The following is a 71468-nucleotide window of genomic DNA, read 5'->3' as shown; positions in this document are numbered from 1 at the left end:
TAGAGTAGAAAATGGCAACCCTCTCCAGCATTCTTGCCTGAAAAATTCCAAGGACAGCGGAGCTTGGTAGGCTACAGTCCGTGGGGTTGCAAAGAGACATAACTGAGCATGCACACAATTTCATTATGTACATTGTGGCCCTATTCCTATTACCATATTTGAGCCAAATTGTCAGCAAAATATCAGATGCCTTATGAAAAGAACATACTTTAGCTGAACCAAGCAGATCATCTCAGGAATTTAAACTCAAGATCAATGAATTGATAGCAAAAGAAAAATGCAGTGATAGGTGAGAGAGTAGGTGAATTATGCCAAAAACAGAAGGTCACTAGAATAGGTACATTTGTGCCTTGGATTGAGAGGAGGAAATTATTGGAACTCATATCAAGGCATCTGAGTTGTCATCAGAGCTGCTGGAACTAAGATGGTGTCCTGGCGAAGGTCCTATATGATTGTTATCTGTTTCTCGCATAGTTTCCATGTTAGACACAGTTCCTTCAAGGAAGGGACCATGTGTTTATTCACCTTTAAATGGCTAAGCTATATATGTCAATATTTTAAAATCACAGTATGTCTTTAAAAACAGGAAAATAGTTTTAAACAGCCAGGTATCAAGCAGTTTGTCTCTACATCTCTGCCTGGAGCTCCAATTTAGGCTACTTTGTCATCAAGATTTAGACTTTATGTGAATTCAAACTGCTGTCAATTGGCATTATTAAAATATTTATATAATTATAGAAGATAGGCATATTGTGTTAGGTCATCTAAAATTAATTATCAAAAAAGTAATAGCATTGGGTAAAAGAGGAAATAAGTATATAAAAGAGCAGTTTTCCATATGAAATGGTAATCTGGTGGCTCAGTTCAGTTCAGTCGCTCAGTTGTGTCTGACTCTCTGAGACCCCATGAATTGGAGCATGCCAGGCCTCCCAAAGGCTGGCTCAGTTGGCAAAAAAAATCTGCCTGCAATGCTTGGAGACCCGGATTCAATCCCTAGGTGGGGAAGATCCCCTGGAGAAGGGACTGACAACCCACTCCAGTATTCTTGCCTGGAGAATCCCATGGATAGAGGAGCCTGGCGGGCTACAGTCCGTGGGGTTGCAGAGTCAGACACGACTGAGCAACTAACACACACCATATGAAATGATGAATTAGATTATTCTTTGGGCTATGAAGAAGAGATGGTCATGACACTTCCCTGGTGGTCCAGTGGCTAAGAATCTGCCTTGCAATGCCAAAGACGTGAGTTCTGTCCCTGTTCAGGGAACTAAGATCTCACATACTGCAGAGCAACTAAGCCTGCGTACTGCAACTACTGAGCACGTGCAGCAGAACTAGAGAGTCCCTGCGCTTCAATGAAGGACCCTACATGACTCAAACAAGACCCAATGCAGCCAAATAGTTAAAAAAAAAAGAGAGAGAGATAAGTAGCTTTGAAAACTGGAGGATCTGTTAAAGTGTAACAGTAGAAGAAATATGCAAAGTATTAGTACCAGCACTTAGGCTAGCCTGAGAATCTGGTGAAGTCAGGGAAGTCTTCCAGGAGGAAGTATTATCCTGAGCTATGTTTAAGGACCGAGATCTGATAGATAGAATGCCTGATGAACTATGGAATGAGGTTCGTGACATTGTACAGGAGACAGGGATCAAGACCATCCCCATGGAAAAGAAATGCAAAAAAGCAAAATGGCTGTCTGGGGAGGCCTTACAAATAGCTGTGAAAAGAAGAGAGGCAAAAAGCAAAGGAGAAAAGGAAAGATATAAGCATCTGAATGCAGAGTTCCAAAGAATAGCAGGAAGAGATAAGAAAGCCTTCTTCAGCAATCAATGCAAAGAAATAGAGGAAAAGAACAGAATGGGAAAGACTAGAGATCTCTTCAAGAAAATTAGAGATACCAAGGGAACATTTCATGCAAAGATGGGCTCAATAAAGGACAGAAATGGTGTGGACCTAACAGAAGCAAAAGATATTAAGAAGAGGTGGCAAGAATACACAAAAGAACTGTACAAAAAAGATCTTCACGACCCAGATAATCACGATGGTGTGATCACTCATCTAGAGCCAGACATCCTGGAATGTGAAGTCAAGTAGGCCTTGGAAAGCATCACTACGAACAAAGCTAGTGGAGGTGATGGAATTCCAGCTGAGCTGTTTCAAATCCTGAAAGATGATGCTGTGAAAGTGCTGCACTCAATTTGCCAGCAAATTTGGAAAACTCAGCAGTGGCCACAGGACTGGAAAAGGCCAGTTTTCATTCCAATCCCAAAGAAAGGCAATGCCAAAGAATGCTCAAACTACCGCACAATTGCACTCATCTCACATGCTAGTAAAGTAATGCTCAAAATTCTCCAAGCCAGGCTTCAGCAATACGTGAACCGTGAACTTCCTGATGTTCAAGCTGGTTTTAGAAAAGGCAGAGGAACCAGAGATTAAATTGCCAACATCCGCTGGATCATGGAAAAAGCAAGAGAGTTCCAGAAAAACATCTATTTCTGCCTTATTGACTATGCCAAAGCCTTTGACTGTGTGGATCACAATAAACTGTGGAAAATTCTGAAAGAGATGGGAATACCAGACCACCTGACCTGCCTCTTGAGAAATCTGTATGCAGGTCAGGAAGCAACAGTTAGAACTGGACATGGAACAACAGACTGGTTCCAAATAGGAAAAGGAGTACGTCAAGGCTGTATATTGTCACCCTGCTCCTTTCACTTCTATGCAGAGTACATCATGAGAAACGCTGGACTGAAAGAAACACAAGCTGGAATCAAGATTGCTGGGAGGAATATCAATCACCTCAGATGTGCATATGACACCACCCTTATGGCAGAAAGTGAAGAGGAACTAAAAAGCCTCTTGATGAAAGTGAAAGACGAGAGTGAAAAAGTTGGCCTAAAGCTCAACATTCAGAAAACTAAGATCATGGCACCTGGTCCCATCACTTCATGGGAAATAGATGGGGAAACAGTGGAAACAGTGTCAGACTTTTTTGTTTTGGGCTCCAAAATCACTGCAGATGGTGACTGCAGCCATGAAATTAAAAGACGCTTACTCCTTGGAAGAAAAGTCATGACCAACCTAGATAGTACATTCAAAAACAGAGACATTACCGACTAATATCTTTATGAAATTAGACTCAGACTCACATCCAGGAAGACAGTTGATGAATAAGATATAAAAACTACTTCCTTTTATTAGTAATCATAGAAAAGCTATTACCATAGTGAGGTATCATTTTAAAGTCATTTCATTTGTAAAAAATAAGGAGTCTAATAATACAAGAATGTAGAATAACAGGAATACTTAGGGATTCCTGGTGAAAGTGTACATTGGCACAACTATTTTGGCATAACCTAGAAAAATAAAGCATGTGCTTCGCCTAAGAATCAGCAGCTTAGTTTCTAATTTCATACAGAAACTTGTGTATATACAGCGGTACACATGTTCAAGAATGTCCATTGCACCATTGTTCATAAAGGAAAAAACAATGGAAAGTGTTCACATGGTTGACAGGAGAATAAATATTTTCAAAATTTACATAATGAGCATTGTATAAAGATACAATGAATAAACTACAGTTACATACACAAAGTGTTGAGTCAAAGAAGTCATAGAACTGTGTGTTGTCCGATACCATTAATATAAAGATTAAAAAATTATATAAGTAAGCAACTATTGTTTAAGAAACACATATGTGGTAAACTATACTTTAAGAAAATTAATTAAAAATTCAAGGTAAGGCCTTCCCTGGTGGTTCAGTGGTAAAGAATCTGTCTGCCAATGCAGGAGACACGGGTTCTATCCCTGATCTGGAGAGATTCCACATGCGTCAGAGCAGCTAAGCGCTTGCGCCACAACTATTAAACCTGTGCTCATGAGCCTGGCACCACAACTATTGAGACTGTGCTGCAAATACTGAAGCCCATATGCCCTAGAATCTGAGCTCCACAACAAGAGAAGTCACCCCAATGAGAAGCCCACACAGAGCTACTGGAGAGTAGCCGCTACTTAGCACATCTAGAGAAAAGCCCACAGTGCAAAACCAAAAATAAATAAATAAAGTATTTTAAAAATTAATTCAGAGTAGGGGTTATCTCTTGGAATTGCTATTTCTCTTTTGGAAAAAGCAAAGGTGGACATTGGAAAAGAACATATAAGTATCCTCAATGATTTTGATAATGTTCTAGTATGTAAATTCATTGCTGGGTTTAATGATTTTAATTTTATTATTATGCTTTACAGTTTACATGTGCACTACATATATTTTCAACATAGCAAATATTACATATATTTTAGCTTAGAAATAAATTACACAAGCACATCTACATATACAACACTTATGGTTCATTTATTTTGCTTTTAAAAATTTTACATGAATAGAATCATACAGTTTTTCAACATTTATTCATTAATATGGTTTTTTTTATATTGGTATATAGAAATCTGCCGTATTTTTAAAACTGCTATGTTTTATTCCATAATAGAGTTGTGCCATAGTGTCTGAACTAGAAAGCTTTCAAAAACAAGAAACAAACGACTCAGAGTGGCTTAACCAGTAAGGAAATGTATTGGCCCATTCAGCAGAAAGACTAAATAGGCTGCCTTTCAGGACTATCCAGAACTTTAATAATCTTATCAAGAATGAGGTTCTTCTGTCTTTGTTCTTTTTTACCTCCCTGCTCTACCATTTAAAATGTGGGCCTTTCTCTAAGGCTAACTTCCCTCATGGTCATACTGTGGCTACTCTGAGCCCATCAGTTCAGTTCAGTTCAGTCGCTCAGTAGTGTCCGACTCCTTGGAACCCATGAATCACAGCACGCCAGGCCTCCCTGTCCATTACCAGCTCCCGGAGTTCACTCAGACTCACGTCCATCGAGTCAGTGATGCCATCCAGCCATCTCATGCGCTGTCGTCCCCTTCTCCTCCTGCCCCCAATCCCTCCCAGAATCAGAGTCTTTTCCAATGACTCAACTCTTCGCATGAGGTGGCCAAAGTACTGGAGCTTCAGCTTTAGCATCATTCCTTCCAAAGAAATCCCAGGGCTGATCTCCTTTAGAATGGACTGGTTGGATCTCCTTGCAGTCCAAGGGACTCTCAAGAGTCTTCTCCAACACTATAGTTCAAAAGCATCAATTCTTTGGTGCTCAGCTTTCTTCACCATCCAACTCTAACATGCATACATGACCACTGGAAAAACTATAGCCTTGACTACACGGACCTTAGTCGGCAAAGTAATGTCTCTGCTTTTGAATATGCTATCTAGGTTGGTCATAACTTTTCTTCCAAGGAGTAAGCGTCTTTTAATCTCATGGCTGCAGTCACCATCTGCAGTGATTTTGGAGCTCCCCAAAATAAAGTCTGACACTGTTTCCACTGTTTCCCCAACTATTTCCCATGAAGTGATGGGACCAGATGCCATGATCTTAGTTTTCTGAATGTTGAGCTTTAGGCCAACTTTTTCACTCTCGTCTTTCACTTTCATCAAGAGGCTTTTTAGTTCCTCTTCACTTTCTGCCATAAGGGTGGTGTCATCTGCATATCTGAGGTGATTGATATTCTTCCCGGCAGTCTTGATTCCAGCTTGTGTTTTTTCCAGTCCAGCGTTTCTCATGATGTACTCTGCACAGAAGTTAAATAAGCAGGGTAACAATATACAGCCTTGACGTACTCCTTTTCCTATTTGGAACCAGTCTGTTGTTCCATGTCCAGTTCTAACTGCTGCTTGCTGAACTGCATACAGATTTCTCAAGAGGCAGGTCAGGTGGTCTGGTATTCCTATCTCTTTCAGAATTTTCCAGTTTCTTGTGATCCACACAGTCAAATGGTTTGGCAAGTCAATAAAGCAGAAATTGATGTTTTTCTGGAACTCTCTTGCTTTTTCCATGATTCAGTGGATGTTGGCAATTTGATCTCTGGTTCCTCTGCCTTTTGAACCAGCTTGAACATCAGGAAGTTCACAGTTCACATATTGCTGAAGCCTGGCTTGGAGAATTTTGAGCATTACTTTACTAGCATGTAAGATGAGTGCAATTGTGCGGTAGTTTAAGCATTCTTTGGCATTGCCTTTCTTTGGGATTGGAATGAAAACTGACCTTTTCCAGTCCTGTGGCCGCTGTTGAGTTTTCCAAATTTGCTGGCATATTGAGTGCAGCACTTTCACAGCATCATCTTTCAGGATTTGAAACAGCTCAACTGGAATTCCATCACCTCCACTAGCTTTGTTCGTAGTGATGCTTTCCAAGGCCTACTTGACTTCACATTCCAGGATGTCTGGCTCTAGATGAGTGATCACACCATCGTGATTATCTGGGTCGTGAAGATCTTTTTTGTACAGTTCTTTTGTGTATTCTTGCCACCTCTTCTTAATATCTTTTGCTTCTGTTAGGTCCACACCATTTCTGTCCTTTATTGAGCCCATCTTTGCATGAAATGTTCCCTTGGTATCTCTAATTTTCTTGAAGAGATCTCTAGTCTTTCCCATTCTGTTCTTTTCCTCTATTTCTTTGCATGGATCGCTGAAGAAGGCTTTCTTATCTCTTCCTGCTATTCTTTGGAACTCTGCATTCAGATGCTTATATCTTTCCTTTTCTCCTTTGCTTTTTGCCTCTCTTCTTTTCACAGCTATTTGTAAGGCCTCCCCAGACAGCCATTTTGCTTTTTTGCATTTCTTTTCCATAAGGTTGGTGTCATTTGCATATCTGCAGATTTGAGGTGTCATCTGCATATCTGCATATCTGAGGTGATTGATATTCCTCCCGGCAATCTCCATATGGGGAAGGTCTTGATCCCTGTCTCCTATACAATGTCACGAACCTCATTCCATAGTTCATCAGGCACTCTATCTATCACATCTAGGCCCTTAAATCTATTTCTCACTTCCACTGTATAATCATAAGGGATTTGATTTAGGTCACACCTGAATGGTCTAGCGATTTTCCCTACTTTCTTCAATTTAAGTCTGAATTTGGTAATAAGGAGTCCATGATCTGAGCCGCAGTCAGCTCTTCATCTTGTTTTTGCTGGCTGTATAGAGCTTCTCCATCTTTGGCTGCAAATTTCGGTGTTGACCATCTGGTGATTGTCCATATGTAGGGTCTTCTCTTGTGTTGTTGGAAGAGGGTGTTTGCTATGACCAGTACATTTTCTTGGCAAAACTCTGTTAGTCTTTGCCCTGCTTCATTCCGCATTCCAAGGCCAAATTTGCCTGTTACCCCTGTTTCTTGACTTCCAACTTTTGCATTCCAGTCCCCTATGCTGCCCCGCGTCTGAGGTCGGGGGCGACAGCCTAGAGGACCCACCCCACGTATGAGGCCGGGTCTGAGGCCGGGTGCGGCAGCTGGGAGGAGCCACACCACGTCCAAGGAGCGGTGGCTGTGTGGGCGCAGGAGGGCCTAGAAGAGCTATCCCACCTTGAAGGTCAGGAAGGGCAGCAGTGAGGAGATACCCCTCATCCAAGGTAAGGAGCAGTGGCTGCACTTTGCTGGAGAGCCGTGAAGAGATACCCCACGTCGAAGGTAAGAGAAACCCAAGTAAGATGGTAGGTGTCGCAAGAGGACATCAGAGGGAAGACACACTGAAACCATACTCACAGAAAACTAATCAATCTGATTACACTAGGACCACAGCCTTGTCTAACTCAATGAAACTAAGCCATGCCCACGGGGCAACCCAAGACGGGCGGGTCATGGTGGAGAGGTCTGACACAATGTGGTCCACTGGACAAGGGAATGGCAAACCACTTCAGTATTCTTGCCTTGAAATCGGCATGAACAGTATGAAAAGGCAAAATGATAGGATACTGAAAGAGGAATCTCCAGGTCAGTAGGTGCCCAATATGCTACTGGAGATCAGTGGAGAAATAACGCCAGAAAGAATGAAGGGTTAGAGCCAAAGCAAAAACAATACCCAGCTGTGGATGTGACTGGTGATAGAAGCAAGATCTGATGCTGTAAAGAGCAATATTGCATAGGAATCTGGAATGTCAGGTCCATGAATCAAGGCAAACTGGAAGTGGTCAAACAAGAGATGGCAAGAGTGAATGTCAACATTCTAGGAATCAGAGAACTAAAATGGACTGGAATGGGTGAATTTAACTCAGATGACCATTATATCTACTACTGTGGGCAGAAATCCCTCAGAAGAAATGGAGTAGCCATCATGGCCAGCAAAAGAGTCTGAAATGCAGTACTTGGATGCAATCTCAAAAACGACAGAATGATCTCTGAGGCCATCAGTTGAGTTAAATTCAGTTCAGTCATTCAGTTGTGTCCAACTCTTTGCCACTGTGGTCCCTGTCCACACCAACTCCTGGAGTTTGCTCAAACTTATGTCCATCAAATCAGTGATGCCATCCAACCATCACATCCTCTGTCATCCTTTTCTCTCTTGCCTTCAATGGTTCTCAGCATCAGGATCTTTTCCCGTGAGTCAAATCTTCGCATCAGGTGGCCAAAGGATTGGAGTTACAGCCACAGCATCAGTCCTTCCAGTGGATATTCAGGACTGGTTTAGGATTGACTGGTTTGATCTCCTTGCAGTCCAAGGGACTCTCAAGAGTCTTCTTCAACACCACAGTTCAAAAGCATCTTTTTTAGTCATCTTTTAATTTCACGGCTGCAGTCACCATCTGCAGTGTTTTTGGAGCCCCCAAAAATAGAGTCTCTCACTGTTTCCATTGTCTCCCTATCTATTTGCCATGAAGTATTGGGACCAGATGCTAAAATCTTAGTTTTTTGAATATTGAATTTTAAGATAATTTTTTCACTCTCCTCTTTCACTTTCATCAAGAGGCTCTTCAGTTCCTCTTCACTTTCTGTCAAAAGGGCGGTGTCATCTGCATATCTGAAGTTACTGATATTTGTCCCGGTAATCTTGACTGCAGCTTGTGCTTCATCCAGTCCAGCATTTCTCATGATGTACTCTGCATAGAAGTTAAATAAACAGAGTGACAATATACAGCCTTGACGTACTCCTTTCCTGATTTAGAACTAGTCTGTTGTCCCATATCAGGTGCTAACTCTTTCCTCTTGACCTGCATACAGATTTCTCAGGAGGCAGGTCAGGTGGTCTGGTATTCCCATCTCTTGAAGAATTTTCTACACAATTTTTAATTAAAGAGAAAGTATCAGAGGATTTCAGAAATTCTTTTTTTTTTTTTAAATCTGATTGAAGTCTAGCTGATTTACAATGTTGTGTTCATTTCTGCTGTACAGCAAAGTAATTCAGTTATATGCATTTTTTTCATATTCCTTTCCATTATGGTCTATCACAGGATATTGCATATAATTCCTTGGGCTATACAATAGGACCTTGTCATTTATTTATCTTATGTATAATAGTTTGCATCTGCTAATCCCAAACTACCAATCCTTCCCATTGCATCACCTGCACCTCGGGCAACCACAGTCTATTCTCTACATCTGTTAATCTGTTTCTGTTTCATAGATATTTTCATTACTATTGTATTTTACATTTCATATATAAGTCATGTCATATGGTATTTGTTGTCCTCTTTCTCATTTACTTCACTTAGTGTGATAATCTCTAGATCCTTGCGAGTTCCTGCAAATGACATTATTTTATTCTTTTTTTAAGGATGAGTAATATTTCATTAAAAGATGCTTGCTCCTTTGAAGAAAAGCTATGACCAACCTAGACAGCATGTTAAAAAGCGGAGACATTACATTGCCAACAAAGGTCCATCTAGTCAATGCTATGGTTTTTCCAGTAGTCATGTATGGATGTGAGAGTTGGACTATAAAGAAAGCTGAGCACTGAAGAATTGATGCTTTTGAACTGTGGTGTTGGAGGAGACACATGAGAGTCTCTTGGACTACAAGGTGATCCAACCAGTCCATCCTAAAGGAAATCAGTCCTGAATATTCATTGGAATAACTGATGCTGAAGCTGAAACTCCAATAACTTGGCCACCTGATGGGAAGAACTGATTCATTTGAAAAGACCCTGATGCTGGGAAAGAGTGAAGGCAGGTGGAGAAGGGGACGACAGAGGATGAGATGGTTGGATGGGATTACCGACTCAATGGACATGAGTTTGAGTAAACTCCGGGAGTTGGCGATGGACAGGGAAGCCTGGCATGCTGCAATCCATGGGGTCACAAAGAATTGGATGCGATTGTGTGACTGAACTGAACTGAATATTTCCATTATATATGTAATGGAAATATATACATATACCACATCCTCCACCAGTTTTGTTCATAGTAATGCTTCATAAGGCTTCCTTGACTTCACACTCCAGGATGTCTGGCTCTAGGTGGATTATTACACCCTTGTTCTTGCCACTTTTTAATATCTTCTGCTTCTACTAGGTCCATACAGTTTCTGTCCTTTACTGAGCTTATCTTTACATGAAATGTTCCCTTGTTATCTCTAATTTTCTTGAACAGACCTCTAGTCTTTCCCATTGTATTGTTTTCCTCTATTTCTTTGCATTGTTCACTTAAGACTTTCTTATATTTCCTTGCTATTCTTTGGAACTCTGCATTCAGTTCAGTTCAGTTCAGTCGCTCAGTCATGTCCGCCTCTTTGTGACCCCGTGAATTGCAGCACACCAGGCCTCCCTGTCCATCACCAACTCCGAGTTCACTCAGACTCATGTCCATCGAGTCAGTGATGCCATCCAACCATCTCATCCTCTGTCGTCCCTTCAGATGGGTATATCTTTCCTTTTCTCCTTTGCCTTTTACTTCTCTTCTTTTCTCAGCTATTTGTAAGGCACAAAGCTAGTGCAGGTGACGGAATTCCATCGGAGCTATTTCAAGTTCTAAAGCTTATTTAACTTATATTCAGAGTACATCATGTGAAATGCCAGGCTAGATGAAACACAAGCTGGAATCAAGATTGCAGGGAGAAATATCAACATCAGATATGCAGATGACACCACCCTTATGGCAGGAAACAAAGAGGAACTAAGGAGTCTCTTGATGAAAGAGGAGAGTGAAAAAGCTGGCTTAAAACTCAGCATTCAAAAAACTAAGATCATGGCATCCAGTGCTACCACTTCATTGCAAATAGATGGGGAAACAATGGAAACAGTGACAAACTTTATTTTGGGGGGCTCCAAAATCACTGCAGGTGGTGACTGCAGCCATGAAATTAAAAGACACTCGCTCCTTGGAGGAAAAGCTATGATCAACCTAGGCAGTATATTAAGAAGCAGAGACATTACTTTGCCAACAAAGGTCCGTCTAGTCAAAGCTATTGTTTTTCCAGTAACCATGCGTGGATGTGAGACCTAGACCATAAGAAAAGCTGATCACTGAAGAATTGATGCTTTTGAACTGTGGTGTTGAAGAAGACTCTTGAGAGTCCCTTGGACTGCAAGGAGATCAAACCAGTCAATCCTAAACCAGTCCTAAATATCCACTGGAAGGACTGATGCTGTGACTGTAACTCCAATCCTTTGGCCACCTGATGCGAAGATTTGACTCATTGGAAAAGATCTTGATGCGGGAACGATTGAAGGCAAGAGGAGAAGGGGATGACAGAGGATGTGATGGTTGGATGGCATCACTGATTCGATGGATATAAGTTTGAGCAAACTCCAGGAGTTGGTGTAGACAGGGAAGCCTGATGTTCTGTAGATCATGGGGTCACAATGAGTTGGATACGACTAGCTACTGAACAACAACAACAGCAATACCACATCCTCCTTACCATTAATCTGTCAATGGACATTTAGCTAACATGTGTTGCCTATTATTAATAGTGCTGGTAAGAACACAGGGGTACATGTATCTTTTCAAATTATGGTTTTATCAGGGTATGTGCCCAGGAATGGGGAGTTTTGAATCTTACGGCAAATCTAGTGTTTTGAGGAAAATCCTTACTGTTTACCATAGTTCAGTTCAGTTCAGTCGCTCAGTTGTGTCTGACTCTTTGTGACCCCATGAATCGCAGCACACCAGGCCTCCCTGTCCATCACCAACTCCCGAAGTTCACTCAGACTCACGTCCATCGAGTCCGTGATGCCATCCAGCCATCTCATCCTCTGTCGTCCCCTTCTCCTCCTGCCCCCAATCCCTCCCAGAATCAGAGTCTTTTCCAATGACTCAGCTCTTTGCATGAGGTGGCCAAAGTACTGGAGTTTCAGCTTTAGCATCATTCCTTCCAAAGAAATCCCAGGGCCGATCTCCTTCAGAATGGACTGGTTGAATCTCCTTGCAGTCCAAGGGACTCTCAAGAGTCTTCTCCAACACCACAGTTCAAAAGCATCAATTCTTCGGCGCTCAGGCTTCTTCACAGTCCAACTCTCACATCCATACATGACCACTGGAAAAACCATAGCCTTAACTAGATGGACGTTTGTTGGCAAAGTAATGTCTCTGCTTTTGAATATGCTATCTAGGTTGGTCATAACTTTTCTTCCAAGGAGTAAGCGTCTTTTAATTTCATGGCTGCAGTCACCATCTGCAGTGATTTTGGAGCCCCCAAAAATAAAGTCTGACACTGTTTCCACTGTTTCCACATCTATTTCCCATGAAGTAATGGGACCGGATGCCATGATCTTCGTTTTCTGAATGTTGAGCTTTAGGCCAACTTTTCCACTCTCCACTTTCACTTTCATCAAGAGGCTTTTTAGTTCCTCTTCACTTTCTGCCATAAGGGTGGTGTCATCTGCATATTTGAGGTTATTGATATTCTTCTCGGCAGTCTTGATTCCAGCTTGTGCTTCTTCCAGTCCAGCATTTCTCATGATGTACTCTGCATAGAAGTGAAAGGAGCAGGGTGACAATATACAGCCTTGACGTACTCCTTTTCCTATTTGGAACCAGTCTGTTGTTCCATGTCCAGTTCTAACTGTTGCTTGCTGACCTGCATACAGATTTCTCAAGAGGCAGGTCAGGTGGTCTGGTATTCCCTTCTCTTCCAGAATTTTCTACAGTTTATTGTGATCCACACAGTCAAATGGTTTGGCATAGTCAATAAAGCAGAAATAGTTTACCATACAGGCTACACCAATTTACATTTGCACCAACAGTGTAGGAGGATTCCCTTTCCTCCACACCCATTCCAGCTTTTATTATTTGTAGACTTTTTGATGATGGTCATTAGGACTGGTGTGAGGTTATACTACATTGTAGTTTTGATTTGCATTGCTAGCATCTTTTCACAGAGAAGGTGATGGCACCCCACTCCTGTACTCTTGCCTGGAAAATCCCATGGACAGAGGAGCCTGGTAGGCTGCGGTCTCCATGGGGTCGTGAAGAGTTGGACACGACTGAGCGACTTCCCTTTCACTTTTCACTTTCATGCATTGGAGAAGGAAATGGCAACCCACTCCAGTGTTCTTGCCTGGAGAATCCCAGGGACGGGGGAGCCTGGTGGGCTGCCGTCTATGGGGTCACACAGAGTCGGACACGACTGAAGTGACTTAGCAGTAGCAGGAGCATCTTTACATGTACATATTGGCCATCTATATGTCTTCTTTAGAGAAATATTTAGGTCTTCTGTCTGTTAAGCAATAACAAATAACCAAATAATCCTTCCAATGAATACCCAGGACTGGTCTCCTTTAGGATGGACTGGTTGGTCTCCTTGCAGTCCAAGGGACTCTCAAGAGTCTTCTCCAACACCACAGTTCAAAAGCATCAATTCTTTGGTGCTCAGCTTTGTTCACAATCCAACTCTCACATCCGTGCATGACTACTGGAAAAACTATAGCCTTGGCTAGATGGACCTTTGTTGACAAAGTAATGCCTGTGCTTTTAACTATGCTGTCTAGGTTGGTCATAACTTTCCTTCCAAGAAGTAAGCATCTTCTAATTTCACGGCTGTAATCACCATCTGCAGTGATTTTGGAGTCCCCAAAATAGTCAGCCAGTGTTTCCACTGTTTCCCCAACTATTTCCCAGGAAGTGATGGGACCAGATGCCATGATCTTAGTTTTCTGAATGTTGAGCTTTAAACCAACTTTTTCATTCTCCGAGGATCTTTAGTTCCTCTTCACTTTCTGCCGTAAGGGTTGTGTCATATGCATATCTGAGGTGATTGATATCTCTCCCGGCAGTGTTGATTCCAGCTTGTTCTTCTTCCAGTCCAGCGTTTCTCATGATGTACTCTGCATAGAAGTTAAATAGGCAGGGTGACAATATACAGCCTTGACGTACTCTTTTTCCTATTTGGAACCAGTCTGTTTTTCCATGTCCAGTTCTAACTGTTGCTTGCTGACCTGCATACAGATTTCTCAAGAGGCACGTCAGGTGGTCTGGTATTCCCATCTCTTTCAGAATTTTCCATAGTTTATCGTGATCCACAGAGTCAAAGGCTTTGCCATAGTCAATAAAGCAGAAATAGATGTTTTTCTGGAGCTCTCTTGCTTTTTCCATGATCCAGTGGATGTTGGCAATTTGATCCCTGGTTCCTCTGCCTTTTCTAAAACCAGCTTGAACATCTGGAAGTTTACAGTTCATGTATTGCTGAAGCCTGGTTTGGAGAATTTTGCTAGAATTTTACTAGCATGTGAGATGAGTGCAATTGTGTGGTAGTTTGAGCATTCTTTAGCATTGTCTTTACATACATTTGCTTTAATGGTAGACAATGACATTTAATTTAGTTTAAGTTACATTTCCATGACCTTCTCCAGTGAAGGTGATTATCTCATCCTGCAACTCTTATCTGAACCTGTTCCCCACCAATCAAATAAAACTACATCTACTTTTTTACTCCTCTCATATTTAATACCTCTGACTACTACCTTTTTTCCTTTTGACTACACCACACTGCTTGTGGGATCTCACTTCCCTGACTGTGGATTGAATCCAGGTCACAGCAGTGAAAGTGCGAAATCCTAACCACTAGACCACCAGGGAACTCCCTGACCACTGCCTTTAACAATTCCTTCTTCCTTGGTGTCTATGTCCCAGGTTCTTCCTCCTACAATGCTGCTTCCTCCTTCTCAGTCTCCTGTGAATGGTCCTCTTCTTATTCTCACATCTTAAAATGTTGTTCATTCTCAGAGTCCTGTTGCAGGCCTTCCTCCCTTTTTACTCTAAGTGATTCCAGGACTGATTCATCAGCTCTTAGTGCTTCAACAATGAGTCTACATATATAGATCTATCCTCCCATCTGTGTCTGTAGCCTAGATAATCTGAGCTCCCTTCTCTTATTGGCCAGCTATCTACCAAGTGTCTCTATTAGGATATTTCCTGGGCACCTCAAACCCAACTTAGGCAACACTACACTTAATATCATCTGCTGTGTTTTTTTGCTTTGGTTTGTGTTAAAATTCACATACAGTTCACAATTTTAAACATTCTTAAGTCTACAATTCAGTGGCTTTTAGTGCATTCACAATGTTATACAACAATCACCACTAATTCCAGAACTTTTCATCCCTTCAAATAAAATTCTGTACATTAAGCAGTCACTCTCACTCTCCACAGCCCTGAAAACCACTACTCAGAATCTTATTTCTATGGATTTACCTATTCTGGGCAATTCTTATGAACAGAATCATAGAATATGATTTGTCTGACTTGTTCATTCCCAGATGGTGCAATGGTAAAGAATCCACCTGCCAAGCAGGAGACCCAGGTTCCATCCCTGGGTAAGAAAAATCCCCTGGAGGAGGAAATTGCAACCCACCTCAGCATTCTTGCCTGGGAAATCCCATGGACCAAGGAATCTGGCAGGCTACAGTCCATGGGGTCACAAGAGGGTTGTACATGACTGAGTGACTTAAGGACAACAACATCTTTCACTTAACATGTTGTGAAGGTTCATCCATTTGAACCATGTGCTGCTGCTGCTGCTGCTAAGTCGCTTCAGTCGTGTCTAACATGACAGTACCTCATTCCTTTTTATGGCTGAATAACATGCTGTTGTATGGATATGCCAGGTTTGATTTATCTGCTTATTAGTTGATGGACATTTGAATTATTTTCATTGTTAGTAATGGTACAATGCACATTTGTATGCAAGTTTTGTTTGAACATATGTTTTCCATTCTCTTGAATGTTGTCTCTGGGAATGGAATTATGGGATTATATGGTAGCCCTATGTTTAACTTTTGAAGGAAATACCAAACTGTTTTCGATAGCAGCTGCACCATTTTACATTCCCACTAACAATGTTTGAGGATTTCAGTTGCTAATATTTGTAATTCTGGATTTTTTCCCCTAGTTATACCTGTCCTAGTGGATGTGAAGTGATAGCTCACTGGGGTTTTGGTTTACATTTCTGTAATGAGCATCTAGGGCTTGCTTGGTGGCTCAGATGGTAAAGAATCTGCCTGCAGTGTGGGCAATGGCACCCCACTCCAGTATTCTTGCCTGGAAAATCCCACGGATGGAGGAGCCTGGTGGGCTGCAGTCCATGGGGTCGCTGAGAGTCAAACATGACTGAGCGACTTCACTTTCACTTTTCCCTTTCATGCATTGGAGAAGAAAATGGAAACCCACTCCAGTGTTCCTGCCTGGAGAATCCCAGGGATGGGGCAGCCTGGTGGGTTGCCATCTATGGGGTCGCACAGGGTCGGACACGACTGAAGCGACTTAGCAGCAGCAGCAGCAGCAGTGTGGGAGACCTGGGTTCAGTCCCTGGGTTGGGAAGATCCCTTGGAGGACGGCATGATAACCCACTTCAGTATTCTTGCCTTGGGAAATCCCATAGACAGAGGAGCCTGGCAAGCTCAAGTCGTGTCCAACTCCTCCTCCTCAGAGGAGCCATGGGTTTGCAAAGAGTTGGACACAACTGACTAAGCACAATGAGTATCTATCCATGTGCTTTTTGCCCATACGTGTGTCGTTTTTCTTTAGTCTCTTTAGACTAGATAAATGTCTATTTACATTTTTATCTCTTTTAAAATTATTTGACTTCCTATTATTAAGTTTTAAGAATTATTTATTTATTATGAATATTAGACTCATCAGTTCATTTCAGTTGCTCAGTCGCATCCGACTCTTTGCAGCATGCCAGGTCTCCCTGTCCATCATCAACCCCCATAGTTTATTCAAACTCATGTCCATTGAGTTGGTGATGCCATCCAACCATCTCATCCTCTGTCATCCCCTTCCCTTCCTGCCTTCAATCTTTCCCAGCATCAGGGTCTTTTCAAATGAATCAGTTCTTCCCATCAGGTGGCCAAAGTATTGGCGTTTCAGCTTCAGCATCAGTCATTCCAATGAATATTCAGGACTGATTTCCTTTAGGATGGACTGGTTGGATCTCTTTGCAGTCCAAAGGACTCTCAAGAGTCTTCTCCAACACCATAGTTCAAAAGCATCAATTCTTCAGTGCACAGCTTTCTTTATAGTCAGACTCTCACATCCATCCCTGACTACTAGAAAAACCATAGCTTTGACTAGATGGACCTTTGTTGGCAAAGTAATGTCTCTGCTTTTAAATATACTGTCTAGTTTGGTAATAACTTTTCTTCCAAGGAGCAAGCCTCTTTTAATTTCATGGCTGCAGTCACCATCTGCAGTGATTTTGGAGCCCCCCAAAATAAAGTCTGTCACTGTTTCCATTATTTCCTCGTCTATTTGCCATAAAGTAATGAGGCCAGATGCCATAATCCTAGTTTTCTGAATGTTGAGCTTTAAGCCAGGTTTTTCACTGTCTTCTTTCACTTTCATCAAGAGGCTCTTGAGTTCCTCTTCGCTTTCTGCCATAGGTGTGGTGCCATCTGCATAGCTGAGGTTATTGATATTTCTCCTGGCAATCTTCATTCCAGTTTGTGCTTCATCCAGTCCAGCATTTCTGATGATGTACTCTGCATATAAGTTAAATAAGCAGGGTGACGATATACAGCCTTGACGTACTCCTTTCCCTATATGGAACCAGTCTGTTGTTCCATGTCCATTTCTAACTGTTGTTTCTTGACCTACATAGAGATTTCTTAGGAGGCAGGTCAAGTAGTCTGATATTCCCACCTCTTTAAGAATTTTCCACAGACGTATGATTTACAACTATTTTTTTCCTATTCTGCAGATTGTCTTTTCACTTTCTTTATAGCATCCTTTGATGCACAAAATTTTTAATTTTGATGAAGTCCAATGTACCCTTTGTTTGTTTGTGCTTTTTGGTCATCGTTGAAAGCTGTTGAGAACTGAAACTGTTGCCAAATCTAAGGTGTCTTAGTGTGTTCAGGCTGCTACAGCAAAATTCCACAGACTGGAGAGCATTATGAACAGCAGAAATTTAATGGCCACAGTTCTGGAGGCTAGAAGTCAAAATCAGAGTGCCAGCAGGGCCAGATGAGAGCACTCTTCCTAGTTGACTCACATGGCAGAAAAGGACTAGAAAGCTGTGTGGGATCTCTTCTATAACAGCACTAATCCCATTCATGAGGGCTCCCCGCTCATGACCTAATCACCTCCCAAAGGCCCTAATCACCTCCCAAATAATAATATTATTAATATTCTATTAATATCATCACCTTTGGGGATTATGATATCAGCAGATAAATTTTGGAGGGACATAAACATTCAGATACTAGCAGAAGGTCATGTGGATATATACCTGTATTTTTACTTTTTTTTTTTGATGATGCTATGGGTCTTGTGAGATCTTAGTTCCCCAACCAACAATTGAACCTGGGCCCATGGGAGTGAAAGCTCTAAATCTTAACCATTGGATCACCAGAGCACTCCTTTTATACATATATATATATATATATATATATATATATATTGGGGTTGCACTGGCCTTTGTTGCTGCATGCCAACTTTCTCTAGTTGTCAAGAGCAGAGGCTCCTCTTCATTGTGATGCACGGGCTTCTCATTGCAGTGGCTTCTCTTCTTGTGGAGCACCAGCTCTAGGCATGTGGGATTCAGCATGTGAGCTCAATAGTTGTTTCTTGTGGGCTCTAGAGCACAGGCTCAGTAGTTGTAGCCTGTGGGCTTAGTTGCTTCACGGCATGTGGTATCTTCCAGGACCAGGAATGGAACCCATACACCCTACATTGGTAGGTGGGTTCTTTTAACCACTAGACCACCAGGGAAGCCCCTCTGTTTTTAATAAAATGTCATTGTTTTATCTTTTACATTTACGTCTTGGATTTGAGTTAATCCTTATATATGTTGTGGGGCAAAGATGTTTTGGATCTGACACCAAAAGCAAAAGCAGCAAAAGCAAAAATAAACAAGTAGGACTACATCAAGCTAAACAATTTCTGCATAGCAAAAGAAACCATCCATGAAATAAAAAGGTAACCTGCTGAATGGGAGAAAATATTTTCAAGTCATGTATCTGATAAGCGGTTAATATACAAAATACAGAAGGAACTCATATAACACAATAACAATAACAAAAGATCCAATTTAAAAACGGGCAGAATATATGAGTAGATGTATTTCCAAAGAAGACCTGCAGATAGCCAACAGGTACATGAAAATACGCTCATCTCTTATCATCAAGAAAATGCAAATCAAAACCACCTCACCAACACCTCACACTTGTTAGAGTGGCTATTATCAAAAACACAAGAGGCAAAAAAATATTTGTGAGGATATGGAGCAAAGAGAGTCCTTGTGCCCTGTTGGTGGGAATGTAAATCGCATAGTCACTATGGAAAGCAGTATGCAGTTTTCTAAAACAAAAGCAAAACTACCATAGGATGTAGCAGTTCTACTCTGAGTATTTATAGGAAGAAAATGAAACCACTAATTCTAAAGAATATATGCCCCCCAGGTTCACTGCAGCATTGTTTACAATAGTCAAGATATGGAGACAACCTAACTGTTCATTGACGGGTAAATAGATAAAAAAATATGTGAGAAACGTAAGTAATGGAATGTTATTCAGCCATACAATCAATGACATTTTGACACTTGTGACCACATGGATGGACCTTGAAGACTCTATGTTAAGTGAAATAAATCAGAGAAAGACAAACGTTGCATGCTCTCACTTTTATGTGAAAACAAACAAAAAAGAACAAAACCAAGCTCAAAAATCCAGGGAGCAACAGATTGATGACTGCCAGAAGTGGAGGGAGGTTGAAGGGTGGGCAAATTGGGTGATGGGAGTCCAAAGAACAGACTTACAGCTATAAAATAAAGACATCATGGGGGTGTAATGTACAATATTGTGACTGTAGTCAATAATGCTGTATTGCATATTTGAAAGTTTAAAGTAGATCTTAAACTTTCTCATTCAGTTCAGTTCAGTCACTCAGTCGTGTCCGACTCTCTGCGACCCCAAAGACTGCAGCATGCCAGGCTTCCCTGTCCATCACCAACTCCCGGAGCTTACTCAAACTCATGTCTATCATTACAAGAAAAAAACTGGGGGGACTTCCCTGGAAGTCCAGTGGTTAGGACTTGGTGCTCTCACTGCCCAGAGCCTAGGTTTGATTTCTAGTTGGTTGGGGAGCTAAGATCCCACAAGCCACACGATGTGGCTAAGAAAGAAAATTAAAATTTGTCACTATTTATGGTGACAGATATTAACTATTGTGATGATTTTCTTACAGTGTATGTACACATCGAATAATGATTTTGTACACCTGAAACTAAAACAATGTTACACGCTGATTATAAGTTTTCAAAAATGAGTGGGAAGTGTTTCCTCTTCTATTTTCTGGAAGAATTTGTGTAGAATTGGTATTGCTTCTTCCTCAAGTGTTTGGTAATAGTAGTAGAATTCAACAGCAAAGCTGTCTGGGCTTGGAATTGTCTTTGTGAGGAAGTTTTAAACTAAAATTCATCTTAATAGATAAAGGGTTATTCTGGTTACATTTAGAGTCACGTTTGGCAGTTTGCTTTAAGGAATTTGGCAGTTTCTTGTAAGTAGTTGAATTTATAATAACAAAAAGTTATTAACACTATTTATTATTCTTCTACTATATTAAGATTCGTAGTGATTCTTGTTTCCATTTTTGTAACTGTTTGTGTCTTTTTTATCTTTTTTTGGTAAGTCTAGATATAAATTTACCAATTTAAAAAAGTCTTGTCAAAGAACCATCTTTTGGATTATTTTCTCTATTGTTTTCTATATCATAAGTTTCTGCTCTGATCTTAATTATTTTTTCCTATTTATTTTGGATTTAACACGCTCTTGTTTTCTAGCTCCATAAGACAATAGCCTAAATAACTGCTTTGAGACCTTTATTTTTTTCTGAGACAAGCTTTATATCCTACAATTTCTCTCTAAGCATTGTCTTTATTTATTGTGTTTTCATTTTCATTCAACTCAGAATACTTTAGAAGTGTATCGTTTAATTTCCAAATATTTGGGGATTTTCCAGATATATTTCAGATACAGATTTCCAGTTAATTCCATAGTGATCAGAGAAAACACTTTATATGATTTTAGTATTTCTAAATTTACTGAGATTTGTTTTATTGCCTAACATGATCTATTTTGATGAATGTCCTGTGTGAAGAGAAGGTATGTTCTGCTGTTGTTAGGAATATCAAGTTGGTTGATAATGTTGTTCAGGTCTTTCTTATTTTAACTGATTTCCTTCAGCTCTTAGTGCATTTGTCTATTTCTCCTTTCAGTTCAAACTTCAGACCCTCAGGATGATAAAACCATGTTTACAGATTCTCATAAGAGACACTTGTGATCATTATTATAGATTATAGTCCACCTATAAACTCTGGGAGATAGTGTTGGACAGAGGAGCCTGGCGTGCTACAGTCCATGGGGTCGCAAAGTCACAACTTAATGACCGAGCAATAGTCACACAGACTGGTTTCTTTTCTTGCTCCCCCTGCTGGCAGGTAAATTTTTTAGTCCATCCTTGGACTCCATGCCTTCTTGGGGGGCTTCCCTTGCGGCTCAGCTGGTAAAGAATCCACCTGCAATGCAGAAGACCTGGGTTTGATCCCTGGGTTGGGGAGATCCCCTGGAGAAGGGAACAGCTACCCACTCCAGTATTCTGGCCTGGAGAATTCCATGGATTGTATAGTCCTTGGAGTCGCAAAGAGTCACATGAGACTTTCACTTTTTCTTTTGCAAGGACTCTTTTATTGCCCCGTTTCCTCTTCTGTTTCTCTCCTTAGTAATTGTTATTACTAGTAATTCTCTCCTTAGTAATTGTTATGAAGACTCTTCTCTGGTGGCCCGGTGGTAAGACTCCATGCTCCCAGTGCAAGGGTCCCGGGTTCAATCTCTTCATCAGGGAACTAGATCCCACATGCCACAGCTAAGAGTTTGCATATCTTGACTAAAGATGTGCAACAAAGGTTGAAGATCCCGATTGCTGCAACTAAGACCTGACACAGCCAAATAAAGTAAATAAATAAAAATATAAAACAGACTCTAGGATAGTCCCCCCAGGCTTCCCCAGGAATTACCACTCTGCTTGTGTGTTTTTTTTAACTTTCTTTTTTGACTTTCTCTTTTTGACACTTGGGGATTGCTCTTATTTTCCTGTCAGTGTAGGAATGTATTTAAATATATATTTTTTGTAGTTTACCTAACATCTGAGCATTCTGCTGCATAAGTCTTTTTAGAATAACATGTCAAGCATACTCGCAGAAACAGAAGTTTCATTTTGAATTACAAACTGTTTTTATTTATTTATTTAATGTTGTTACTATGTACTCATGGTCCATGGTCAGCCCACTGATTGAAGAAATGTCTCATCAACTCTCACACAACAGGTATCTGCAAACACAGAAAAGAGATTATATATTGAGCACACTCTCTGTAGCAAATGTCCACTCTATTCACTGTTTTTGGATGCTAATTCTAAATGTCCTGGGCAGAAAATCTGACTGGCACAGCTAGAGATCAAGGTATTTTCTAGTACCTTTTTCACAGAGGAAATGTTTTTAATTTGTTGACATCTCATTGTATCAATTTTCTCTTTTGTGAATTGTACTTTTACTGTCATGTCAACAAATTCTTCACTTAGCCTAGGTCTTGAAGATTTTCTCACGTTTTATTCTTTAAATTTTATAGTTTTGCATTTTACATTTACATCTATGATCAGTTTTTAATCAATTTTTGTGTAAGGTATGAGGTTCAAGTTGAGGTTAATTTTTTTCTTTTTGCCCATTTTTTTGTGCGCAATAACTCCAGCATTATTCTTCCTCAAAGATAAAGGAAAGACAATCCTTCCTGTAACTGAATTGCTTTTGCACCTTTGTCAAAAATTAGTTGAGTGCATTTTTCAAAGATAAGAAATGGACAAGGAAATAAGATCTTGAATATGGTATTTGACGCCAAGATTGAGATTTGGCAGAAATGATAATCACCAGATTGTGTAATTATGTGAGCCAAATCATTTCTTTTATTGATTAAGGCAGTTTGATTCACAACTTCTGCCTTAACTACTGGAAGGAAAATATAGCTCATAGGTTGGTGGACTCAAACATAATCTGATGAAATAGATTATCATATTTTAAAATGACAAACCTGGAAACCTTTTACTTGTTTTGTATGTCTTGTTGGGGTTAAGACCTTTAAAATGCTGTGAAGTGACCTAAGGAAATCAGGAAGTCCATCAGCTTGGTTTGCTTACCTCGTAGATTCTACTTTCCTGTCACCTTTTGCATTATTCAGTTTTTTCTCATTAAAATTTTTAAATTTTATTTTTTATGGTGAGATATACAAATGGGCTTCCCTGGTGGCTCAGAATCTGCAAGAGACCTGGTTTCAATCCCTGGGTTGGAAAGATCCCCTAGGGAAGGGAATGGCTACTCACTCCAGTATTCTTGCCTAGAGAATTACATGGACAGAGGAGCCTGGTGGGCTTCAATCCATGCAGTTGCACAGAGTGACTAACTGTCTTGTATTGTATTGCACTGTATACAAATGGGAAAGCAAAATATAGTGAGCATTGGTACAGCTACTACGAAGGTCAAGAGTAGAACACTACCAACAAACACCCAGATGCCTACCATGTGCCCTGATCATATCAGCTCCCTCCCTGAGCTAACCACTAGGTTTGCTGTTGTTCAGTTGCTAAGTCAAATCTGTAGTCCCCACGCGACCCCACGGACTACAGCACACTAGGCTCCTCTGGCTCCTCCACTATCTCCCGGTTGTTGTTGTTCAGTCTCTCAGTCGTGTCCTCTTCTTTGCAACCCCATGGACTGCAGAATGCCAGGATTCCCTGTCCCTCACAATCTCCCAGAGTTTGCTCAAACTCATGTCCCTCGAGTTGGTGATGCCATCCAACCATCTCATCCTCTGTCGTCCCCTTCTCCTCCTGCCTTCAATCTTTCCCAGCATCAGGGTCTTTTCCAGTGAGTTGGCTCTTCGCATCAGGTGGCCAAAGTACTGGAGGATTAAATACCATTTAAAGTTTTAAAAAGGATTAAATACCATTTTGGAGAAGGAAATGGCAACCCACTCCAGTATTCTTGCCTGGAAAATCCCATGGGCAGAGGAGCCTGGAAGGCTACAGTCCATGGGGTTGCAAAGAGTCGGACATGACTGAAGTGACTTCACTTACTTACTTAAATACCATTTTGTCCTCAAGATATATTAATATCCTCATTCTGTGATTAGGAGTATGAGGCAAACTATTAAGATTATAAAAAATTATTGTGGTAGGTTAGAAATAAAACCTTCTAGGGAAATTTTGTGACATGCTAGCCAATCTTTAGAGCCTAGTGCAAGATCTTTTATCTTAAGTTCATTTCTAAAATCCCTCTTTTCCTCTTCTCCCTTTAAAACCTGAAAATTACAACGTGCTACAGATAGCTTAGTTCTTAGCATCTTGGTTTATGATGTGGCTTTCTCAATGAAGTTTTGCTGTTAGTCCAACTGTTGGCTATCTGTCCCGTCTTGAAAACATAATTTCCAGCAATATAACCCTCACAAATAACTTATACTGTATTATGTAGATTGGGCTTTACTATTGGTCTAACTATGTCCCTTGAATCATCAAGTAAAAAATTATCTCACTTTAATTCAGGAGATGGGTTCTTGTCCCAGCTTTGTCAATTATTTGCTTTATGACCTTGGCAAGTCACTTAACCATCACTTTCTCTCCTGGGTTAACAATTATCAAGACAGAGTCAGACAACATGAGAATTGGCAGGGACCTTTGAGATTACATTGATACAATCCTTTTATTTCATAGTTGCATGATTTGCCCAAGAGCTTTCTAGAACAATCACAGTCTTAGCATCTCAGACCAGTGCTCTTTACACCAGGCTTTCTTCCCGTGTTGTTCTAAGAAACAATAGAAAAGACAGAAAGTTAAAGCACTGAATAAAAGACAATTTCCAAAACAAACAAACAAAAAAGACAGGTAACAATGTTAACCATTAGCTTGTATTGTAGCCTGAAAATTTACCTGGATAAATGTACCTCTCTCTTACCAAAAGTCGATTTAAAACTTGGAAGTTCTGAAGGTAAGTAAGGAAAGGTCAGAGAAATAAATTAATGGAGGAAAAAAAAATTAATGCTTGGCTTGCAGAACATTCCAAGACTACTTATATTCTCATATAAATTCTTTCTGGTCTTGATTTGTGCAAGACGAAATTGGGTAACTGGAGACTGTTTTTAACACATTTCTGAAGGAATGGTGTGCAATAAAAGTTACTTGAAATCGGATTATTTGCCTGGTCTATACCACATATTACATCAGTTCTCTAATTTAGAGCCACTCCTTCTCTGGCCACTACCCAGAACAACGTGCTGAAACCTGCGGAAACCACAGTCAGCGCAAAAACTCCAAGTCCCATAATGCTCGAGAGCCTGTCTCTGGCGCCTCTTCGCAGGAGCAGCGTCTTCTGTATCGGGAGTTGTAGTCATTCAGAGGCTTCACTTCCGGGAAGTAGGGGAAGGGTGCCCTGCGAGGAACTACACTTCCCAGAAGGCTGTGCGCACACCTCTCCGCCCTCGCCGCTGTCAGGCTCCACCTCTCCCGCTCCTCCCTCAGTGGGCTGCAGCGCTCACGCCTTCCTGTTAGTCCGAGCAGGGAGAAGTTCACTCCGATCAGCTGATCCTAACTGACAACGGGAGAGGAGGAAGCCCGGGAGGCAGCGAAGGAGGAGGGCCGGGGCTGAGATGGAGATGGGGATGGATCCACCGGTGCCCTGAAGAACAGCCCCCGCCTCCACAGGCGCCCCGTGGTTCCCGGACGCCGCCTCGCCGCGACAGAACTGCTTAGTGGTGGGGTTCCCGGGCCGCCGCGGTCGGGGAGGGAAGGGCACGGCCCTGCGCCGGGCGAGCGATAGCCCTGGAGCTCCCTCTGCCCCCGGGAGGAAGGGGGGGCGGGTGCGGCTGGGGTGGGGGTGGGGTGGTATAAACAATGGATTCGGCTCTGGCCTCTGCCAGCGTGGGGGAGATTTGGGGGGACCTTCTTTGTTCTTAGATCCTGCTCCAGCCCCTCGGGTTGAGGTGGTGTTGCCTGGGAGGAAGGAAGAGTGAGAAATCCCCGGCTGGGGAGAGGCGTCGAGGTGGGAGGCCGAGTGGGCAGACTGTTTGCTTGGGTCTTGGTGGGCGGAGAGGTATCCTTTTGAAGGTTGGTTTTACATTTTTAATCAATTGTGACAATTTTGATTTTTGTTAACGTTGCGGGAGCTGCTTGGGCACGTCTGTGATTAGGGTGTAAATAAGGTCTCCTAGTCATTCCTTTCGCCTTCTCTGTTTATCTAAAAATTAGATGGATAGATTGATTTCTGTATGGGAGGAGTTGAATACCTGAAAGGAGGGCTTTACATTTCGTTGGAGCATTAGAATGTGTGTCCAGGCGAAGGGGAGTTAGAAATATGATTGTAGAAGGTACAAAAGCCCCTTTCTTGCTCCACTTATTTTTCTTTCTTTCTTTTTTTTTAAAGTTATTTTAAAGTTGGCTTTTGAGTGACAAGGAGAAAAATTATTTAACTCATTGCACGCCTGGCTTTGCAGTGGGCCATAGTGAAGGAATTCTGTCTCCTGTCGCTCCTTTTTTGCAATTAGAGAAAAGGGCGAAAGGAAGTACAATAATTGTTTTTAAGCACCATAGAATGGTGACTCTTTCCAGGTTTAGAGTCCTTAATAGGCATCTGTCTAGAGTTGAAACAGCCCAGTTACAAGGGTCTTTGGACGTGTCCAGGACTTTGATGGAGCTAGAGTTTATTATTATTGCTTCTGTAGCTTTTTACAGGCATCTTTCTTCACCTCTCCCAATTGTAGAGTGCAGGGACTGGTGCAGAACGTTGTCCCTTCAAGGACTGTTTGCTTAGTACTTTCAATCTGAATCTAATAACTCAGGGAACAGAGAATTTCAGTCTGGGAAATAAAGCGACAGAGTCTGTTAAGTGCTTTGATCCTAGAGGTAGTTGTTTTCAAAAGGAACAGCCTTAATCATGATTTTGAGGAGAAATTTCTAGGATCAGAATGAGTCAGTATTTAAGTTTCAAGAATGAAATTTCTCTTGGGAGTTTTGGCCTCATATTTAATCACAATCTTCTTATTTTTGTAAAGGTGCACTTTTTTTAAATGAGTGAAATACTTTTCCTGCCTCTATTCTAGGTATCCCCAGAAATATTGACTTGATGTTGGATAATATTGAAAAGCTCCTGACTACTCTTTCATTACCAAAACCTTGCAGCTGAGGCCTCACCCATGAGCCCACCTCAGTAACTCCATCAGATCTCTCTCAGATAGCCATAAAAGACTCTTTCAAGTTGATTTTTGACCACATATTTGCCTGCACTTTATGGAAGATGAAACTATCAAACCAAATCAACACTGCTGCTGATTCAAGAGTCTTAGAGGCAGAAAATTAAACATTGGAACATTTGTGAGTGTGTGAAGAATTCTAATAGGACATCGATTGTTTTTTTAAAAAAAACAACAACACTTTTTTTTAGGGTATTCAGAACCCTGTGGAAGTTGTGTGCAGTCTTCAGACTCAACACCTCTGTCTTCACTTCCCCTGGGGAAAACCCAGGTACCGTTACATGGTAGGTGGTTTCCTTCCAGTCTGAATATGAGTGCCCAGACTTCCCCAGCAGAGAAGGGCCTGAATCCAGGGCTGCTGTGCCAGGAAAGTTACACCTGCAGTGGGGCTGATGAAGCTGTCTTCGAGTGTGATGAGTGTTGCAGCCTGCAGTGTCTCCGTTGTGAGGAGGAACTCCATCGGCAGGAGCGCCTGAGAAACCATGAGCGGATCAGACTCAAAGCTGGCCATGTCCCTTACTGTGACCCCTGCAAGGGCCCCAATGGGCACTCTCCAGGTGTGAAGCAGAGGGCAGTGGTGAGGTGCCAGACCTGTAAAATCAACTTGTGCCTGGAGTGCCAGAAGAGGACTCATTCTGGGGGTAACAAAAGGAGGCACCCCGTTACTGTGTACCATGTCACTAAGGTCCAGGAGTTACTGGAAGAAGAAGGGATGGATGAGGAGACCAAGAGGAAGAAGATGACTGAGAAGGTTGTGAGTTTCCTCCTAGTAGATGAAAATGAAGAAATTCAGGTAAGTGCTCAGTGATAGTAGGATTCATGTGGTAGTGGAGGAGATGTGTTGTTGGCAGGTGACTCTCAGGGAACGTCCAGGAGGAACTCACATTTTAATCGCTAAGAGGCAAGCCTTCCGAAAGCTTAAGTTGCATGGAGTCAGATTCAGTCACTTACCAGCTGCGTGACCTTGGGCTGAATTATCAGTACTTTACCTCTCTGAGCCTTAATGTTCTTGTCTGTAAACTGGGGACAGTGCCTACTTCATTGGGTTGTTGTGAGGAAGAAATGACACAGTGTTTGTAAAGCCTACTAGATAATGAATACTCAGTACATGATAGCTGTCATTATTAAGATTATTATCAGAAAGAACTGATTTAGAACCATTTTCTGAATGAGAGCACTTTGGTAAGTTGTGAATACATGTGAATGAGGAGAGACTGTGCGTACAGGGAAAGAAACACTGACTTTTTTGGTGGGTCCCAGGGGAGTGGAAGGCTGTAAGTCATAACCCTGCTAGCTCCATTGGGAGACAGGTCTTTGAAAAGTGGGCATTTCCTAAGGGTAGTACCCTCTCCAGGTGGGCTCTTATTCTCATATATTAGCTTCTGATCAGTAGAGGCCAGTAAGGGCATCTGTGATTTCAGGACTGGAGAATATTTGATTCAGTTCTGAGCTAGGGAGAGGATGGTGAGTGGTAGGAGCAAGCAGGGGAGATGAAAGTGTATGACAGTTGGGCCGTTTGGGAAAGGGGGTAGATGAATGTTTATACTTGCCAATGAAGCTAAGCTAGTATCATCATTTCTATTCTTTCGAATGAAGACTGCTTGAATTCCATCCTGGCTTCACTTACTGATTGTATCACCACAGATAAGTTATTTAAACTCCGTGCCTCAATTTTGCTTCCACATCGTAGAGGCAATTGAGAGGATTCAAAGAAATTAGGAATGGAGATGGAAAGGCCTTTATCACCGGGCCTGGGATTTGGAGTCAGCCTCAGTTTGTTGTATTTGTTAGTATCAGGGAGTATTTGTGGTACATTCGGTACTTTTAGTTGTGATGACTCCTCAGGCCTCCAGATTGGAGGAGTACGTTTGTAAGTTACCACTTGGAAACTGTCTAATTACCCTTGAATATTTTTCATCTGTCTTTTTCCTCCTTAGATAAGATTATGGAGATGAATTGCATCATGATTTCTATGTACATGTATTGTCAGCTAAATACTTGGCTAACACAGGCTTTTCTTTCTTGGTTGAAAGGAAATAATAGAATTATGGAAGAGTGACCCAGATCCCCTTCTGCCTCCCTTGTTAGCAATAATGTCTCCTTTATGGATTATGCTCTAATTGGGTGACAGTGTGGACTAAATATTTATAAATGGAACACTTGGATTTGGATGATTCTTGTTGGTTTTACCACCAGTTCTCTTTAATGTGGAATACTTTGCAGTGTTGTCAGTTTCATAAAATGAGAGGAAGATTTGGGATAACCAGTAATCCTCATGGATATTGTGTCAACACCAAAAAGAGTGTTTCTTAAGGGGAGGATGCTGTAATTTTTTTTTTTTTGTAGCATTGATACATATTTCTTAGTAGAGAATTAAGAAAATAGAAGAATGTATACCAAAGAAGACAAATCCAACTGTTTGTGCATCTGTTTTTTTCGTAATGTGTTTTATATATATATATATATATAAAATAATTGGGTTGTTCTCTAAAGATTTCTCCTTCATAAACATTGAGTACTTCCCAGGAAACAGTTTATTAATTGCAAGCAGCTTTGGTTGGGACTAATGGATTAGATGAGAATTTTAGGTGGAGATTTGCTCTCATAGAGTCATAGTGGGAAAGTATGTGGAGAAACTGTCTGGTTCCCTTTTCTAATGTGCACGTCTGAAACAATTAGAGAAGTGATTGTCTGATATAAATCTAGATGATTAACTCAGCTAGATTGTAAACTCCTGGAGAGCAGGACCCTGTGTTGTGCCCTGGGTCCTACAACGGTGGACATATCAGCCCATAAATACTTGATTGGTGATGTCACATCTCAGCCTCAGTTTTTTAGAAATGAATATCACACGCATACTTAGTAAAAAGGCTAAAACCATATGAAAGGACATACAATGACAAGAGTTCCCCTCCTACTCTATGCTCTTGGTCTCTTTTGTTAGAACATTCACCGTTGACAGTTAACTATGTGCCCTTCTAGAATTTTTGTCACGTATGCTTATGAATATATGTATACATCCTTTAAAGTTTTCAACAAAAAAGGGAATCTAATATACTTGCTGCTCTGTCCTTGGCTGTTTTTCACCAAAGGATACTTGTAGAACTTTCCTTATCTGCACTTTGGGGTTTACCTCATTATTTAAAGGCTGCCTAGTACTCGGTTAAATGGTTTTTCTATAATTTTAGCCTATTACGGGATGTTTGACTTATTACAACCAAGGATGTATTGAATATTCTGTAAATCTATTTAGAAATGGAATCTTTGTCAAGTGATACGTGCATTTTAAATTTAGATCGATACTACCAAATTTCTGAACCTTATTTTCTTTGTTCCTGCAGTGCTTCTCTGAATCTCCCCTGGGTTCTGGTCTTGGCTCATCGTAGTTAAAATTTAAAGAGCTCTTACTGTGGTACTTGGCACTATGCATAGCATTTGCGCTCATTGAATCCTGATGATAGATAGCTCTGTATTAGTTTCCTACTGTTGCTGTAACAAATTATCACAGACAAGTTTTTCTATTATAGGTCAGAGATCAGAAGTCCTAAAATGGATTGATGGGGCTTTGTTCCTTCTGGAGACTATGGAAGAATTTGTTTCCTTATCTTTCTATCTTCAAGAAGCCTCTTGTGTACTTTGGCTTGTGGCCCCACCATCCAGCTTCAAAGCTAGTAGTGTTAACATCTTCTAATCCCTTTCTCCATCTTTTTTCTTCTGCTGTCACTTGCTTCTCTGCCTGTGGCCCTTCTGCCTCCCTCTTGCAAGGATCCTTATGGTTATGGCATATTCTCCCCACCTCAAGGTCCTTAATTCAGTCATATCTACGAAGCCTTTTTGCCCCATGAAGTGACATATTCACAGGTTCTAGGCACTGGATGGCATCTTTGGAGGTGGGGTGGGGGCAATTTCACCCCACCACAGCCTATGAAGTAAGTGTATGTCTTAGTCAGTTGGGCAGCTATAACAGAGTAACATAGATGGGGAGGTTTATTAACGACAGAAGTTTATTTCTCATGGTTCTAGAGGCTAGAAAGTTCAAAATCATGGCACTGATCGATTCAGTGTCTGATGAGTGTTTGGTTCATGACAGCTGTCTTCTCACTATGTTCCTCATGTTGCAGGAAGAACCTCTCTGGAGTGTCTTTTATAAGCACACTAATCCTGTTCATAAGATTTCTACCCTCATGACTAAATCACCTCTCAAAGGCCTTACTTCCTAATGCCATCACGTTGGGAGTTGGATTTCAACATATGCATTTTAGGGGAATACAGCATATCATCTACAAGCAGTGTATTTTCTCGATGAGGACACTGAAACGCAGAGAAATAAGTGGCAGAGGATTTGCACTCCAAGATCCTTGTGCTATAACACTTCTGTTCTCTCTCACCAAGTCATTTAAACGTTCTAATCAAACTTCATTCTGGTCAGTAGCATCAGCTCACCAATTCCTCATGGCTACTGTGAAGATCAAATGAAACACAGCTCTATGTACATGCAAGACTGTTAGCATTGAAGAACTCCTTCCTCCTATCAGTGAAGATTTCATGATTTAGGCCCCAAGTTTGTTTTTCTCTGCATGTTTCTAGGCATTTGTGGGCTTTGATCAGTTTCAGTTTAGTGCATAGGGATTATTTTAGCAGCTTGTAGGCTGTTACTGTTATGTGAAGTTCCCTCAAATTCTCTGGCCTAGAATCACCTAAGATTTGTTGTTTGTGATCTGAGTATTATTTAGTTTCTTTTGGAAAACCTGAAAGGACAAAAAGCGTCCCTTTGGGGGTGACAATTTTATCATTAACTTGTTGCCATTTGAGTATATACTGGAATGGCAAATTTGGGGAGAGACTGACTTTTAGTCTCAGAAGCAGGAACTCATTGGTGGCTCATAAATGGACACATTTGGTCTACTAGCCAAAGACATTTCATTCATTCATCACATTTATGGAGTATATCTGCTGATGCCAGTCATTTTCTAGGCTCCAGAGATAAGGCTTGGTCCATGCTGTCATAAGAGCTTACCATTAAGGGAGGAAAGCAAAGTTCACACATGTAAAGCACATAAATAAGGTGGTTTAGATGTATAATCAAGGAAGAGTGACTGGGAAGCCACTTTTGCCAGATGGTCAGGGAAGGTTTTATTGTAGAGGTGACTCTTAAGCAAAGACATGATGGTTAATACCACCTGGGGAAATAGACCTCCAGACAGAGGAAAATGAGAACAGAAAGCAGGTAGGCTGGCATGTTTGAGTAGAGAAAGAATGCCTGTGTCGCTGGAGTGAGCTGACAGAGTGGTGAGGATGGAGGTGCAGAGGTAAGCAGTTGCCAGATCCTGTGGGGCCTTGTAGGCCGTGGAAATAAGTGTGGATTTTAAATGTCATGGGAAGCGCCAGATTGCTTTATGCTAGAAGGTCACTTGCACTGACAGAAGTGTTCTAGAGATGCTCTTGACTTTGGTGTGAAGACTAGGAGACATTGTAGTGTCTAGGAGAGGGCAAGAAGAAAACGGGGAACCCACTTAGGAGGCTGTAGCAGATGCAGAGGGGAGAAGGAGCCTGGATTTGGTGCAGTCTTTGTCATGGTGAAATGGAAAAACATTGATGAATTTGGCACAAAGTTTGGATGTAAAACAGGAATGCTGGTATGTTGGGTGGTTGAGTGAAGGAGTGAGAGAACTCAGTAGTGACTCCTAGGCATTTGGTTTGTGCAAATAACACCTGGTTAAAACCCCAGGTTTAAATTGATAAAACCCCAGACTTATATTGATAAAACTTTTAAGAACTCAGTTCACATAATAAAGAAAAAGTTAAAGTAATCTCATTTGTTATTATCTAGCATAGTAGTTCTCAACCAAGGGTGATTTTGCTTGCCCCCAGGGGCAGGGGTGGGGGGGCATTTGGTAATGTTTGGAGACTCCTCTAATTGTCACTGCTGGGGGATCAGGGATTATGTGCTCCTGGCTAGTGGGTAGAAACCAGAGTCCTGCTGAGTATCTTAAAATGCATAGGGTAACCCCCACCTAGAGAATAACCTGGTACAAAATGTCAAGGGTGCTAAGATTGAAACTGATCTAAGAGATGAAGATTTGTTCTGATATGAGACCTGGATTCCAGTGAAGTGGAAAACATTTAACCAATACACCACTTTTTCTTCCCTCTTCTGGTTCTTTCTGTTCCTCAGAAGTAATTTAGCTGAAATCAATATCATCTTTTGGCATATTTTGTAACCTCTCTAGTGAAATGGTTAGACCTTCTGTGTTGTATTCATTGATTTTTCTAGACATTACTGGAACTGTACTTGGAAAACCAGAGACTCATGGGTCCATTATTTAGAAACTCACAATAAGTAAATGATCCACACTGACAAGAGATCTATAGTCACCTGAAGTTAGAGACAACGCCCTTAGCAAATAACTCAAAGGTTAAAAGAATAAAGTTCTAAAAATTAGAGTTCTTAATGGAGGTAGGGGGTAGTATTTTCCTCTTTGTTGAGTCTTGTGAGGGATTCAGACATCTTGTCTTGCTGAAATATTTCTAGTCACAGAAATGGTGAAAAAATTCATATGCTATATATTATATAAAATAAAATGATACATTTATATATACACAGATCCACATCTAATATATGTATATATAAATCTTAAACCCCAAATTTTTCTTTCTTTTTACAACCACTCCATTCTCCACTGTCTTTTTTCTACAAACTTGCTATAAGAACAGAGCAACGCACTAACCATCTCTTGCACGTTTCATCCTCATGCTAACTGATCCCCAGTGGTAGGAGGGCTGTGTCCTCTTCATGCCAAAAAGCTCTAGAAGTTAAATCCCCTCCTGCTGAACATGTGGGGTGATAAGGAAGCCCAGTGAGCCAGGAGTGGTCCATGAGACACTTAAGAAAGTGTCTCCTGGGGTAGGCCTTCCTAGACTAGAAATCCAGAGCCTTAGGCCCTGTCTGAAAGGGAAGGCCAGGGTAAGTCTTCCTGTCCTTCAGTGAAGTCAGTGGTGGACCTCATCTCACTGAGACCGTTCCTTTAAGAAGACCCATCACGTTGTTTGGCTGCTTCACTTGTTTACAGTCCCAGAATAGTGTGGCTCAGAACACTGGGAGTTGGCCTTTTTTTTTTTTTTTAATTGGCTAAAAGAGACATTATTCTAGTGGGATTCAGGAATGGAAAATAGCTGAGGATGTTTTTGTACTGTATGGGAATCCTTGACCCCAAACAGGCTGTGCTGGTCTGTCCCATTTCTATTCTGCTTTTGTCTTAGACTCATCTGCGGGTGACCCCCTTGGCCTTGTCCTCAGCTGCCTGGTCTAGGGTACCTTCCAGGGGCTTGCTCTTCCCAGGAGCTCTGTTTCAGAGAAGCTGGCAGAAACCCCTCAGGACTTAACCGGTCAGTAGGTAGGCAAACTGGGGATCATAATCTTCTAACTTGTGGAACTTCCTTATTTTTCTCTTCGAATGGTCAAACTATTATAGTATAAGGACTCATTTTGGTGCTGTGGCTGGTTAGCCCTTTGGCAAATTCTGGTCAAAACACAAATATATTTACTCTTGGTTATTAGGTGTCACATTAAAAAATGTAATGAAAAACCCCTCCCATAGATCTGCTTAGGAGCTGTCTGTCAAAATAATAAGCAGTAATTGGTACAACCGCAGAGACTCCATCGCCCTCCACCACCTTTTACTCATAGAAAGCCAAGTAAAATCCCCTTTTGTTTAGTAATAGTAGTTGGGGGAGGGCATTGTATGATATTATTGGGAAACCGGGGTTGAGGATGACTCAGACAAACAGGAAGATGAAAGAACCCCTATCATATGCCCCTAATTTCTGCTCAGCATCTTGTGAGCTCACTCAGCCTTGGGCTTATTCAGTTGTAACAGACTCCTGGCATTTAACCTGGGAGGCTATTTTGTTTAGTCCAGGCCTGTTTAAAATTTGACCCATGCAAGCCATCAAAACCACTGTGAGTCAGCTTTTCAGGGAACCTATCTTTAACTATTTTAAGTTACCTCCAGTTTGTATGATTCTAATTTTTTTCTGGTCTGTCAGTTCCTTGAAGTGATTGATTTTTTTTTCTGGAATTTGGTAAACATTTGGCTTTTTTGAGTCGGGGTTAGTACACCAGGCAGATTTCTTATTAAGATGACAGTGCATGTCTTCCCTGTGGCCGCATCTCCTGGCTGTACTACTCTTGAGTTGGTCCTGCAGAGTGTGTCACGTGGAAGCCTTCTGATGGCTGGCTGGACTTTTCTGGGGAGTCCTGTCTGCTTTGGGAACAGCTCCCAAGAGATCATTTCCAGCTGAGGTTGGAACTGCTAAAATGTATTGAACACATTTGATCAGTGAGGGGCAACCAGCGGAAACCTAGTGGGTGAGATCACAAAGAAGGGAAAGAGATAGAAAGCTTTCAGGCAAGAAGGATTGGAAAGACCTGTGGGAAGGGACACAGAGGAACTTTCGGAGGCAGGAAAGGGTGGGTGTTTCCTTGGAGAATGTGTTGTTCATTTTGCCCCTCTTTCCAACAGCTTTTGGCCAATAATTAAGAGGTTCCCTTTGACCTGTTTGTGAGGTCAACTTGGTGGTAGCTGGAATCCTTGGTGGTGGCAGAGAGGTATACCCACCATACGTAAGCACTTGGCCTCTGGCTTGAATTCATGGAGGATAATACAGTTTTCTTGTAGCTTCTGGAATTTTTTTTTTTTTCTCTCCTTCCTAATTTTCTTCTGCTTGTGACTGGGTTATTGCTGTCTTTCCCAGGAACTTGACTCTTAGAGTAGTTGAACAGACGGAGCCTGGTTCTGACATGTAGTCACAGATACCCCAGGTTCAAGTTAAGAAGAGAATAAAATCCCAAGCAATTCAGCAGTCATAGACTATTCTAGAAATTCCTCTACCTCTCAGCCCATTCTCCTGCCTGGTGAATATGTCATCTAATTAATACATGGCTGAACTGTTTTCCATAATCTCTTATAACCTTTCTTTTCAAAGAGTTTAATTCAGTTCACGTGTGTCATTCAACAGCAGTCATAAACATTTATTGAGCGTCAATTTTCTGCCTTACTAGTTTGAGTAATCTCTGAAAAATGCTTTAAAGTGAAAATTGGGAGGTTAAGCATGACTGGGCAGGGGTGGTGGGGTTTCTTTCCTGGGAAGGCCCTGCTGTCTTCTGTCCTTGCCTCTGAGGAGAGGCTGCTTGAGGATCCTGACTCTCCATACGCACCCTTTCTGGTCCCGGTGGCTGGGCGGTCAGTCTGTGGTTGGTAGGTCACTGGGCGCACGCTTGTTCCTCCCCGTGTCCTTAGTCAGCTCTGTTGTCTGGAACTGGATCACCTCACGGGCAGCCAGAAAGACAGCCCGCTTTGCCTTTCTTCTTTTTCCCTCCTTCCCTCCTCCTCCTCACCTTCTTTTGTTTCCTTCCTCCCCTAATTCTCTCTCTCTCCCTCCTCGTCCCTCCCTCCCTCTAGACTCTTCCTTCCCTCTCTCCCTCCCTCATTTCTTCCTTTCTTCTCCCCACTACTGCATGAATTACAAAGTTAAATCTACCACTGTCGGGGAAAGACGTTTCTTTCCAGTGCTACATGTAAATGATTTTAGTCTTAGTGAAAGTTACTCAGTGATGTCTGACTTTTTGTGACCCCATGGACTGTATACTCTATGGAATTTTCCAGATCAGAATACTGGAGTGGGTAGCCATTTGCCTGGAGAATCCCGGGGCAGGGGAGCCTGGTGGGCTGATGTCTATGGGGTCTCGCAGAGTCGGACACAACTGCAGTGACTTAGCAGCAGCAGCCGCCATTCCCTTCTCCAGGGGATCTTCCCAACCCAGAGATCGAACCCAGATCTCCCGCATTGCAGGTGAATTCTTTACCAGCTGAACCACCTGTGAAGCCCAAGAATATTGGAGTGGGTAGCCTATCCCTTCTCTAGCAGATCGTCCCAACCCAGGAATCCAGCTGGGGTTTCCTGCATTGCAAGTGGATTCTTTACCAGCTGAGCTACAAGGGAATCCGTTTAGACTTATGTACCATATTCTTTTTTTTTTGGCCACACCGTCGTGCAGCTTGGGGGATGCTCCCTAACAAGGGATCTGATTGAACCTGGGCCCTCAGCAGTGAAAGAGCAGAGTCCTAACCATTGGACTGCCAGGGAACTCCTTATGTACTGTTTTGGATTTTCATACATTTCTTCTCCTTTCACTACCATGAAGATTGAGTTTGCCGCATTTTTTTTTAAAGGATTGATCTAAAGAGATTTTGGCTTTATAGTGCTGCCTTCCTTGACCACCAGATTTAAAACAGCAACTCCTGCCTGTTCCTATAGTCCTACTCCTCTCTCCTGGTTTTTCTTCACTCTGCTTATCATTGTTTGACCTAACATGTACTTAAAACCAACCCTTGTGGTATAACTTACACATAATATAATATGTACATCAAAAACCGGTTTTTTGTTTCTTGGCTTTGTCCCATGGCCTGTGGGATCTTGGTTCCCAGACTAGGGATCCAACCTGAAGCCCCTGCATTGGAATCTCGAAGTCTTAACCACTAGATCTCCAGGGACGTCCCTGTAATGTACACATTTTAAGTGTACAGATTTGTGAGTTTCAACAAATATGTGTATACCTGTGTAACCACCTCCGCAACACTCGAGATGTAAGTACAGTACAGTTGCACCCCTGGGGCTCCCATAACGCTCAAGGTATAGAGCGTTTCCGTCCTCTCAGAAGGTTTCCTTCTGAAGTCAATCCCCAGCAATCACTCATCTGCCTTCTACAGCTACAGATTTGACTTTCCTAGAGTTTCGTGTAAAAATAGAATAATTCGGTACTGTTTTGTATCTGGCTTCTTGCACTCACCATAATGGTTTTGAAGGTCATCCGTGTTGTTTCGTGTCTCAGTTCATTTCTTTGTATTGCAGAGAAGCTCCATTGTATAGATGTACTGCAGTTTCTTCATTTGTCCATGGACATTTTGTTTGCCATATATATTTTTTGCTCATGGTCTTTCTTCTCCCCATTAGCATATAAGCTTCCTGAGGGCAGTGATTTTTTTTTTTAATAGGGGTATAATTCATGTAACAAAATCAATGATTTTAAGTAAACGATTCATTGGTATTTGGTACATTCAATGTGATGCAGCCACCACCTCTGCCTAGTTCCAAAACATTTTCGTCATCCCAGAAGAAAACGCTGTACCTGTTAGGCAGTCCATCCCAGAGGGCAGTGATTTTTTTTGTCTTTTTTATGCAACATTTGTTATTTTCCAGTTATAAAACTAACATAGACTGGTGATGTTAAAATACTGAAGATACAGAACTACAAGAAAGTATCCACTTTATCTTAATTTTACAATGAAAACCACTAGTCCCTTCAGTTCTTCTGAACATTGCATTTACTCTTCGAGTGTGGCCTAGAGGCAGACCAGGGCACTGCAACATCGTTGGCACTTAACAGCATTTACGGCACGCCTCCGCTGTGCTGAGTGCTTGCTGTGCATTCTCTCCAACTTAATCCTCGCAGCAATCCTGTGAAGTAAATTACATTGTTACCCTCATTTTACAGATGAGATAATTGAGCCCAGAGAAATTAAATAATTTCTTTAAGGTTTTTCTGAAGTCAGTGAGTGGTAGAGGCAGATTGTACCCCCTCTGCTTTTTTTTAAAAAGTATATATATTTTTATTTATTTGGCTGTGCTGGGTCTTAGTTGCAACATGAGAACTCATGTTGAGATAGGTAGGATCTTAGTTCCCCAACCAGGGATCAAACCCAGGCCCTGTGCATTGGGAGTGCAGAGTCGTAGCCACTGAACCACCAGGGAAGTCCCCCCTCCACTTTAAAAGAAGATATTTTCTTGGCTGCACTGCACAGCATGTGGAATCTTAGTTCTTCAACCAGAGATTGAACCCATGCCCCTTGCAGTCTTAACCACCGGACTGCCAGGGAAGTCCCCAGATTGGACCTGGATCCTAAGGGGTAATACTATGCTATGGCCTTCCCTAGAGAGAATATAGCATCTAGACATTCTGTGCTGTGTTTATTCACTTACTTAACAAATAAGTACAGATTTCCTATTGTGTGTCAGGCCCTGTGTTAGGGCTACAGTGGTAAACAGCACAGCTTAGACCCTTGCCAGCCTGGAGTATGCTCTAGTGGGAAGCTGGAACCAGGAATAATGGGAAAATGTTAACAGAGGTGGTGGGTGGGGACTGGAGGCTGTAATTAAGAGAAGGGTAGAGAAAATTGTCCATGGTGCGATCCAGGTGGAGGTAGATGTGAATCGAGCTCTCACTTTTTAAAAAAGTAAAACATTTCCTTTGTGGTGTATCACAGGATATTGAGTATAGTTCCCTGTGCCCAGCTCTGCTGTCTTTTGTCTAGCTTAGGGTTGTTACTACTAATCCCAGAGCCTTTACCAGAGCTTCCATCTGTTTCTATAGCTGGCCAGATACGAGTATGCCATGCCACACCACTGAAAAGGGGGCATCTTCCATTTGGAAGCTCCTTGGAAGAGTTCCTTGAGGATGATGTGGGTCTTGAGGATGATGCTGTATTTCCAATCCCCAGAATCTAGCATTGCTTTGGAAAGCTTTTCACTCAGATGTAAATGGACAGCTGAACTGGGTGAGTTGGGTGAAGTCAAAGAAATCGACCATGGAGCTAAAAACGACCCGTCCAAAAGAATTTGTTTTGTGGATCATCTCTACATAGAAACATTTCTTTCTCCTGCTAGAGGAGCTGCAGGCAGCACTGTGAGGTCATATGTCAGAGGCACTGGTAGTTAGAAGACATGGGAGGAGAATTCCTGACCTCTCAAGTAATGGAACTCTTTTGAGGACACTGGAGTGGAAGAAAACGATCTTTGGGCTTACCAAATGCGCTCAATGTGTTTGTGAAGCCAATCCTGTGACTTCAGTGGTCTTAAGAAAACATTTGATTGAGAAATAATTGTTTTTTACATGAAACTTGATTGGCACATGCGTGGGTGAACACAAAAATGTACAGTCCTTTGAGGATAGGATGAAAGGTAATTTTCTGAACTAGCTGGGTTGAGGGGAGCAGGTTTACTAGAACTTTCTGGCAGTAGGGATTTGCTGTTGGAAGGGAACCTCCTTTGATTTGGGACTTTAACAGTGGACTGGCTCCTGATCTGTTTGACATTGTTTAAGTAAAATTTTATCTGAAAATTAGGCCATGGACTTAAATCTTTGCCTGGAGTTTTTTTCAACATGATGAAAATGGCTCTGGATTTTTCAGAGAAGAGTGTCCTCACTTTTCACTTCTCCTTTCCTTCTTACAGAATATGGAAAATGATACCTAAATTTATACTTATGTTGGTCTTACACCGTTAGATTAGTGCCAGATACTAGATGAAGCTTGATACATATTGATTGGTCAGTAGAGAAAAAACACAGCCTAAAAGTTGAGAATTAGGTCTTGGTGACTTTACTGAGGAGTATAGCCTAGGGTAGCCTCTCAGATAGCCCACTCCAGTATTCTTGCCCCGCAAATCTCAGGGACAGAGGAGCCTGGTGGACTGCCGTCTCTGCAGTCGCACAGAGTCGGACATGACTGAAGTGACTTAGCAGCAGCAGCAGCCTCTCAGATAGCTCGGAGGAACTGTTTCAAGGCATTGAAGGAGAAACCAGGATACAAGGGAGTTTTTGCTGGGGCTTCTAGTCCAACAGCAAAAGATCACTGCTAATTACAAAGAACAGAAATCTCAAGTTAATGATTTCAGTGCTTTTCTTTGAGAAGATGCAAGAATCTGGGCTCACTGAAATTATTCCTTTGATATACAGCTTTACTATCTAGAGTCAGTATTCTGTTTTTCTCCATCCTGAATCCCCTCAGGGTAAACCATGGCAGGAGGGGTGGGGTGGCTGCAGTGAATGGTGGCTGGATGGAGGCAACATTAGTTGTTTACCAGAATGGCAGGCAGCATTCTTTGTTTACTAAAATGGCAAGCAGCGTATTTTTTGTGTACAGATTAAATGAAATAATCAAGTTCTCATTTCCTTCTGAGATAGTGGTTCCAGTTCTGCCAAGATTGAGAATCTGATTTGGTTTCTTTGGGTTCTGTCTCTTCATTGGAGCTCAGGCGAAAATGGAATGAACGCAGAATAAACTAGAGTTGTTGTTCAGTTTCTAAGTTGTGTGTGACTCTGTGACCTCATGGACTGCAGCATTCCTAGCTTCCCTGTCCTTTACTGTCTTCCAGAGTTTGCTCAAATTCCCTTCTTGAGTTGTTGATGCTATCTAACTATCTTATTGGCTGCTGGCCTCTTCTGCTTTCAGTCTTTCCCAGCATCAGGGTCTTTTCCAGTGAGTTGACCCTTTGCATCAGGTGGCCAAAGTTTTGGAGCTTCAGCATTAGTCCTTCCAGTGAATACTCAGGGTTGATTTCCTTTAGGATTGACTGGTTTGATCTCCTTGCAGTCCAGGGGACTCTCAAGAGTCTTCTCCAGCACAGACCCTCACATAAATGTAATTAGTGGGAACTTAACTTTGGGGATAATTTATCAATTTTGAGTAATTTTAGAATCTCAGTGGAGAGGTATAAAACCATCTTTGTTGTCCAAGGATGGGATTTACCATGAGCACTGTGGGGGGCGGAGCGGTCATGCTTCCCTTAGCCCTTCCATTACTTTGGGAAAGGACCTGATTTTTGTCCTCAGCTATAACAGCTTAGAGGACTGTGTGTTTGTAATTGGTGCAGATCAGATCCTCTGCACTCAGCGACCAGAACTGAGAGGACCTTAGTCCTGAGTTTTTTTCCTTTGGAGTATATTCCGGTGTCTTTAACTTTACTGCCTCTGCTCTGTTGAACTTTCCTCCTTCAAAGGCTTTTTACTTCGATTTTTGTCCCATCTCTTGCTTTTTCCTCCCTCAGCCGCCTCAGAGCAAGGCCTACACGGTCATTCTTCCTGGAATAATTCTCTGAGGGCCGAGAAGGAATCTCTTGGAAACTGTCATCATTCCCCTTTCCTGCTTGGGTCAGAGGTTGCCTTTTTCACTGTTGCAAACTGCCTGGAGAATCCCAGGGACGGGGGAGCCTGGTGGGCTGCCGTCTATGGGGTCACACAGAGTCGGACACGACTGAAGTGACTTAGCAGCAGCAGCAGGTTGCTCTGAACTCTGAGCTGGAACAGTGTAGATCATTGAGTACTATAGCATTTCATTCTAGAAACTCTCCTTGGAACTTTACCCAAAACAAAAAGCTTTGTGGGTGAGACAGTGATAGAGAGAGGGGTGTGTTGTTTGGTTTCTTCAAGATGGGTATGGTGATCGTCAAAGTCGCTCAGTCATGTCCGACTCTTTGCGACCCCATGGACTGTAAAGTCCATGGCATTCTCCAAGCCAGAATACTGGAGTAGGCAGCCTTTCCCTTCTCCAGGGGATCTTCCCAACCCAGGGATCGAACCCAGGTCTCCTGCATTGCAGGTAGATTCTTTACCAGCTGAGCCACAAGGGAAGACCAAGCTATAAAGTCAGTATCAATAATACTATGTTGTTTTGCTTAGGGGGAGTGGAAAGGAGTTACCAGGAGCAAGTAGTGAGTTCTTTTCATTTTCAGATAGAATTAGTTTAGATTTCACCCCATCACTGCCTCAGTCCCTGGATGAACAACCTCTGAGCCACAAGCAGGCGCAAGCCCGGGAGCTGCTGCTGTGCCCCTGGATGTTTTCCCAGCGGCCTCGTCTTTACTAAATAATGGCTGGTATTCATCAAGCGCTTGCTGTGTGCCAGGCGTTGTACTGTGCCCTTTGCGTGCCTTATCGCCTTTAGTCCTCTCAGTAGCCCTATGGGTTGTAGAATCTTTTACCATCTCACTTCCCTGAGGTTTCAGGAGTTAAATAGCTTTTCCAGGGCTACACTGGGAGTTGAATTTGGGTGTTTCTGACCTGCCTGAGGTCCATGTGAGCAGGAGGAGGACGGAAGGCAGAGGCTGGGGAGGAGCACCTTTGGGGTGTTGCTCCTGTTTTTGCTGTTGGGTCAGGGCCGAGGACCATTCCCAGCATGTCAAATTGGGTGGGGTGACCAGTTGGCAGGGCTCAGAGTCAGCTAGCTTATTTCAGCCCAGGAATGGAGCAGAGTGGGAGCAGGCAGAACCAGCAGAGCAGCAGCCTTGTTCCCCTGGCCCCAGCCTTCCTTCATCAGGGGAGTCTTCTTATCTTTCTTATCTTTCTTGACCGTCTCTTCTGCCGACTGAGGGCTTCCCAGGTGGCTCAGACGGTAAAGAATCTGCCTGCAGTGGGGGAGACCTGAGTTCGATCCCTAGGTCAGGAGGATCCCCTGGAGAAGGGAATGACAACTCACTTCAATATTCTTGTCTGGAGAATCCCATGGACAGAGAAGCCTGGCGAGCTACAGTCCATGGGGTCGCAAAGAGTTGGACGCAGAGACTAACACTTTGAGTTCACTCTCTTCTGACTGAAAAACCGGTCTTGCTGCTTGCTCCCTAGGCTGTTGTCTCCTTCCTGGCTCCGGGGAAGCTGCCCACAGGTTAAGGATGAATTGAGTAGTAGAACAGGGAGCAAAATCATGCGAGAGGCAGAAGGGAAAACGAAGCATGGTTTCAGTTTGCCAGGCATCTTCTCGTTTATCTGTTGATTTGATTAGCAACCAGTACCCAGTCAGGGGAGGCAAAGATGGTTATATCCTCATTTTACATGTGGAAAAATGCAGTCAGTGCATATTGAATGATTATCCAGGGCTCCTTGGTAGAAAAACCAGCCTGAGCTTTGAGAGCCTCCTAGAATTCTTTGCGCCAGACTCATCTGCACATGCACACGTGAACTTGTGTGTTCAACATACCCCGGCACACCTGGTGCTGAAATCATATCCCCAAATGCTGACTCCAGTGACTTACTTATATATGTTATGCATATCATTTGGTGGGTACTTCATCGGTATAAATCTTGAGACATTTAACAGCTCCTACAGGCCCCTTTTCAGGTGCCCACTCTTGAGTGTCCTGGATACCCATTGTGATTTTTTTTTTGGATAATGGATTCATGATTGAGTTCATTTCCAGGGGGGAAAACCCCTGGGCCTCGTCTTCTTCCTCCAGACTGTTTGATGACTCTTGCAGCTGGCCGCTCTGACCTTATCTGACTCCTTGCTGGTAGAGGTTTATGGAGCTTTTGTTTTGTTTTCTTGCGGCCAGCTTAGCAGCTTGGAATGATACTGGCGGAGTGACATGGGTCCAAAGTGGGCTGTTCTGTGTAACTTCTTGTTCCTCTCAGTTGCCTGGGAGATCAGTGAGCCCAGTTATCAAATGCTGCTGCTGTGTTCAGCCCTGTGGACGATCCAGGGTGGAGAAAAGTGATCAAAGTTCCTAGCAAGGTGCACTGCTTCATTCATTCGGTAACTCGATATTGAACTCCTCTCCTGGGCCAGGCCGTATCCTGAGTATTGAGGGTATAAGGGCAGACTCGATTCTGCCCTCATGCATCTAGGGAAGGGCACTGTCAGTGCAGTGGGCATTCAGTAAATAAAATATCGTCATTAAGGCTATTCCTGTAATAATCGTAGTGATGTTATTAATGGAATAGTGAGTGCTTTACTATCTTGATGAGATTATGGGAAATGAAGACATCATATTATCACACCCAGTGGTCTGGCTCCCTGTAACTTCTCCTTATCAAACCAGCAGACTCTTGAGAGTCAGGAATGTGTTCTGTGTTGTTGTTATTGTTTGTTTGTCTCCTGGCTGGAGGATAAGAGTTGTAAAGGTTCATCACTCCTTTAGCTGGAGTAGAACACCAGGTGTTTGAATTAGGAGCTTTGACCCTGGGGATTTGTATTCTGAGAGTTACAGCCCTTGAGCGTCTTCCTGGAACTCCAGTCTGGGATCTCTCTCATTGACACCAGCTCCCTTCCTTGCTGGCCTGACTATTTTTTAAATTTTGTCGAGGCACGCAAGTTTTCTCTGTTTGTGGCGTGAGCGTCTCTTACTGTGGAGCGTGGGCTCTGGAGCTCACAGGCTTAGTAGTTGTGGCGCTTGGGCTCAGTTGCCCTGTGGCATCTTAGTTCCTTGTTTAGGAACCTGCATCAGCTGCATTGGAAGGCAGATTCTTAACCGCTGGACCACCGGGGAAGTCTCACGGCCTGACTTCTTATAAGGACTGCAGTGTTTTTAAACTGTAAGCAGAGGAATTATGGATAGATGGGAATTTGACTCGTAAGTTGTTCTTTTTTAAAAAATAGTCTTACTTAGATGTAAGTCACATACCATGTATTTATCATCCTTTTAAAATATACAGCTCAGTGCTTTCAGTATATTCATAAAGTTGTACAGCCCTTAGTACTGTCTAAGTCCTTAGCATTTTCATCAACCCAAACAGGAACTCTCTACCCACCAGCAGTCACTTCCTGTTTCCTGCATCCCTTCACCCCTGGCAGCCACTGATATACATTCCATCTCTATCAGCTGACCTATTGTGGACATTTCATATAAAAGGAATTATATAATATGTAACATTTTGTGTCTGGCTTCTTTCACTTAATATAATGTTTTCAAGGTTCATCCATCTTGTAGCATATATCAGTACTTTTTATAGTTGAATAATATTCAGTCATTGTATAAATATACCACATTTTGTATATTCACTTATCAGTTGATGGACACATGGGTTGTTTCCATCTTTCACGGTTATCAATAATACTGCTGTGAAGATTCATGTTCAAGTTCTGTATGGATGTATGTTTTTAATTCTTTTCGTTTATACCTAGGAGTAGAGCTCCTGAGACATGTGGTAACTCTGTGTTTCACTTTCTGAGAAACTGCCATGCTGTTTTCTAGAGTGGCTGTGCATTTTAACATTCTCATCAGCAGTGTTTGAGCATTGAAATTTCACAGTATTCTCACCAGAACTTGCCATTATCTTTTCAATCATAGCCATCCTAGTGGGTGTGAAGGGATATCTTATTGTGGTTGGTTTGCATTTCCCTGATGACTATGGCGTTGAGCATCTTTTCATGTGCTTATTGATAATTTATGTCTTTTTTGGAGAAATGTCTGTTCAAATTTTTTGCTTAATATTTAATTAGGTTATTTTTTCTTACTGAGTTGTAAGAATTATTTACATATTCTGGACCATTAGTCCCTTATCAGATTTGTGGTTTGCAAATATTTTCCCCTGTTCTTTGGATTGTCTTTTCATCTAATGGTATCCTTTGCAGAATAAAAGTTTTTAATTTTGATGAAGCCCATTTTATCCTTTTTTTTATCTTGTTGTATTGCTTTTAGTGTCATATATGAGAAGACATTGCCTAATCCATGGTTGCAAAATTTCCTCCTATGCCTTTTAAGAGTTTATAGTTTTAACATTTTTATGACCATTAAGTTCTTATATACTGACTGAGGCTTTCAAAGTTCCTGTTAGCTGTTTGCTAGGGGTAAGTGTAGGAGAAGGCAATGGCACCCCCCCCAGTACTCCTGCCTGGAAAATCCCATGGACGGAGGAGCCTGGTGGGCTGCTGTCCATGGGGTCGCTAAGAGTCGGACACGACTGAGCGACTTCACTTTCACTTTTCACTTAAATGCAACCCACTCCAGTGTTCTTGCCTGGAGAATCCCAGGGACAGGGGAGCCTGGTGGGCTGCCATCTATGGGGTCGCACAGAGTCAGACACGACTGAAGCGGCTTAGCAGCAGCAGCAGGGGTAAGTGTTGGGTGAGAGGTATTATCCTGGGACTTCTTTTCCTTGTCACATTGACAAGTCAGTTGAGGAGCCCTGGCAAGCACTTAATTCTTGGCAGGTGTTTCTAGCTATTTTGTGGTTTTCGTATTTCATTGTCTTTCCCCTCCCTCCCCCCTTTTTTGGGAAGGTAACAAATGAAGAGGACTTCATTAGGAAATTGGACTGCAAACCTGATCAGCATCTGAAAGTGGTTTCCATTTTTGGAAATACTGGGGATGGGAAGTCTCATACCCTCAACCACACTTTCTTCTATGGCCGAGAAGTCTTCAAAACCTCCCCTGCCCAGGAGTCCTGCACTGTGGGAGTGTGGGCAGCATATGACCCAGTCCACAAAGTAGCAGTGATAGACACAGAAGGGCTCTTGGGAGCTACAGTGAATCTAAGCCAGAGAACACGGCTGCTGCTTAAGGTCCTGGCCATCTCAGACCTCGTCATCTATCGAACTCATGCAGACCGACTGCACAATGACCTCTTCAAGTTCCTTGGGGATGCCTCAGAAGCTTATCTGAAACATTTCACTAAGGAGCTCAAGGCTACCACTGCCCGCTGTGGCCTGGATGTCCCCTTGTCCACCTTGGGCCCTGCTGTTATCATTTTCCATGAGACTGTGCACACCCAGCTGCTGGGCTCTGGTAAGTATATGGGGTTTGGTTGTCACACATTGACCTTTCTGGGTTCCCTGGGCTGCAGTAGTGACTTGGCGTTGGTAGATTGCCCAGAAAAATTTCTGCCTGGGCAAGACATAAGGAAATGTTTCAAGAAGGATGGCGCGATCAACCATGTCAGAATCTGCTCATGGGCAGGATGAGGACTGAGAATTGCTGATTGGCTTTGGCGATATAGAGGTCCTTGGTGATCTGGCTAAGACCGTTTGCCAGGGATGGTGGGCCTGATCAGAGTGGGATCAAGAAAAGAGAAGGAAAAAACTTAAGGTAGTATATTGATCTCTTTCACAGAGTTCTATAAAGGGAAGCAGATAAGTGACAGCAGGAGGCTAATGTGGGATTTCAAGGAGTTTTCCCTTTTTTGAAATTTAAGACGTGAGGTATTGCAGATGCTTGTGTATTGGTGAGAATGATTCACTAGAGCAGGAGTGATGCACAGGTGGAGGGCTGACTTTAGGAGCGTGGACGGCTCATCTGTAACAACAGGAGAGAAGGGAGATTATATGGACATGATTACGGGTAAGTAGGTAGACGTGGTGGAAGTTGTCTTATTGTTTCTGTTTTCTTAGAGAAATAGGAAGCAAGAGCATCGCCTGAGTGGGAGGGTGAGAGAGCAGGTGCGACGGTGATTGGATGCAGGTGGGGGCAACAGGGTTGGCTCCAAAAGCAGTTTCATTATGAACGTTCATTCAGTTAACAAAGTGTATTAAGTGCACAAGGTCACGTGCTGACTGCCAGGACCCCAAAGAGAAAAAAAACCCAATTCCCACCCTCGAATAGCTGATAGTCTAGTTGGAGAGGCCACACGTGTTCCGTTCTGTGGTGGGTGTCGCTCCTGGAGCCGTGAGTGTGCAGAAGAGGGAAACTGTACATGTCCTTGTGGTATCTAGGAAAGAGGAGGTGACATTGAACTTTAGAGACTGGCTACATAGAGGAGAGGAGGAAGGATGGTCTAGGAAGATGAACCTGCAGTGGTTTGAAGGAGCTTGTTGTATCCAGGGAACTGTAGGTATTTGTATACCAAGTTCCTGGATTCTGTTCCTGCCCATTTCAGTGTATCCTCCTCAAAGGATGGGGAGTGATGTTTTTTAAAAGCTTATTCTTTAGGTCACGTCATACTCCTGCTTCCAACCTGTCAATGGCTTTCCATTACATCAGGATACAATCTAAACTCCTAATTATAGTGTCCTCACTCCTGCCTCTGTCTCTGAACTCTGCTTACCCCTTTCACTCCCTCCACTAGCTATACCAGACTATTCTCAGTTCCCATCTTTGAACATGCTACTCTGTCTACCCCTCACACCTTCCTCCAGCCAGCCATCCTCTTTCAAATTCAGCTCAACTTTCAGGCCTTCGGAGCCTTTGCCAAGGGTCTCCTTTAAGATGGTCCTTCCTGCACCCTGGTGGTCCCGTCTTGTTAGATCACCCTGTTCATGTTCATCAGGGCAGCTGCCGCTCTCCTAAATCATCATGTTTGTTTGCTTACTGGTTTTTGATCTTATCCCCTTGGAATGGAAACTCCAGGAAGGCAGGAACCTTGCCTGTCTTATTCACTGTTGCTTTTGAAGAGCCTGAGTGAGTGCTTGGCATACAGGGGGCTGTCATCAGATACTTGCTAAATGAAGAGGCTCAGCGTGTCTGAGGCTTAGATTGCGTGGGAGGGAATAGTGGACACACTCAGGGATCAGATCATGCATGGATGGCCTTGATTTAGGTCTCAAGTATGACAAGATCCCTTGAAGGATTTTAAGGAGGGAGTTAATGTGATCAGATCTGTATTTTCAAAAAGATCCCCCACGGCCTGTTGCAGGATGAACTAGAGAGGCACGTGAAGAGGCAGGGAGGTGGCCAGGAGCTTATCACAGTATTAGATGAGGAGTGATGGGGCCTGAGCCAGGGCAGGGCAGCAGGCAGGGAGTGGACACACTGGGACCGTATTAAGGAGTTAGAATCCGAAGGATCTGGGTCTAGGATACCTCCTGTGATTAGCACTTTTATGCCACTTTGGGTTTTCACAGCCTTGGTGAGGGGAAGGTCTAATCTCCTGTTCAGGGTTTTGAAATAACTAGCCTTTCAAAGTAACTTTTTGTTTCCATAGGCTTTACTTAAAAAAAAAAATCTTATTTATTTTTGGCTGTGATGCGTCTTTGCCGCTGCATGGGCTTCTCTCTAGACGCCCGCAGCTGGCGGGGCCACTGCCAGGCTTCTCCTTGCAGTGTCTTCTCTTCTTTCGGAGCACAGGCTCTGGGGCATGAGGGCCTCAGCAGCTGCAGCTGCAGGGGCTCGCGGGCTCCAGAGCGCAGGGGCTCGCGGGCTCCAGAGCGCAGGGGCTCGCGGGCTCCAGAGCGCAGGGGCTGGCGGGCTCCAGAGCGCAGGGGCTCGCGGGCTCCAGAGCGCAGGGGCTCGCGGGCTCCAGAGCGCAGGGGCTCGCGGGCTCCAGAGCGCAGGGGCTCGCGGGCTCCAGAGCGCAGGGGCTCGCGGGCTCCAGAGCGCAGGCTCAGTGGTCGTGGTGCATAGGCTCCGCCCCTCCGCAGCATGTGGGATCCTCCCGGAACAGGAATTGAACCTGTATCTCCTGCGTTGGCAGACGAATTCTTCACCACTAAGCTATCACGGAAACAGCGCCCCCCCTCCCTTTTTTTCTTTTGCTTTATGCCTTGCACTATACCAGCTGCCTTGTTTTGTTTTGTTTTGTTTTTTTAAATAAAAGCTGAATAACAAAAATAACATTGTTTTCCTTAAATTTTTAAACATTTTAATTTTTTTGCCTGTGTCACACAGCATATGGAATCTTAGTTCCCTGACAAGGGATCGAATCTGTGCCCTCTCCAGTGAAAGTACAGAGGTTTAACCACTGGCCCACCAGGAAAGTCCCAACATTTTCTTAAAAATAAGTGCAGACTTAATGTATCTTTGTTACTCAGCTCAATCAACAGCAGCTATATTTTACAAACGAAGAAACTGAACTCAGAGAGCTTAGGTTATGTAACCAAGGAGGTTCCAGCTAGTAGGCTGCAAAATTGGGATTCTGAATCCAGAGTTGTTTCTGGATCCAGAACTTTGGCTACTTCTCTTTGATGACTGTACCTTTAAATTGAGCTAAAGCCATATTTCCAGTGTTTAATTGGGATGATTTTGTTGTTAAAATATTAAAGGAAATTATGCTGTATGACTCAGGGAATTCAAACCGGGGCATGGTCACAACCTAAAGGGGTGGGATGGGGAGGGTGGTGGGAGGAAATGTTCAAGTGGGAGGGGACATAGGTAAACCTATGGCTGATTCATGTTGATGTTTGGTAGAAATTAACACAATCCTTCAATTAAAAAAATGCATTTTAAAAGCAACATAATCCTTTGTCAGCACAGAATCTAGTTTCTAAAGAATAAGATAATTTAGGTTTAAAAAAAATATTAAAGGAAATTAAACCCAAAAATCCTTCCAAGTTTTATCTCCAAAAAGATTATTGAATCTGTTCATACTGCTGCTCCCTAAATTTCTGGATAAATGTTGGAGAAACTACGGGAAGGCTGATAGCCTCACACGTTGGCAGTTGTCTGCAACTTCACCAGCAGGCTGATAGCCTCACACGTTGGCAGTTGTCTGCAACTTCACCAGCATAAGACCAGCGCTTCCAGAGCAGCTATTTATTTTAAATGCTCATTAGAAGGTGACTGGTGAAATCCATCCATAGGATGGAAGACTGTGTAGCTGTTAAAAAGAAGAAGGAGATGTCTTCTCACAGTGTGTCAAGTGTACAAGGACACACGCTTACTGCATGTTATTAAGTGATGAAAGCAAGTTGCACGTATGTGTTGGGAATTATGTAGGAAAGAAATCTGAAAGGGTAATCACCGGACTGTAGTTCCCTTTGAAGAGTAGGAGGAAGTAGAGGACCTACGTTTCTTTCCTTTTATGCTTTGACATGTTTGGATTTTTTACAATGAGCACATTAAAAAACAGACACTTCTAGTTAAGAATCCATCTTGTAATGCAGGGGACTCCAGTTCGATCTCTGGTTGGACTACTGAAACCCCCACATGCTGTGGAGCAACTGAGCCCTCGTGATGCAGCTCGAGAGCCCGTGAGCCACAGTGGAGATCCCTCGTGACGCAGCTTAGACCTGCTGCAGCCGTTAAACACATAAATATTAAAAGTTAAATAAATGACTGATTCTTTTTTTTTTTTTTTTAAAAGGTACTTCCTTGAAGTGTAACACACATACCAAAAAGTGCACGTTGTATCAAAAGTGTATACCTGAGCCCTTTCACAAGCTGAGGGTACCTGTGACTTCAATACCAAGCCATGATCCACCAGCCCCCACTTCACAGAAAGCCCTGCTCGTGCTTCCTTCTAGGCAGTTCCTTCCATCCTGACTTCCAACAGCATAGAGCAGTTCTGCCTGTTTATGTACTTTATATTTACAGAGTCACACCACATATTCCTTTCATAATGAAAGACAGGAGACTTTTTTTGTTAAAGAAAGGCCCCTGTTCACACACTGTTTCCACTTGTCCAGATCACCCCTCCGAGGTGCCGGAGAAGCTCATCCAGGACCGGTTCCGGAAGCTGGGCCGCTTCCCGGAAGCCTTCAGTTCCATTCACTACAAGGGGACGAGGACCTACAACCCTCCCACTGACTTTTCTGGGCTTCGGCGTGCTCTGGAGCAGCAACTGGAGAACAACACCACCCGTTCTCCCCGGCACCCGGGCGTCATCTTCAAAGCCCTGAAGGTCAGTTGGTTTCTGGCCTGAGTGCTTCTCACTGGGGCACCAGTGGGTGGTGAGGACACTCAGTTCTCCAGCTTCTGTCAGTGCTGGTGACTAGAAACCTGGGCCGGAAAGAGAGGGTCTGTGAAAGGAAGGGCATGAGTGGAGTGTGTTACCTGTTGAATGGCATCCTCTTGCCAGGAACATGAATCTCGGATGATAATTAAAAGGCCCTCATCTTGGAGAAAAACCTTGTTTGACCATTCTTTATAATAAAGATATCAACTCAGTTCCTGTCAAGACTGCTTCCGTTTCCAGGTTTGCTTTGTATACACCTCTGTGTTACCATGCCTGCAGGCGGAGGGCAGAGGAGCAGGAAGGAAGAAGGAAGGAAGAGGGTCTTTGGAGCAGTGCTGGGAGTGTGGGATTTGGAGAAAGGACAGTGTTGACATGAAGACTTGAGCTAGGGATTTGAGGATGCCCTGAGGGTTAGGGCATAGAGCCCGAGACCGGAAGAGATAGGAAAAGCGGTTTGCATAAAGCTAGGCCGGCCCTGGTTGACCCAGGAACAGACTTTGGACATACGCTGATTTGCTTCATCCATGGAGTTTAAAAGGTTTGCAGTGGGACACAATGTGAGCAATTTCTGCATCTGGGTAAACTGTATATGGAAGTTCATTATACTATTCTTGCAACTTTTCTACAGGTTTGAAATTACATCAAAATGAACAGTTAAAAAAAAACGAGGAGGGAATGAAAAGTTACTACTCAGACAAGTTTATGGTTTTTGCATAGTGGTTACTAAAGGCTATGTTTAGTAACCTCACAAAATTCACATCTTGAAATACTTTAATGCCCAGTTAGTATACATGTACTAGTAATATACATGTCCAGGGGTTTGGGAGGTGATTGGGTCATCAGAATGGAACCCTCTTGAGTGACTTTAGCACCCTTACAGATGGAGCCCCAGAAAGCTCCCTAGCCCCCTCCACCAAGTGAGGACACTCTGAGAAGTCACCATCTATCAACCAGAAGGCAGACCCTCGCTTGGAGGCTGCCATGCAGCACACTCATCTTGGATTTCCAGCCTACAGGACTGTGGGGAATAAATTTCTGTCGTTTATAAGCTTCCTAGTCTGTGGCATCTCATAATATCCTGATTGGACTAGAAAAATGTGGGACTCTGGAGGCAGACAGACTTGTGTTGGGATCCCAGTTCTGCCATTTACCTGTTGCTTGGTCTTAGGAAATTAGTTTGTTCGTTCATCCATTCAACAAATAAATGAGTGGATCTCTGTGTTAGAGATTGAGGTGCTGGAAATAACCGTGGAGAATAAGATAGACAATGATCTTTGCCCTTATAGTATCCTTCTTCAGGGGCTCCCCAGGTGATTCCACGGTAAAGAATCTGGCTGCCAGTGCAGAAGATAACGAGTTCAGTCTCTGGGTTGGGAAGATCCCCTGGAGGAGGAAACAACAACCCATTCCGGTAGTCTTGCCTGGAAAATCCCACAGAGAGAGGAGTCTGGTAGGCTAGAGTCCATGGGGTCACAAAGAGTCGGACGTGACTGGCCACACATGTCCTTGTGATGGCTTAGAGGTAGTCAGGTGGAAGATTACACCCAAATATTGTGAGCATTCTTAAATGGAGGCTGAATCTGTACTGTTATACAAAGGCTGTAAAATCTGATCCTTAAGACTATTGACAACTAGGCCAGTGGCTGCATTATAGAGTTCCTTAGGTTTTCGCAAAGTTGACCTAGCTTAGTGTTTACAGAAGCCCTTCAGGGACACCAGGTGCCATGAGCAGTAAGCCGTGCTCAGTGGTTCGCTCAGGGGTTCTACCTCGCATCTTGGATGTCCTCCTCCAGGCCGGTTTGTCAGGGCCTTTTCTGCTGTTCCTGTTGTTAGTTACTTTTGAGAAAAAGAGTTACACTGTGTTTTTATGAGGTGATATGATTGATGAAACTTTCTGTGATTAAAACGAGCCTGGTCAGCTGGAATTTTGAGGACTCTTGGTAACTGTTGGCCTCAAGAGTTTACCTGGATCTTGTATTTCCTGTTCTCTGAGGCAGGGTCTGTGCTGTACTGAGGTGTGGGCCCACGGCTCTGTCCATGGGATGGAGTTACCTGTTTAAGCTTGTGTTTTGGGCTCTCCTCAGGGAGCTCTGGGGTCTTGCAGCTTAGTCAGATAGATCCTTGAAAAAATTGTTTTGTCTTTTTCTGGTTGTTTTTAACCTTCTTTAAATTAGAAGTTGTTCATTCTCTGATAATCACACTTATAGAAAGCTACCTTTAAGGTCTGCATTAGGCAAACTGACCTAGGAGAGGTTTATTGCTGTTCAAATACTCTTAACAGAAGTCTTCATAGTTCATAACAGTGCATAATATAATGGCCATTTATTTTTGTCCACTTATTTTTTGTTTTATGTTGTTGTATTTTTTTTTTAAGTGGCCTTGCATTCTTTTTGGAACAAAAGAGTGGAGATGGTCATAAATAGATAAATTATCAGTGCCAAAATAGCTTGTTTGGCTTTCTGTTTCTGCCATTTTTTTCTTTCTCCACTGGTATTTATTCTTTACCTTGTCCAGTTCCTTACTGATTCCCTGAGGAAACACTTTAAGAAGGCTTGGGATATATTCTAGTATGATTTATATGATTTTGTTTCCTCTGTGATTTTCTCTTTATTTTACATGAGATACACAGAGTATTGTTAGAAAAAAATGTATAAACCTTTTGGGAAAATTGAGAGGCACTGTGTGCACTGTGAGGCAAGACTGTGATGGCCAAATAAAGAAATCTCAACCCTCTAGTAAGACCACCACCATGCAAAGGCGAGCACTGACAGGTTGGGCAATAAAATATCAAAAAGGATATGAAGCCCTGTAAACTCTTACAAACTTCTGGTTGAGGTAAAATTAGTACAGCCAGTTTGAAATGCAGTAGTATAAAGAAATGCTTAATGTATATTCCAACCATGTCATTTCTAGAAATTGGCCTTAAAGCAACTCTTCCACAGGAACACAGAGACCTATATGAGGATGTTAATGGCAACATCCTGGTAATAGCAAAGAAAAAGGCAAACTAAGTGTGCGAAAAATAGATAAATGGGGCATTATGTGATTCTTTGCTACTTATTTTAAAAAGAGAATTGGGGTTGTGATGTATCTATGTGCACTTATATGCTTTGCTTTTTTTTAATGGAGTGTTGAAGCCTAGCGTTTTTTCCATGCTATTAAATATCCTATAAAACCATGTGTTTTCTTTTTTTAAATAGCTGCATGCTTTTTCATTTATATGGATGGGTCATTTTTTATATGTAGTAGTTCTGCCCTTACTTTAATAGTACTTGCCATTTTTCCTTGTGTTTTCTGAGTACCTAAAGATATTGCCCACATTCTGCCTGCTTCCTCGGGTAAATTGCAGCTCCCAGTGCTGCTGGCCACCCTTTCTGTGGAGTATTTACTGATGTCATGTTCTGTGCTCTGCACTGACGTGTATTCATTCATTTTATCCTCATACCAACTCTGAGGTTGAGAAACACCGGCACAGAGAAGTACGCTAATTTGCCCGAGATGACTTGTCTAGTGAGTGGTGGAGAATTTGCTGTTTTAATATTCACTTATTTATTTGTCTGGGCCAGGTCTTAGTTTGCAGCCTGGCACTCGGGATCTTCGGTCTTTGTTGTGGCACGTGGGATCTTTTTTAGTTGCAGCATGTGGGATCTAGTTCCCGACGAGGGATTGAACCCAGGCCCCCTGCATGGGGAGCGCAGAGTCTCAGTGGACCACCAGGGAAGTTCCAGTGCTGGGGAGTTCGAACCTGGTAGTCTGCCTCCCAAGTCTGTGCGTTTAAATCCTAGGGTGTATTCCTTCTCAATAGTTACTCGACTTTTAAGAAGGTCAGAAGATGGGTCGTCTTTAAAGGTTCTTGATACATACTGGCAGTTGCCTTTAGAAAGGACATTCTTATAAGTTGTATATGAGTGTTTGGTTACTTTAAAAAGTTATTTTTTTAGTTGCAAAAGCAATATGTGTTTGTAATAAACAATTGAAATAGTACAGATTCAAATAGTACAATTCCAATAGTAAGGTATGATTTAAGTCCCTTTCACTCCTGTCCCCCTGACTGTATGATAACTGTTATAATACTTTCTGACATACGCTTCCAGAAATTTTTGGTGCTTCTTCAGTGCATACAGAAATATATGTATGTAATGTTTGTATACATTTTCTCCCTAAATAAGTCAGATCATAGAGAAGTTAAATATTTTTTCCTTCCTCATATTCTTTTCATGTTCATTATTGAACAGGAAATGTGATGAATGAGCAAGATTGAGGCGTTGTAGAGTGTGTCGCACACGTGTGTGCGTATAAGACCTTCAGTCACTTTCTGCTCTAGCAACTTGCCCGTTTGTTTCCCATTCATTCTGCTGATCTGGTTGCTCTTCCTGCCATTTAGCCTCGCTGTGGTCCAAGCCCCAGTTCTTTTCCTCCAGGGGAATTTTTCTCACTTTTTAACCTCTCACTTGTTTGCTCAGTTTCCACAGTAGCAACAGCTCAGATACCTACCAGCAGAGCACAGTCTCACTGATGAAGTAAGTCTGTTTAAAGAAAAGAGATGCTCAGGTCCCTATTGACCAAGGAAATTGAATATTGAATTAACTGTTGTTGCCTGTATTTACAGTTATGAATAATGGAGAGAACCATTTTAAGGTTGGATTCTTACAGGTTTTATGTAATACCTCCTTTAGCCTCCAATCTCTAAATGTAGGAACTCTGACTCTCTAATTCTATCACATCAGGAAGCACCTGTTAAGTATTTACGAAGTTATTATATGTTTGGGGGGGAGGTGGCATCGTGGGTTACATAAGAGTCTCCATTTTGAATTAGAAAATTCACTGCTAGCCTTTGATGACTGGAGTGAAACTTACACGTTAGATAGTAAGAGCTGTACTGTTGTCAAGGCAGCTAAATTTCAAGATCATCTAGTCTCCAGGCAGCCTTTTCCAGACTGACCTCAAATGCTTTCCCAAGCTTTCTCAGGAAAGGTCCTTCCCTGCCTCTTATGGCTTTGGGGCCTCAGGAGGGAGAGAGCCCAAGAAACCCTGGAATTATGTGAGACTTGGAATTCTTGAAAGAGATGAAGTATATGGATTAGGTGGTAATGTCCACACCGGAAAGAAACAGGCAGGTTATAGAGGAAGGAAGGGTGTCTCCTTACCCTTGTATCTAAAACACATGAGCATCAAGTTTTTTTTAACAGTTACTGTTATGTTTCTATACTTTTCTTTTGGCTGCATCCTCCAGCATGTGGAATCTTAGTTCCCTGACTAGGGGTCAGACCTGTGCCCCCTGAAAGGGGTGTGTGGAATCTTAGCCGTTGGACTGCCAGGGAAGTCCTGTTCCCATTCTCTGGATTCATGTAAGTCTTCCTGATACTTGTCAAGGTCTGATTCATCACTGACTGCCGGCTCTTCAGTGAGTTGTGAGAAAAATAAGATGCTTGTGTTACCAGCATTTGAGAGGATGGGTGGCCAGCATCTGAAGAGGTAAGGCTGGTTGGTCTTGGAGTTCTCTTTCTGATGTCATAAGAAGTTACTGTTGCCTTGGCAAACAAAAGCCAACAGTTGTCTAGTGCCGATGACAGTGGAGGTTCTCTGGGGATTTGTTGCATGACGATCAGGCTGCAGATTGCTTCATGCTAAGCCTTGAGATACTTAGAAATGTCCTCATTTTTCTGAAGATCTTCCAGAGAAGTGAATCAGGCCACTTGAACAGAAAAAACCTTTTGCTGTCACTATTATTGGGCTGCAATTTTACATTTACTGGGGAGTGGCATGCCTTCTGAATTCAACCCAGCTGTTGGATTCACGCTAAATTTGATATTTTTCCTAAGGAAAAGTATTACTTAGGTTATCCTTTCAGTTACCTTTTTAAAAGAGAAACCGATGGCTAAAAATGCTCTTCTTTGGGTTTCATTATACATCTTTAGTAGCTTCTGCATTCCTTATTTAGCTCTCTTTTTCTTCTTTCTTATTTTAACACTGCATTTGGTACTTAAGCATCTTTCTGCAGCTAAATATTCACCCACAAATGGAACCAGGCATGAAGACTAGGGAGCTGTCATGGAAAGGAGAGAAGCTCTTATATTCCTTCTGTTGGCTGGATCAGTTGGTGAGCGTATCTGAAGGAGAAAATTAGAGAATTCTCAGCGTAAAAAATAAAAATATTAATCGTGGTAGCTCACGGTTTCTGAGCTCTCAATCTATGCCAAGTGCTCAATGGAGTAACTTCATTTGATCTTCACAGTGTAATCCATGGAGACCCCTGCTGAGGAAGGTGGTACTAGCCACCCCCATCTTACAGATAAGGAAATTGAGGCACTTGAAGAGCTACCAACTACAGGATGAAATTTTTTGTGAGGGGTCCTCACATTTATGCAAATTTTCCATTTGGTTTCATGCTATACCCAAGTTTATTTTTTATGTAAAAATAACTTCCTGGGACTTCCCTGGTGGTCCAGTGGTTAAGATTCTGTGCTTTAACTGCAAGGGGCATGGGTTCAATTCCTGGTCGGGGAACTAAAATCCTGTATACCACATGGTGTGGCCAAAAAATAAAGCAAAAACTTCCTCCCCAAATCTTTCAGTAAATTGACAAATTAGGAAGATGATGCTCTATTTGCCAACCAGCTAGCCCCAGAGGGTTAGGCACACAGCTGTTTGAGAAACACAGCTGTTTGAGAAATACAGAAAGAGTTATCAGTGATTTGGCCAATCAGTGAATAGTTAGCCGTAAATTAGAGAGGCCTGTGGGTGTGGGATAAGACCTAGTGCAGAGGCAGGGCCAAGGTGAGGAGGAGAGGATGGGTAGGTTGGTGTGTGCATGGGGCTTGGTGCTGGGGCACTTCATTGCAGAGGTCCTAGTTGAGTACTTGTTAAGACGTGTGCTGGACTAAGAGGAAGATCCAGAGGTAGTACGTTCCTTTCTCGGTATTTGTGATCTAGTCTGGGAGATCAGATACATATGTCAGGCTTATAGCTTTGCCTCATCACTCACTACCTGGTTCAGATGTTAAGGACAGGAGGTGCTCAGAGAAGGCAGAGTGTGATCTTCCTAGAGTGGTTGGGAAGGCTTCATGGAAAAGGTGAGACCAAGGATAGGTCCTACTCAGAAGTAGGAGAGAGGAGGATGGTGTAGGCTTGACTCTGTTGGGTTTGCGTCTTGTTAATTCTCTTTAATATTCACATGTATATTCCTTTATAGTCTGTCTCCAAATCTTACTTTTTTTCCCTTAGTTACTTTTTACAAAATTATTACCAAGAGAAAAGGATGTATACGTATTAACCTTAGATTTTATTTTTTGGTCCAAGTCAGGGATTGCCACTCGGTCAGCCGTCACTGGCAGGTGGTATTTTATGCGCATGTTCATTATCTTTCCAGGAGCTGAATTTGAATGCACATGGGTGAGTCCCACACCCTTAGTCTGCCACACTCTTTGCCACTACTCTTGTCTTGAACACCTGACCTGACTCAACACTGAGAGCTTGTGCTTTTGAAAACACTTGGTTTACAACTCAGGGTATTAGGCTTCACTGGGAAAAAGGAAAAGGAGTTTTAATAAATAAGTGTCCTTAAGCGAAATTCCGTTTAGAACTCGAGAATCTTAGTTTAGAACCTAACCTGCCCCTTTTCCGAATCTCATCTTAAAATTTCTTTCACCTTTTTACTAAAGAAAGTAGCATCTTGTCCTTCTGTTTTAAAGCTACTTTTATATCTCTTCCCCTGAGTAGTGCCTGGCTGCCACAGAAAGAGTTGAGACTTAGGAACTGTGAATATTTAATAATTTTTAAAGCCTAGAAAGCCTATTTATATTTAATTCATATGACTTTTTCCACTGCATATGACTGAAGGCTTGGAGGGAAAAAAACCAATCAATCAGCCTGAAGAATACTTTCAATATAAAGTAGTGAACACAAAGAGGATTAAAAATGGAAGCTTCCTTTAAACATAAAAATTTCAGTCTGTTATTTCACATACCTTTATCTTTCTACTTGGCATTTATTTTGGCCGTTTGCTGTCTTTTGGGTTAGTTACTGTAGTTGATAAAAGGCTGCCAATACCTAGAATAATTCTCCTTGCTTTTTGGCTGATAACCCTTTTTTCTACATAGAGATAATTCTGTGGCCAGTAAACTCCAGTGAGTGTCTGTGGTTAGAACTGGTGGAGACGCCCAGAAAACTCGCAGCGCACTTCTGAGCTCTGTCTCCCTCTGACTTCAAGACAAGCCACCTTCTCGAGTGTCGCTTTCTTTCCCAGCTTCACAAAGATGAAATGGGCACTCGTCAGTACCTGGTGGTTTTGAATGACCGGTGGAGTGTGTGACGTGTTTATAACTTCCAAGGTCATTAGGAGAGAACAGTAACTTTGCTTCCTTCTGAGCTCTTGGGAAATGGGCTGGTTCTTTCTGAGGTTTCCTGTGGTGAGGATTGGTGTAAGTCAGGCCAAGAAGGTGGAGGGGAAGGAGCAGAAGTCACTGGCTTCCCACTTCTAGCCGCAGAACTGGTAAGAAATAAGCCAGCAGTGAGGGCATGTTAGAAAGGCAGGCAGTGGAATGCCCAGAGCTCCGAGCTCTCTGCTGAGCCCCTTCGCATGTCACCTTCCCTCCACGCAGGCTCTGAGTGACCGCTTCAGTGGTGAGATCCCCGATGACCAGATGGCACACAGCTCCTTTTTTCCAGACGAATATTTCACCTGCTCCTCCCTGTGTCTCAGCTGCGGGTAAGTCCCCACCGTGGGAAAAGAGCCTCAGAGCAGTGCTTCACAGACTTCCCTGTGCCTGCAGATCACTTGGGGTCTGCTTAAGTTAGACTGTGACTAAAGGATGGAGTGGGGCCTGAGATAGGGTATTCCAACAAGTTCCCCGGTGAGCCTGATGGTCCAAGGACCACACTTTGAGGTTGTGGGGGATTCTAGGACACACGGTTAGGAAGAATTCCCTGAAGATTCCAACCCTGTTTAGATGTGAAATTGACTGGTTTGAGTAACTATCACTGCAGAAAGCTTTCAGTTCAGTTCAGTCGCTCAGTCGTATCCGACTCTTTGCGACCCGATGGACTATAGCACGCCAGGCTTCCTTGTCCATCACCAACTCCTGGAGCTTGCTGAAACTCATATTCATCGAGTCGGTGATGCCATGCAACCATCTGTCATCCCCTTCTCCTCCTGCCTTCAGTCTTTCCAAGCATCAGGGTCTTTTTCAATGAGTCAGTTCTTCATATTAGGGAGCCAGAGTATTGGAGCTTAGCATCAGTCCTTCCAGTGAATATTCAAGACTGATTTGCTTTAGGATTGACTGGTTGGATCTCCTTGCAGTCCAAGGGACTCTCAAGAGTCTTCTCCAACACCACAGTTCAAAAGCATTTAGCACAGAAAAGCAAAAGCATGGAAAGCTTTAGGTTGCCTGTTTTTCTGTGTTTCTCTTACCAGAGCTTTCAATTCTAGTCATTCCATCCATTCACTGTGTGCACAGCACTGGGGTAGGTATCGGTCCTAGTGGATTCCTTTCATGATGAGGGCAGATGCCTAGAGCACCTTAGAATTATCCAGGGAGCTTTCTAAATGATTGAGGCCTAGGCTTTGCCTCCAGGGTTTCTCACTTACCAGATTTGGGGTGGTGCCTCAGCATTGGTGTATTTAAAATGCTCCTCAGGTGACTCTGATGTGTAGCTGAGTTGAGAACATTGAGTTAGGGCAGTATTCTCAAACTTTATGTATGCCTCGCCTCAGGATTTTGTTAAATGCAGATTCAGAATCAGCAGGTCTCGGTGAGATGCTGTGTTTCCAGCCGGCTCCTGGGTCATGCTGGTGGCCCTTTGTTACAGGGGAAAACAGCAGTGATTCTCAATTTTAGCATGCCTCAGGAAAACCTGAAGGACATGTTACAACAGGTAGTTGGGCCTTTCTCCCAGTTTCTGATTCAGTAGGTCTGATGTGGGGCCTGAGAATTTGCCCTTCTGCTAAGTTCCCGGGTGATACTGATGTTGCTGAATGGGGACCACACACTGAGGCTCACTGGATTAATTTGAACTGTTGATAGCTACTCACTCACGGGCCAGCGACTTGTTGGATGCAGCCTGGGGGTTTAAATGCAGTGTGTCGGGGTCAGATTGCAGACTGTGTCTTGCAGACACTGGCCCACCTCTCCACTGCTTTCGTCACTTCATCTTCCGGTCCTGTCCTCCACATTTGCCCATACGGGGAGACCTGAGCCTTTTCTGTTATGAATCGCCTTTTTGCATCGATACCTATAGGCCACCTTCTGGGGCCACCATGTTTGCTCTGAGTTTGTAACAAGGACTTGGTCCTTGGATTATACAGTCCGTGCTATGGAGGACTGAGGCTTGTCTTAGAGAGGAAAGAGGGATGTTCGTTGCCAGTGTGACTTCGTTTAGCGGGCCCCATGAGCCCAGCAAGAGAGGCTTAGGCTCTGTTGGATCATCATCACTTTCCCATTCTAACTGTGCCTCACCAGGGTTTCCAGAGCTTTCCCTTCTGTCACAGTGAAATTCTAAAGTCCTGGTCCCTGGTTTTGCATTGTCAGGAGAGCAGAGCTCGCTGTTCATTTGGAAGGTTTTCTTGTTGAGCTTAAGCCTCCTCTTAATGCGTTGTCAGAATTTGAGGGTCAGGTTTTGTTTTGCATCTTGGCGGCCTGTTCTGATTAAACTTATTTCATGCTGTTGGGATGTTTGAGTTCCCTGAAGGCTGTTCAGGTTTTATCTCTCATCAAGGTGCTGTCTTCTGGCTCCTCCATTCCTATTGAGGGACCTGGTGGTTTTCCAAGACGAGATACCCTTTTGGCCCTTTCTCCTCATGCAAGAGTAATAGGTACACTACCTGTGTAGCACTGTTGATTGCAAGTATGAGAGAGGCCCTTAAGTTTCCAAAACAAACTGCTGTCTCTGCTCCGTATTTGGGGCCCAATTAGTAACAGGGAGTCTAGTTTTGCCCCTGCATCTGGCTTAATGCTTGTGCGTAAGCGGCCCTGGCTCCTTTTAGCAGCTTCATGTCAGCTTTGGTGCCTCCCTCAGGGCTGGATGTAAGAACAGCATGAATCACGGGAAAGAAGGGGTACCTCATGAAGCCAAGAGCCGCTGCAGATATTCCCACCAGTATGATAACCGGGTTTTCACCTGCAAGGTGAGTCCGCCCAGCCTCTCCTCCAGCAGCTGGCTTGCTGGCTACACTCCCCTCTTGGGAAGACTGGCTCAGGACCACTCTTGACTGTATCCCAAAGTATTTGATATTCATTCAAATTGAGTCTCCAGCCATTAAAAACTCACATGTCCATTGCCAGGGGCCCCTGGGCTTTATTTTTTTTAAGCTTAAATCCCCCCCTTATTCTGTTGAACCTATATACCAGGTTCATCTACATTGAGTGTTTATTCTTAAGAGTGAAATTGCTCTTCAAAAACCCAGTTTGGATGGATTTCTCCTGTCTATGACAGGGATAGAATTTGTAGCTCAGTTTTGGGCCCCTGGAACGGGTACACATTCAGATCATAATCATTCAGGGCACTGACTTCTCTGGAGAAAGACTTTCCTCTGCTCTGCTAAAACCCAGGGTCTGTAAACCCTCAGCAGGTCTGGTTTGCAGGCAGTGGGGCTGGACAGGGGTGTGGAGAGGCCAGGGGGTCTGGCGGACAGAGCGGAAGCTGGCACAGTGCTCCATGTTTCAGGCCTGCTACGAGAGAGGCAATGAAGTCAGCGTGGTGCCCAAGACGGCTGCTTCCACTGACTCCCCCTGGATGGGTCTTGCAAAATATGCCTGGTCTGGGTGAGTTTCAGTGGCTGGCACTTGGGTTTGTTTGTCTCTCCAGGCCTCTGATGTGGGGTTCTAGTATCTGTCTGCCTTCCTTGTAGGTATGTGATCGAATGTCCCAACTGCGGCGTGGTCTATCGTAGCCGGCAGTACTGGTTTGGGAACCAAGATCCTGTGGATACGGTGGTGCGGACAGAGATTGTGCACGTGTGGCCTGGAGTAAGAGCTGTTTTATTTTCCTGTTTTCTCTTCAGGTTGTCCAGTTATTCCTGTGTATGGGAAAGTGGAACTTGTTTACAATGATGGTTAATCATGAATTGCAATATAATGGTGGTTTAGGAAGCTATGATCTGGAGTGCCTTTTTTGTTCTAGACACTTCATTTTTTTCCCGTTTCTTGTATAAATATTAGAAACACGACTTAAACTAAAAATTGATATATAGTTAAACCGCCTTAGCAAATTGATATATAGTTAAACCGCCTTAGCAAATAAAACTGTATGTTCTCCTCACTCATTTTCCGTATGTATGTTTATATAGATACAATTATAATATATGTGCCACTTAACTGTTTTTTTCTTGTACAACAGTTTTGCTTTGTTTCCATATTGCTTTCAGTTTTCATCATTTTCATTTGTAATCACTGTGTAATAATCTGTCTAATGTTATAGTTTGAATTCCCCATTTTCTTCATTTTGAACATTCATGCTGTTTATGATTTTTTTATTATCAAAGAAAATGCTGTCGTGACCATCTTCATGTAAGAAAGCCTTTTCTTTGTTTTGGAGTATATTCTTCTTGAAGTATATTCTAAGAAATATAATTACTATGGACCTTTACTGTTTTTAAATTGGATTTTTAAATTCAAGATGTTGGAAAAACAAATCTATTTATGAGGCAGTGATACAGTGCTTTCATTCTGGATTAAACCACGATTCACACTTGGAATTACCCATCAATCACAGCACATCCAAAGCCTTTTCCCTTCATGGAAGAAAGATAAGCGATTTTCTACGTGTTGTTTGCTTCAGTCGTGTCAGACTCTTTTCAACCCCATGGATTGTAGCCCACCAGGCTCCTCTGTCCATTGAATTCTCCAGGCAAGAGCAGTGGAGTGGGTAGTCATTGCCTTCTCCAGGGCATCTTCCTAACCTAGGGATTAAACCTGGGTCTCTTGCATCATAGGCAAATTCTTTACCATCTGAGCCACCAGGGAAGCTCTTTTCTATAAGGGGTGGTGTTCCCCTTTCTGGGTGATTCCTAAAGCAACAGATCCTAACCCAGCCTGGAGTGGGAGACCTCTTGGAGGAGGTGTCCTCTTGACAGGATTGTTTTATTTCCCGGGTTGTATATCTCACAAGCAGAATAAGTTCTGAATTGAATAGTTGTGCACAAAGTCCTGTGGTCATCTTGAAGAGTAGTATCGGCAATGACTCATAGCGTATGATGTTGCTTAGAAGCCAAAGGGATTCTGTCCTGACCCTGCTCTTCTCTGCCAGGGAATCTGTGGTTTGAGTTGGCTGTGTAACTCACCTGAGACCCCTCTCCCTCCTTCCCTTTACTCCTGTCACTCAGAACGTGATGGGAGCCTGCGTTTTCCTTTCAGACCGATGGATTTCTGAAGGACAACAACAACGCTGCCCAGCGCCTCCTGGACGGGATGAACTTCATGGCTCAGTCGGTGTCTGAGCTCAGCCTCGGGCCCACCAAGGCTGTGACGTCCTGGCTGACAGACCAGATCGCCCCTGCCTACTGGAGGCCCAACTCCCAGATCCTGGTATGGCGGCAGGATGCCCTGGGTCCCTGGCACAGCCCATGCTCCTTGTGTTGCTTCGCCCTGCCCTTAGCTTGTTTTGCAAGGAAGGCTTGGAGTCTCTCTCCCAGCCGGATGAGCTTCCAGAGTGTTGGAAAGTGTGTCTGCTGATTTCCCCTGTTATTTTCTGAGTGTTTCTGTTGTGTTAGATTTTAGTTTACTTTCCCACTAGAGCCAGTTGTTACTGGTCAAATGTCTGAGGTCATACCTATAGACTGTGGAGGAAAGGGAGCCTTTAGAGGTCATTTAGGGTCACCCCCAGCTTGATACACAAACCTCACGGCTCCCACATCAAGGGAGCCCTCAGATTTGGCCCAAATGCTTGTGACAGGAGACGTGTTCTCCTCAGCGTCCCAGAGGCTCATGAGAAGCTGTGAAAGACATGAATCCTCGTTGCTTTTATGGCTGAAATTACATAGTCCTTCCTGAGATCCCTGTGACTTGGCCAGGTGGGTGTGAGGTGCCTTTCCAGCACTTCTTGGAAGGAAGTGTTGATCACAGCTGTGCTTCAGTAGGGGCTTCCATGTGGCTGGAGGTCTTAGGTCCCCTCTGTTGGGACCATCAGGGCCCTGCCGTCCTCAGATGACCCTCAAGGCTCCCTGGGTTGACTTTCTCAGCTGAGCAGACACGAATGACGCCTGCCTCTCTGTTTGTTTTGGGCTTGGACCAGAGCTGCAACAAATGTGCTACGTCCTTTAAAGATAACGACACCAAGCATCACTGCCGGGCCTGTGGGGAGGGCTTCTGTGATAGCTGTTCATCCAAGACCCGGCCGGTGCCCGAGCGGGGCTGGGGCCCTGCACCCGTGCGGGTGTGTGACAACTGCTACGAAGCCAGGAATTCCCAGTTAGGTAACGTGGGGCCCAGGAGCCACAAGGTGGAGGGGGACCCTCTCCTTGGCACTGGGTGTTGGGAATGGGACTCTCACCTGCCCAACCCTGTTCCTCCCCGCCTCACTGTGAGAGCAGTCGCTCCCCTAGTCTTGCCCAGGCATCCTCTAAGCTCTTTGTTAACTGGGTCCTGGGGGTGCTGTTCCTTGGGTGGGGAAGGGTTAAAGCTGTCCTGTGTTTACCATAGGCTTAGACTGAGTCTTCTCCTGGAGGAGGTTCTAGGTCATGCTCCTGGCCCGCTGTAAAGGAAGGTTATAAAATAGCTCCAGAGGCCTGAGGTAAAGGAGTGGCAGACCTCACTGGCTGTGGTGTGGGTGCCCACAGCCCAGACCCTTGCCACCCTTGCAGAATGGCACAGGGTGCCCTGGGAGAAGCATCTAGAATTTTCCATTTGGGGAATGACTCGGAGGTGATGGCATTTCCTTCACCATTGTCTGCAGATGTCACTGAGGCACAGGGGGACGACGAAGGTGGGACGCTGATCGCTCGGAAGGTGGGCGAGGCCGTGCAGAACACTTTAGGAGCCGTGGTGACAGCCATTGACATACCACTAGGTGGGCCTGGCAGTGCCTCTCGGGTGCGGTGTACGTGGGTGAGGGCTCGCGGAGTGCCGTGCCTTGGGCCGTCGTTTTGTCAGCCTGCTGACCTGGATTGAGTTGGGCAGCAAGGACGCGACTAAGAATTTACTTTCCCTGCTTCATGCTGAATACCTTGGTGGTTTCATGTCTATTCCTGGAGACCGTCCTCTTAGGCCATCTATTGCTGCGTAATAAACCACCTGAAAGTGGAAAGGCTTAAAACAGTCACGTCTCAACAGGAAAGGCAAGTGTTCTTCTCTAAGTGGCATTGCCGGGAATTATTGCTGGATTTTCCAGTATGGCAGCTGGATGGATCTTGGGGGGCCAAGCCAACCTCACATGCCGGCTAGCCTGGCAGGGATGCCTCGAAGGCTGGGCTCAGGAGAGCTTCCCCCTCACCCCCATTCCCTGTATTCCCCGTGCCTCTGCACGTGTTTTCTCCAGTGCTAGTGACTCCTTACGTAGCGCCTCAAGGCTCTGAGACAGGCCTGGACCTGGAAACTAACTCTTCCACTAGAGTCTGCTGTAGTCACAGAACCTGTCTAGATTTGAGAGAGGGGGCAGGGCCTCAATCTGCCACACCAGCCAAGCTGTTATTCCTTTAAGATTTAAGAGAGCCACTCACCTGATGTGAGGGGATGGGCTTATAACCAGGAGGGGAAGAGGGAGATGAAGGGAAACCTGCCAGTGTGTGGAGGGCTTAGGCAGAGGTGACTGGGCCTGGGGCATTCCAGCCCTTCATAGGGGAGAGACCAAGGGCTCCTGGGTGGCTGTGATGACAATTGCTTGGATCAGATTTAATCACCGTGGCTCACAGAATGAGCTGATGACAAGCTTTTGACTTGAGAGTGTAGAAATAGATGGATTGATCCATCCTGGAGGCTCAGGTTGCATCCGCTCTCAGGTGACCAGCAGGGGCAGGGGCCGCCCTTGGCAGAACCTGCCAACTGTGCTTAACAGGCACTCACCTGCTGAGCACTCACTGGCTGTTGGGTCCCAGCTCATCAGATACTTTATTTCTTGTAATCTTGTAACTGCTTTTGAAGGTGAGTTGTTACAGATGAGTAAACCCAAGGCCCTGAGACTCTAAGGAACCTGTCAATCCCACAGCTAACTGACTCAGGCTCAGTGGAACTGGGATGAAGCCAAAGCCCGAACTTTACCATTGCCCCGGTGGTTCTTAATTCAGCTGTAGTTTAGGCTCACCTGGAGAACGTAATAGATAGGCACATATCAGTGCCAGACATCCTGACCTGCATGGTAGGGGGTGAGGGAGCCCTGGTGGAGGGGGTGATGTGTGCATGCTAAGACTGTGAGCCAGTGAAGTGTCTGCCGCTGGCGTCTCGCCCGGTGGGACTTGGGGTGCTGGGTCCCGCATGTGCCGCCCGTCATGGCCCCTTCTGTGACGCAGGTCTGGTGAAGGATGCGGCCAGGCCGGCCTACTGGGTCCCAGACCACGAGATCCTGCACTGCCACAGCTGCCGGAAGGAGTTCAGCGTCAAGCTCTCGAAGCACCACTGCCGGGCCTGCGGACAGGGCTTCTGCGACGAGTGTTCCCACGACCGCCGGGCTGTCCCCTCGCGAGGCTGGGACCATCCTGTCCGAGTCTGCTTTAACTGCAATAAAAAGCCCGGTGACCTTTAACCCCAGCTCCCTCTCCGAGTCCTTCACAATTCCTTAGGTTCTCAGGGTTAGAAATGAGGTCGCGTTGAGGTAGGCCCTCCTCCTGGTCACCTGTGGCGGTGTGTGTCCTCTCTCCTCGTCCCGGGGGCCCCTTTCCCACTGTGGGGTGGCGGGTGGGGGGCTACAGACAGCGAGCCGGGGCGAGCCGGGCGGCAGGCCCGAAGGTGTGAACCCCACCAGGGCAGGCGGCCCAAGCAGCTTAGAGCAAAGGGGAATGAACTCTAATCCAGTGCATTTTATTTCAGTTAAAAATAATAAGTACGTAAATATATATATATATATATACACACACACACATGCACACCCATATATACATACGAAAGGAACGTGGAGCACGTTCAGGCTGCCACTGGCCGTGGACACCCACGCGGTCCGTCCCCAGCAGGGATCTGGGGGCAGCGGGCAGCAGGTCTTCTCCCCACGAAACCGAGCCAGGTCCCAAGGCCACTGCACCGCTAGCCTCCCTCTGCCGCTTCTCTCCGAGCCTTCGAAGCCTTCGTGCCCCTCGGCTGCCAGGGTAGGAGCTTCCCAGGGACCTTCTGCTGGGGGTGGCCTGCGGGGGAGCTCCCTGGGCCCTCCAGAGTCAGATCCCAATCCCTGGCCTTGGCCTGTTTCAGAGACCACCCAGCTTCGCGTGCAGGTCACGGACGGGTGGAGGGTGTGGTAGGCTCCCCGGACCCAAGGAGTCCCCAAGCGCAGGTGGCGTGATGGCCCTCGAGCGGGGCTGGGCACGGAAGGAGACGGCCTTCCCCAGCAGTGTTCCCTGCTTGTCGATGCTTCCATTCGCTCCACCACTTGGCTTTCCCGCCCCACAGCGGAGCACCTGCTCCCATCCTCCCCTCCCAGCCCCCGCAAGCCCCCCATCTACTGAGTGTTGCACTAGGGTTCTTGCTTATTTTGAAGTGTCTTAATTCTTTATTCCCAGACACACGACCCCTTGAGCTGTTGGAGGGGTGGTCATGAGAAATCTTCCAGGGAAACAGAGCACAGAACGGACTGTTAGTGGTTTTTTCAAAGTATATACAAACATTTCAGCGGATCATTAGGAAAAAATTCTCCAGTCCTGGCGAGAGAAGTCACATGAACTTTTGTTTCTCAAGAGCTGGGACATCCATATCTGTCGTGACTGGAAAGAGACCGTTGTGCTGAAATACTGTCATCATGGTGGATTTTATCGTCAATGGCCAAAAATGAAGAGTTTGAAGTGACACAGTTCTTGACTGAACTGGGGGGTGGGCCAAGCTTCAGGGAGGTGCGTGGTGGTCACTCTTGGCGTGTCACTGTGATGTGAGCCCTGGAAATGTGTTGGTCCCTCTCAGACCTGCTTTCTTCCCGCCTCCTGTGGCCCAGTGACTGAGGCCTGCTCTAGTACTGTGTATGATTAAATTCGCCGTTATAAAGGAATCTTCCTGCGGAATATGGACTGTGGCCTCTTTCCTTTAAGTTCATCAGTATCATCTTGCTACCTCTTTCTAGTTGATGAAAAATGAAAGAAAGTGAAGTCGCTCAGTCGTGTCTGACTCTTTATGACCCCATGGACTGGAGCCTACCAGGTTCCACCATCCCTGGGATTTTCCAGACAAGAATACTGGAGTGGGTGGCCATTTCCTTCTCCAGGAGATCTTCCCAACCCAGGGATTGAACGTGGTCTCCCGCATTGTAGGCAGACGCTTTACTGCCTTAACCGCCAGGGATGTCCCCTAGTTGATGAAAGCTGGTAGCTTTTCAGAGCAAAAGCCAAGTGAGAGGTGAATTTTACTTGTAAATATCTTAGTTTATTCCCTGGGAATGCTCTCTCCCAGAAGAGATTAGGTGTTTCTAGTGACCTATGGAAACACTGGGAAGAGACTCTTCTCCTTTTCTATCTGCCCTTTGGTGTCGATCCTCTCCCCTGCCTTGCTCTGTCTGTTTAGCTCCTGTTGAACAACTGTTCTCCTGGCCTGTCATGTGGGGCCACCCCTGAGCATAGTGTCTGCTGGACTACACAGGAAAGATACAGAAAAGTCTTCCGAACTCACTTTCTTATACTAGTCAGACCAGGAGAGAAGAAGGTAACCCAGTATCAAA

At 43.7% G+C, this 71468-nt stretch overlaps 1 protein-coding gene across 6 annotated transcripts; it reads left to right on the top strand.

The window, feature by feature from the left end:
* Positions 1-25770: 25770 nt before the first annotated feature.
* Positions 25771-70818, top strand: ZFYVE1 (zinc finger FYVE-type containing 1). Of its 6 annotated transcripts, none has more exons than XR_011258343.1 (12): positions 25771-26047; positions 27392-28334; positions 47368-47872; positions 52423-52637; positions 61292-61398; positions 63708-63816; positions 64356-64453; positions 64540-64657; positions 66044-66214; positions 66921-67096; positions 67581-67694; positions 69130-69367. XR_011258343.1 is itself a non-coding variant. In XM_069596946.1 (12 exons), the coding sequence occupies exons 2-12, from the start codon at positions 27852-27854 to the stop codon at positions 69360-69362; spliced, it is 2334 nt and encodes a 777-aa protein (XP_069453047.1). In that variant the 5' UTR covers positions 25771-26047; positions 27392-27851; the 3' UTR covers positions 69363-70818. The 6 variants fall into 6 exon arrangements, 5 of the variants coding, with proteins under 5 accessions (XP_069453047.1, XP_069453048.1, XP_069453050.1 ...); XM_069596946.1 differs by having other exon boundaries at positions 66921-67101; positions 69130-70818; XM_069596949.1 differs by lacking the exons at positions 25771-26047; positions 27392-28334; positions 47368-47872; positions 52423-52637 and adding an exon at positions 57252-58166 and having other exon boundaries at positions 66921-67101; positions 69130-70818.
* The last annotated feature ends 650 nt before the right edge of the window (positions 70819-71468 follow it).

Source organism: Ovis canadensis, chromosome 7 (assembly GCF_042477335.2).
Source record: "Ovis canadensis isolate MfBH-ARS-UI-01 breed Bighorn chromosome 7, ARS-UI_OviCan_v2, whole genome shotgun sequence".
In the NCBI taxonomy this organism is placed as follows: domain Eukaryota; kingdom Metazoa; phylum Chordata; class Mammalia; order Artiodactyla; family Bovidae; genus Ovis; species Ovis canadensis.
This window is presented reverse-complemented; position numbering and strand designations above follow the sequence as displayed.

Bases quoted from the DNA above. Each gene is read 5' to 3' on its own strand.
- ZFYVE1 (XM_069596946.1), top strand. From the start codon at position 27,852: ATGAGTGCCCAGACTTCCCCAGCAGAGAAGGGCCTGAATCCAGGGCTG. The intron at 52,638-61,291 runs GTCAGTTGGTTT...CCCTCCACGCAG, and splicing joins TCATCTTCAAAGCCCTGAAG to GCTCTGAGTGACCGCTTCAG. The intron at 61,399-63,707 runs GTAAGTCCCCAC...TGCCTCCCTCAG, and splicing joins TCCCTGTGTCTCAGCTGCGG to GGCTGGATGTAAGAACAGCA.